At 33.8% G+C, this 72,089-nt stretch overlaps 2 protein-coding genes and 4 long non-coding RNA genes across 9 annotated transcripts; 2 read left to right on the forward strand and 4 right to left on the reverse strand.

Moving 5' to 3' along the window:
- Nucleotides 1-6,503: 6,503 nt before the first annotated feature.
- Nucleotides 6,504-7,849, reverse strand: LOC140872742 (uncharacterized). Its single transcript, XR_012147909.1, has 3 exons — nt 7,720-7,849; nt 7,161-7,354; nt 6,504-6,614 (listed from the first exon to the last, which is right to left on the reverse strand). It is a non-coding gene; the product is annotated as an uncharacterized lncRNA (long non-coding RNA).
- A 3,502-nt stretch (nt 7,850-11,351) lies between these two features.
- LOC140872740 (uncharacterized) lies at nt 11,352-12,428 on the reverse strand. 2 transcript variants are annotated; one of them, XR_012147905.1, is made up of 3 exons: nt 12,085-12,428; nt 11,662-11,811; nt 11,352-11,531 (listed from the first exon to the last, which is right to left on the reverse strand). It is a non-coding gene; the product is annotated as an uncharacterized lncRNA (long non-coding RNA). The 2 variants fall into 2 exon arrangements; XR_012147906.1 differs by having other exon boundaries at nt 11,352-11,561.
- A 2,109-nt stretch (nt 12,429-14,537) lies between these two features.
- LOC140872768 (uncharacterized) lies at nt 14,538-22,778 on the forward strand. Its single transcript, XM_073275650.1, has 11 exons — nt 14,538-14,547; nt 14,890-15,074; nt 15,197-15,407; nt 15,500-15,737; nt 15,825-15,975; nt 16,055-16,364; nt 21,183-21,367; nt 21,490-21,700; nt 21,793-22,030; nt 22,119-22,269; nt 22,349-22,778. Exons 1-11 carry the CDS (start codon nt 14,538-14,540, stop codon nt 22,658-22,660), a joined length of 2,202 nt encoding a protein of 733 aa, XP_073131751.1. The 3' UTR covers nt 22,661-22,778.
- Nucleotides 17,659-18,735, reverse strand: LOC140872741 (uncharacterized). 2 transcript variants are annotated; one of them, XR_012147907.1, is made up of 3 exons: nt 18,392-18,735; nt 17,969-18,118; nt 17,659-17,838 (listed from the first exon to the last, which is right to left on the reverse strand). It is a non-coding gene; the product is annotated as an uncharacterized lncRNA (long non-coding RNA). The 2 variants fall into 2 exon arrangements; XR_012147908.1 differs by having other exon boundaries at nt 17,659-17,868.
- A 1,229-nt stretch (nt 22,779-24,007) lies between the features above and the next one.
- Nucleotides 24,008-25,027, reverse strand: LOC140872722 (uncharacterized). Of its 2 annotated transcripts, none has more exons than XR_012147899.1 (3): nt 24,684-25,027; nt 24,261-24,410; nt 24,008-24,160 (listed from the first exon to the last, which is right to left on the reverse strand). It is a non-coding gene; the product is annotated as an uncharacterized lncRNA (long non-coding RNA). The 2 variants fall into 2 exon arrangements; XR_012147898.1 differs by having other exon boundaries at nt 24,029-24,130.
- A 2,105-nt stretch (nt 25,028-27,132) lies between these two features.
- On the forward strand, nt 27,133-35,259 carry LOC140872769 (uncharacterized). The gene is made up of 11 exons (XM_073275651.1): nt 27,133-27,142; nt 27,485-27,669; nt 27,792-28,002; nt 28,095-28,332; nt 28,420-28,570; nt 28,650-28,959; nt 33,764-33,948; nt 34,071-34,281; nt 34,374-34,611; nt 34,699-34,849; nt 34,929-35,259. Exons 1-11 carry the CDS (start codon nt 27,133-27,135, stop codon nt 35,238-35,240), a joined length of 2,202 nt encoding a protein of 733 aa, XP_073131752.1. The 3' UTR covers nt 35,241-35,259.
- Nucleotides 35,260-72,089: the final 36,830 nt, after the last annotated feature.

Raw genomic sequence — 72,089 nt, forward strand, 5'->3', positions numbered from 1 at the left:
AGATCCATCCAGCGTCTCTGTCGCATATTCAACTCAGCCTGAATGAATAAATACTTCAAATTCTTGTGATCCGTAAATATCTCAAATTTCTCGCCATAAAGATAATGTCTCCAAATCTTGAGCGCAAATACAATGGCGGCCAACTCGAGATCATGCACTGGATAATTATTCTCATGCGTCTTCAACTGTCGAGAAGCATAGGCAATAACATGGCCATGCTGTGTCAACAAACATCCCAACCCCTGACCAGAGGCATCAGTATAAACAACATAACCCCCTGATCCAGAAGGTAGAGTTAGCACAGGTGCATTAGTAAGACGTCTCCGCAGCTCGTGAAATGACTCCTCACAATCCGAGGACCAAATGAAGGTAACATCTTTCCGAGTAAGCTGAGTCAAAGGCCTTGCCAACTGTGAAAAATTCTCGATGAACCGACGGTAATATCCCGCTAGACCCAAGAAACTACGAATCTCAGCAACCGTCGTAGGTCGAGACCAGTTCAGCACTGCCTCTATCTTACTAGGATCAACAGATATCCCTTCACTAGAAATCACATGACCGAGAAACACTACCCGATCAAGCCAGAATTCACACTTGCTCAATTTCGCATACAGCAGCCTATCTCGTAACGTCTGAAGAACAATCCTCAAATGTTGTGCATGCTCATCCTTGTCATGAGAATAGACAAGAATATCATCTATGAAGACGATGACAAATCTATCCAGATATTCTCGAAATACTTGATTCATCAGATTCATAAAGACTGCCGGTGCATTCGTCAAACCAAATGGCATCACCAGAAACTCATAATGCCCGTATCTGGTCCTGAAAGCAGTCGTAGATATATCTGAGTCTCGTACCCGCATCTGATGGTATCCAGATCTTAGATCTATCTTCGAATAAACAGAAGTACCCTGTAGTTGATCAAACAGATCATCAATCCGCGGCAAAGGATACTTATTCTTGATGGTGACACGATTCAACTGCCTGTAATCAATACATAATCGCATCGATCCATCCTTCTTCTTGACAAACAAAACAGGTGCTCCCCACGGAGAAACACTCGGACGAATATATCCCTTATCAAGCAGATCCTGTAACTGCTGTTTCAATTCCCTCATCTCTGACGGTGCCAAACGATAAGGTGCTCGGGATATAGGCGTCGTTCCTGGTACTAGATCAATACCAAATTCAACCTCTCGAACCGGAGGAAAACCAGGAATCTCATCAGGGAATACGTCAGGAAACTCGCTGACAACCGGTAGCTGATCAATACCCGTACTACTCATGGACATATCAACCGCATAGATAATGTAGCCCTCCCCACCTGACTCCAAGACATGACATGCCTTCAGAGCCGAAACAAGTGGCATCGGAGGTCGCGCACCCTCACCATAAAAATACCAGCTATCACCCTCAACGGGATGAAACTGTACCAGACGCTGATAACAATCCACAGTAGCGTGATACAAAGTCAGCATATCTATTCCCAAAATACAGTCAAAATCCGTCATCGCTAATATCATCAAATTAGCCGATAACACATTACCCTCAAATTCCAGAAGGCAACCCATCACTAGACGCTTAGTTACTACCTCCTGCTCTAACGGAGTAGATACAACTAAATCCACATCTAATGATACGTAAGGTAATCTATGTCTCTTAACGAAGCGACTAGAAATAAAGGAATGCGATACTCCAGTATCAATTAATATAAGTGCAGGAATATCACATAACAAGAAGTTACCTGCCAACATGCGATCGCTTCCCTCAATAGCCTGCTCCTGAGACAGAGCAAACACCTGCCCTTGAGTCTGGGGACGAAAACCAGAAGAACTCTGTGGTGCTGGCTGCTGACGTGGAACAATAGAAGCCTGAGATCCAACATGGGATCCCGATCCACTAGCAGAACCCATACGCTGAGGACAATCTCTCCGCAGATGTCCCTGCTGACCACAAATATAACAAGCCCCAGTAGCTCTCCGACATGAAGCTGCAGGATGCTTCCCACCACAGTGGCTACAAAACTCCTCCTTCTTCTTCTTCTTCCCAAAGCGTAAAGTACCTCGTGAACCACGAGAACCAGACGAAGTAGTAGGAGTAGAAGAAGACGTAGGCATAGATGGCACAACAGATTGAGCTCGAGGCTCAACAAATCCACTAGACTGTGCTGGCATCATCAGCTGTCCACGCCTGTTGCTGGTCTCCACAAGACGGCAACGGTTCACCAAAGTCTCATAGGATACCGGGTCATCACAGACGACAACCTGTGCATAGATATCTTGGTTCAGGCCTTGCAGAAAGATATCATACTTCGACGCATCACTCACATTGATATGAGGACTGAAAGGTAGCAGATCTAGAAATCGCTGCTGATACTGATCAATAGTCATTGATCCTTGCCGCAAAGTAAGCAACTCCATAGATCGTGCTTGGCGAACAGTCGGAGGAAAATACAATTTCTGAAACTCCCGACAGAAATCATCCCAAGTCACCAGTCCTCTCTCAGTGCGTGCCTGAGCAACCTTGGCATCCCACCAAAAACGTGCTCTATCCTCTAGAACGAATTCTAGAACTTCCAATTTCTGTTCCTTAGTACACTCGAAAGCTCGGAAAGTACTCTCGAGTTTAGACATCCAGCCTCTCGCCTGTTCAGGATTCTCGCCTCCCACCAAGGGTTTCGGTCCTACCTGCATAAACTTGTTAATCGTATAGTGACGTCTACCCTCATGAGGACGATGACGATCATCCTGATGATGATGATGGCGACGATGATGATGACCACCTCCCTGGCCAACACTACCGTGACTTTCGTCAGCCATATCCTGAAACAAATTGCACATTAATATCCCAAATGCGCAAGAATTACTCAAGACTAAACTAAATCCCAAGCACTAATCCCAAAATCTACGCATGCTCTGATACCAAAAATGTAGTGACCCTGCATGGAATCACCTACTAACTGGCAACTAATAGCATGCATTAAACTTAATACAACATTATACTTAACAGAGTAAAAACGTGCGGAAACTAAACCATAAAATACATATCAGCTTAGTAATATAATCCAGGCTTAAATCTGTAGTGATACAACCATATCGAAATTCTTAAAATATTATACAGCTAACAAATCATGCTGTATAAAAACTCTTCAAGGCTCCTGCTCCCTAGTCCTGCCTTGAACTACCAGCTCCGTCCATCCTGCGACCTGTCCCATAGAATAGGGTGTCCAAGATAACAACTAGGACGTGAGCGCTAACGCCCAGTACATAGACATGAGTAAACATATGTATATAATGCATGCAACGTGATGACTGGTAAAAGATCATCCGAAAAGTCATGCTCAGAACCGGCGCCACATGAGTGCTGCCACCGCACGGATCAACCTCTGGGTGCAACCACACTCGTCTAGTACACCAGAGTAGACAGACATAAATGCCCCCGCCGTCGCGGTACTCTCAGTGACAGACTATCGAGTATAGAGCTGAGCGGCTCTATAGTCAGGTACAACAAGGAATAGGCTCAACGTGTATATGCACATGATATATGAGTATAGAAAGCGGTAAATCATACATCATGCCATATAATAATGCCAAATAAATGCAACATATAAACATGTATACTCGCTGGCAATCTCAGTCAATGTGTACGTACCTCTAGGCTAGTTCAAGTAAGTAGATCCTAGGTTCCAAGCCTATATTCAAAAATTCACCGTATCACTACATAAGTTCTATAAGCCTTAACTAAGCTAATAAGTACTCCCAAAACTTAAATAGATTCCCGGACCATACCTTCGTCCGTAGTAAGCCCTTTGAAGACGCTAGTCCCGGATGACTATAACCACAACTTGGTTATTCCAGAACTTCGATTATAACCAATAGGGCCCTCAAGTGTATATCTCACACTATATAACTGAATAAGGAAACTCAGAAATTCGTAATTCAAAATGAATCAAATGAGCCCCTATTTATAGCCAAAATCTCGGCCATGATCGGAACCACCGATCTCGGGATCGGAGCTTCCGATTCCAGCTCATTCTGTGCATGTCCGACACATCGGGATCGAAACCACCGTTCCGGGATCGGAACTTCCGATCGAACCCCCGATCAACACTTGTCAAAACTCACAGCTGAGTCATCGATCATTGCTGGCTGGCTGAGATCGGAACTTCCGTTCCCGATCGGAACGTCCGATCTCCATGCATCCAATCAGCTTCCGAAGTGGTCAGGATCGGAACTTCCGAACTGGGATCGGAGCTTCCGATCTGACCCGAAGTCAAAAGCTCAAATTCTCTTCCGAAGTCCAATAACACTCCGAAAATGATTAATTACCAACCCTTAATCATGTTTAACATATTATTATCTTAAAATGGTTTCTGGGTTACTACACATGCTCTATTGTATGTTCTTTTTTTTTTCTTCAGAAAAATCACAGGGCCGGACCCTTGCCTACGTCCGTGTATGGGTCCATGTACCCTCGTATTTTTGAGTTCTCGGATTTTGTTCATGCACTGACCGCGTACATGCATCCGTGCATGGGTCCGTTTGTCTTCATTCGATGCAGAAACTTGGAGTTTATGATAATGTTGGGCACGGACTGTGCACGGAGTCTGTGCATATTTCAGAGAGTTGGATTTTTGTGCATTTTGGTGCACGGACCAGTGCACATATGTGTGCATGGGATCCGTGAATTTTTGTGACCTCAAAAATATTGGCTACAGATTAATGCACGGACCCGGGCACGGAGGATGCATGGAGTCCATGCATGCCTTTAAAAAAATTTCTTGAACTTTTTGGTCCGGACTCTCTGTCGATTATTGAATGATATATTTTGATTAGATTATTAGAATACAGGTCCTCACATGCATGATTTTTCTGAATTTATTGTGTAAGTTGGGTTGATTGAGGCAGGATATGTGAGCTCTAAATTCACTTGGACTAATATGAGGGTTTGGAAGCGGTTTGATACAGTTTTGATGTCGTCAGCCTGCGCACGAGTTTTTAATGCTTTCAAGGTGGAACACCTTCATAGAGGCTCCTCAGATCATTGCCGGTTTCAGATATCAGCTTCTTTTCTGCCTAACCTCGTCTCTTCATTCCGTTTTCAAATTATGTGGACTCTTCACCCGGATTTTCTTCAGACTGTGAGACTGAATTGGCACCTTCATTGCTCTGATACAAGTCTTTCTCGGATGTTCATCAAGATGAAATGCTTGAAACATCATTTGAAGTGGTGGAATAAAGATGTCTTTGGTAATGTAGTGGACAAAGTTTGGGCGTTAGATACTTTGGTTGCCGAAGCAAAAGAGTTGTTTGATAAGGCGCCTTCAGAAGTTAACAGAGCTTATCTATCTTTAGCTCAGAATAATCTATCCCTTTGTCTATCGATGGAAGAGGCTTTTTGGAAACAAAAAGCAACTTGCAAATGGACGGAGAAAGGGAACGGAACACTAAATTATTCCATAATATGTTTAATAGAAGGAGATTGGGGAACAAGATTTACCGTATTTGGGAGGATGACATTGCCTTGGACAATCATTTGGATATTCAAGCTTCAGGCGTCTTTTTTTTTTTATTTATATAAACTCCTCACTGGTGATCCCACGGTCCTAAACTTAGCAGATTTGCGGCACATCCCGGCTCTGGTGATTGAGGAAGATAATAATTCCCTGTTGGGAGAGATAAATGAGAAAGAGATTTTTGACTGTGTACAGTCCTTGAATGCAGATAATGCAACTGGCCCTAACGGTTATTCTGCGGGTTTCTTCAAACATTGTTGGACTATTATCAAATTAAATTTGTTAGCCACTGTTCGATAATTTATGATGGGTGCTTCCTTACCGAGGTTGGTCACTGCCACGACTATCATCCTTATTCCCAAGGTCCTGAATTCTCTGGCCTGGACAGATTTCAGACCTATTATCCTATGTAATGTGTTGAAAAAATGTGACGACTCGAGTTCTAATCGCTCATAATCAATTAATCAACAATACTAGACAAGTATCAATGTCTAAATAAAGGAATAATTTTTTTTTAAAACAGAGCACCTCGCTCGATCGGGGAAAAACCCCCGATCGAGCGAGCACAAAGTGCCCAACTCTCGGGTTCAAATAATAGGGGCCTCGCTCGATCCGTGATAAATCACCGATCGAGCGAGCCCATCTCCAGAAACAAAACATGAGAGTTCTTTTGCTGTCAAAACGAGATCATGCAAGGTCTTTGTTTCAAAATCATTTCCTACCAAAGTCTAGACATGGTTTAATCAATCACAACATCTAACATGCATTCCAACATGCTATAAATGATAGGAATAGATCATTCTAAGGTCTTAAACATAACCATAAAGCTCATAAACATGCAAGAACATTGCAATATAAACAAGATCAAGATACATCATGTTTATTCAAGGATTTACAACATATTTCAATCCTATAAACATCAACAAAACCCCAACTAAATCATCTACAAGTCTTGGTACAAGTATCTTCTAACATGATCATGTTTAAGACTCAAATATACATCATGACAGCTCATACAACTCTAACTCGGATCATCACGCTATATTCGATTCATCCCTTGTTCTTTAAGTCCGCCTTTGCCCGGTTCCACTCCCTCCTATTGCAATGACACATACAACAAAACAATAGCCGGATAACTCCGGTGAGAAATAGATTTCCCAGTAAAAGCAACTAAACATGCATAATCAATATATATCAAAATCATGATATAAAGGTAAGTACAATGCATGTTTTCAAAACAAGGTTCATTTTGTCATTCGTCGGTTGGGATCCCGAGAAGAAGATATCATAGCTAATCCACCGACACACCCTATCGAGGTGGGGCTACTATCTTGCTTCTCTAGACTTTGAAGCCATTACATATGTAGATCAGACGCTAGGCTAAAACAACCACCCAGGTCATACATATACAATCCCTCAAATCGACTATTCGAACGTTTTCGTTCATTACAAACTCAAGGAATAGGTCATCAAGATGAATGCAACATATATCATAATCAGAGCATTCATTATATCAAAAACCTATTCAATCAATCAAGGTAAAGCACATAAGAGCACTTAAGCAAACAAGTATGTGAATTGAGGGAACTCGATACAAACCATCTCGAGTTGTAATCCCAATCAAATAGTAGTCCACTTTTACCTTTCAAATGTGATGTTTAGGATGTCTTCTAGCTTGTCCAACTCTGTCCAAGATCAATTACCAACCACAACTCAAAATCTGCTCAATAACCATCCAAACTTCAACAAGAACTTCAAGACAAACTCTACCAACATTGTTCTATCTTCTATCGGTTTTGGAGTCGACTTTTCGAGTTGATAAGCCCTGTTCAACCACTGAAATGATAGCATAATCATCAATAAATCATCATCCAACATTTTAGTAACATCTAAATTCAAGAACCATAGCAAATCACTTCAATTCAAGAGTTCGACGGCATATCGGTAATACTTCGGCGATTCCCGAACATATCTATATCATGTCTAACATTCATATCAAACGTTCAAGCTATAAACCAACATATCAGCAGGTATATGAATTGAATCATAACTGAGAATCACAAGAACATAATATACAACTCAATCTTCAATCAACCTTCAAGATTCAACAAGATAGAAGCTCAACAACACCAATTCAACCATAATTCTGATATCTGTCATTTTCGAAATCTCAAACCCTGATGAACAAAGAATAAACTTACATCAAATTGAAGGTCTTGTCGAGAGGATTCCAAAACATCTTTCGGAATCGAAATCGGATAATCGTAGCTCAAGATATAAGGATTTGAAGATGAAGATTGAACTTGGAAATTCTGTTTTGCTCTTGCTCTCGGTTCCTTCCTTTCCAAATTTGAGAAATCTGATGAAATTTCATTCAATGACACGTGCATGCTGAGTCCTCAATCAAATTCTGATAAGTTTAATAGAATTTGCACTTTAGTCCCTAAACTAATCAATAATTGCTATTCAGTCCTTAATTCCTCAATTCATTCAATTTCAATCCTAATCAATTTAAGAATATTAGAATTTAAATCAAAACTCTAAATATTACCAAATTAATTATTCTCGAATTAAAATTAAATATTTCCGGGCGTTACAAAAAAAATCATCACAAAACTTTTGGCTATTCGTTTGAGGAACATCTTGCCAAATATTATTTCCCAGGCCCAAAGTGGTTTTGTAGTTGGAAGACTCATTTCAGTAAATATCCTCATGGCTCGGGAACTGGTTAATATATAAGATCAATTATAAGGTGAGGGGAGGGAATACTATCCTAAAGTTGGACATGGATAAGGCTTATGACAGAGTCAGTTGGAACTTTTTGACTAAAGTGTTACAGGCTTTCGGATTTTCTCCTGCTGTAGGTGATATGTTTCTTTGTTGCATTTCTAATTTTTGGTTTTCTATCAGTATTAATGGCCCTCTCTCGGGGTTTTTTTTGATCTCAACGAGGTTGCATCAAGGAGATCCGTTATCTCATCTTCTGTTCATCATTGCAGCGGATTATATTTGTAAAGGGTTGGACAACCTTTTTAACAGATATCCTCTTATGAAATTCCACTTTGGTAGAGATGGTAATATCTCGCATCTTGCTTATGGTGACGACTTCATTATTTCTCTAATAGAGCAACAAGGAATATCAAACGTCTGAGGATGGAATTTTGGCTATCGGAGGCATTATCAAAGATCGTCCTAGGTTTCCTATTCTGGAATTCCATGAGAGGATCGATCCGGGTTCCATTAATACCAGAGCGGAGATGCTAGCTATTCTTAGAGGTCTCCTCCTTTGTAGAGAATAATTTCTTTTTCCTTTGGCTAGAAGTTGATTCTTTGGTTTCTCTTAATATTATTATGCAGACTCCTCCTGCTGGAACATCTCAAACACTTTGGATCAGATCCAAAACATCCTATCTAATTTCCATGTGATCAAGTCTCATGTTTATAGGGAAGCCAACGCTGCAGCGGACAAGCTTGCTAATATGAGAATTCTTCTGGGTTCCGCCGTTCTATTTCCGAATCAAATTCATGGCATTTAAGAAGCATTTGCAGACTAGATAGGACTGGTTTTCTTTACATTAGAGCTAGTTCGAAGCTTGCTTTATTTGTACTCATTTCTTGAGAAGTCTTAGTCTAGTCTCCCTCTCTTGTACTCCTTTTTCATTATCTAATAAATGGGTAGCGGTCCGTCTATCCCTCCGCCATAACAGACGACTTTTCTTAAAAAAATCTATAGATATTGAGATTTATTTTCTCAAATATAATTGATCAATTTGCTTCATGAAGCTAAATATTTCAAGAGTAGAATAACTAAAGTATCGACCCTAAATAAAATGTTCATCGCTCGACCTTAATTTCCATCCTATATTTGACAATTATTATCAGATTATTTTGTTTTTAACATAATTTGTACCTCAATTATTTTGGACAAGAATAAATCAAAACTGTTTCATTTTTTATCTTTGCAACTAGTATTAACTCATTGTTTCCGTATTCTTGTATACTCACGCATAAGCTTAATTAAAGAAAATTGAAAGATTGTGCTTTGTAGTTTGTTAATTAACAATAGTGTTGTTCGTCGTATTATAACACCAAAGACAACATGCAGCGAAAAATCAATAGCTTAAATAAATAATACACGAAATTAATTTAACACGAGTAAAAACTCGTGCAGGTGCCTTAGGTCTAAATAATTAATAGAAAATATAGAATAGTGTTACAAAACAATACTATTGATTTTACGAAAACGGTAAACTCTAAATTTCTTAACAAGTTGAGATATCAAACTTACATCCTAAATAATCAGAGTATAAAATAAACAGATGCAACTCCTATAAACCTAAGGACGACACAACAAAAATTGTTCAACAATACTATGCACTAACTGTTTCATCTAATGTTTTCAACACCATCGATAAAACGACGAAATTAGTAACGATGAGTACAAAATCTAGCTTCAGCAACCTTCAAATTCTCCTCTAGAATTCTTTAATGGTGCTCTGTGAATTATTTGTTTGAAGTCTTCTTTTTATAAATCTCTATAATGCATATCAAATCATATCTTGAATATATTTTATATATCATAGAATATTTACCATATTTCTTTTTTTTTAGAAAGCCAAATTCAATTAATAACATTTTGGATAATGCTATGTGTACTTAGATTATTACATAGAGGATTATACACACAATTAAATTAGAAAATTATCCCAATTTTTTTTTTTAAATTATTTATCTTCAACATACAATTATTTTTATTTCTAAAAAAAACTTTTAATGAAAATATAATGTTTTATTTTACTATTTATTGTGCAATTCTAGATGTGTCAAAATTTAATACGAACCAAATTGACAAAAAAATATTGGATTAGGTTGACATTTTTGGGTTAAAGTCAGATCTAATTGGACCCGAAAAATTAATTATGTAATAATTATATTTTTAAATAAAAATTTATTTTTATTTTTTAAGTTTTTAATGTATAATTAAATACACATAAAAATATTCAATTTGATTTAAATACATGATAACAAATCTCGCTTAAATATAATTTAAATGTGAAGGAATAATTGTAAAAAATTTTAAATATAAAAACAACACAAACTAAAAACATATTTTTTAAAAAACAAATTTTTTTAAAAAATAATTAATATATGATGAAACTTTATGAAACAATACACAAAAAAGTTCTTTCCAACATACAATATATAAAAAAATATTTCAATATTTCTTAATTCTATAAATAATTTTTAAAAAAATTTAGTCATCTAGGGTAAACCAAATCTAACCCAACCCGATTAATTTTTTTAGGTTCAAATTGATATGATCCAAAGACAAAAAATTCAACTCAATTTTGACATCATAAAACTATACAATAAATAATAACATCAAAAAATAATATTTTCCATTCAGAATAGGACTCTTTTGAGACGATTTCACAGATCTTTATCCATGATACAGTCAACCCTACCAATGTTTACAATAAAAAGTAATATTTTTGGCATAAAATATAATATTTTTTCATAAGTGACCCAAATAAGATACCGTCTCACAAAATTGACCCTTAAGACCGTCTCATAGGAGTTTTTATCTTTCATTAAAGTTTTTTTTTTTTTGCGGTATAAAAGCAATTCTGGGTTGAATAGAAATAATTTTTTTAAAAATTTTGAGATATTTCTTAATTTAATAGAATGTATAACCTTTTATGTAGAACTTTATGTATACATAACATTATCCTAACAATTTAACAAATAAGGAAATTCAAAAAATTAAATATTCCTTTCAAAACTGAATTAATTAGAATTAGAAGTAACTAATTATCAAGACGGAAATTCAAGAAATTAAATATTCCTTTAATTAGAAGTCGTCATCATCCTAGTAGTAATTGTAATCCTCCTTTTGATTGCCATCATCAATGTTTGTTCTCCTCTTCTTTCTCATTGTCTCCACCTGTTTAAGGGTCTTTTTCAATCTGGAGATGGATTTGAATCCTTACAAAGGACATGCTGAATTTTATGGCTGCAATCCCATGAATCACAAATTTTATGGCTGCAAACACATTTAAACATATGCCAAAGCAAAAGCAATTTCATACAAGAACAGCTAATAAGAGCCTTAAAGCTGATTGAAGATGGCTATGGGCAATTACCTTTCGATCATTTAAGCTTCAATAATTGGTGGAAATTCGCTCTTGTCATGCGAGAATGGATTAAGATCTATATACCTTCTCAAATTACCAATCAAAAACTTACGTTGTGCCATCATGTTACTATATTTTGAAAATATCTCTTTATGCTCCCTGCAAGTGTAGAAACAACAATTCAAATTCAATTTTTCAGAAGAAGGAATTTCAGAAGAAGGATAAGGTGTTATAGAAAAAATTTAAACTGTCGAGAGGCAATAGCCTCCCTAAAATGATTAAATGATTTTCTTCTGATGCACACACCATTAATTCTTTCGCAAAAATCTCAATGGCGTAGATCGAATGAAATATTACTCACATAGTTGGCACATGCAAGGACATGTACAGGTATCGAAACACAGGATTTGATAACTTTGAAATAAGGCATACCTGACAAGGTTTTCAAAAACTTTCTGCTTCATAATCTCCGTGAAAATTGTCTTTGATTCATTACTATCATTTATGTTTAAAAATCGACTTAGATATCCCTCAACTTCTTCCCACTCGCCCGCTTGCACTTGATCTTCAAAGTATTTTATCTTCTGTCGCCAAAGTAAACGAAAATATCTGCTCATTATCAGAGCACGCCAACTTTTGCACACGGCTTTGAATCTCATCAGAGATTTTGAAGGTAAACGTAGTAGAATTTCGGAGAGGAAATCGACGTTATTAGATAATAAAGAGATATCGGCACGTAGTTTTCCAGAATCTCCCTCGGCCGCCATAGATCGATGTTGTTTCAGCCTTCCTTCCATTATATATATATATATATATATATATATATATATATATATATATATATATATATGTATATTATACTTACCAAACAGAGATTTTATTTGTCAAAACACAAGAGGAGATATATTGTTTGTTTTAAAATTGGAATTTTGAGATTATCTTTTCTCATATATAACATTATCTTTTGCTAAAATATTGATAAACCATTGCGTGTTTCCTGTATTTTTATTAACCTCACATATCTTATTCAATTTCGGACTATTGATTACTATATATCCTACGACGATCTGTTCTCCTGTTCTACTATTTCCATAATATCCTCTGGCAACATAGATTTTGTGTATGTTCAATATAATCTACGATCTATTATATCTATCTATCTTCAGACGGTTTATTGCGGGGGATGCGGTGGTGCTGTGGTGTCGTTTTATTTTTTTTATTTTTTATTTTTTATTTTTTTTATAATATTTTGATTTTTCCTTATTTGTCTTTCGTTTTCTTTTTTTTTTTCCTTTTTTTTAATACAGTTTAGTTTTTTATATTGTCAATTTTTTTGGATCAATTTTTTTTTATAATTTATCTTTTTACAATATATAATATAAATAATACACCAATTGATTAAATATATCAATATAGAAACAAAAATAAATAATTATATGTTTTACTCCAAAAATAAATAACTATATGTTTGGTAACAAAATAATTAGAAAAAAACTGAAATGCAAATGTTAAAAAAATCGAACGTTTTCTATTTAAATATTTTCATTCCATGTTGTAAATTTTTTAAAAAGGAATAGAACAGAAAAAGGAATAATCAAACAATCGAGTAAAAATGAAACACAAACCATGTCTTCCTCCCAAAAGAAAGAGAAACAAAATGCCAAAAAAAAAGTCCAAAAAATTAAATAAAACCAATAAAATATATATAAAAAATAGGCTAAAAAATTTTTAAATGAAAATTTTTAAAGGGAAGAAAAGAAAGATGAAAACTAAAAGCCCAAAAAACTAAATTTTAAATAATATATATTTTTTAAAGAAGAAAATTGTGTAGTAGTGCAAAAACTATCAATATACAAGTATAAATTATAACAAGAAAATTACGCAATAAAATTTGGCATGATAAAACGAAACTACAAACGTGCATATTTTTTACCGTTGGAACAACTAATATTCAAGTCGGAAATAAATTAATAAATAAAGCTTTTTTATTATTTTTCATGGTTTAATCATGAAGAAAGATAATTTAATGAAGGTGTTAGCATTTTTTTCATCAAACAACGATGAATTCAAAATAAGTAAATTATCCATTAACTTTCGAGATAAAAGATTACTTACGAAACCAAAATGAGGCGTAAAATGTTCATTGTGGGATTGGACGTGTTTAATTTGTTAGAAAATTACTAATTTGAGTCGATATTAAACCAAGGAAATCACTTATATAAGTCCCAGAGTTACCATCTTTTACAAATAATAATAATAATTAAACATATGCATACGTACAAATAAGTACTTTTTTTATCTAAAATATATTTTTATATTTTTGCATAACATAACGAACCTTTATATAAAATATAATAAGATTCTAGTAATTTATATTTAATATTATGTTTTTATTATTAATTTATTATTTTTTATTTTATCTAAAAAATAGTATGATAGTCATGAGATAAGATTATTTTTGACAGAAAAAATTGTATGATATAATATACACAAGTAGTTACTGCATGTATGTCTCAATAATAATATTATAGTACAGATGCTTAACTAATTTTAAAACAGTGGAATGAAAATTCAACAAATTGTAAGACTGATTTAAACTCAAAATTTATCTTCCTTCTTGTGTTTAAGTGAGTGAGATTTCATTGAAAGAATAGTAATTTTGTAGTGATATCTTGTTCTTCAACTCAATCACACTAATTTTGTAGGGCTTCTGTTTTTGGGCACAGCTCTGTTCCTTCTGCTAAGATTTAGGCGAGGAATGATTCGATTTCATTTTTATTCGAATGTCAAATTATCTGTACAATTTAAAAAACGGTTGACCCCGAAGTGGACCCCATCCCACATAAGTCAGAGGCCCATTGGCTCATGCGGGGTTAAATCTAGGGATGTGCACAAGTAGGCAGAGACATGAGGGAGGGAACAACATTGTCCAACCCCCAGAGCATACCCCCAAATATTTCAATGAGGAATATGCTCCACACGAGGATCGAACCCGCAAAGCTGGGAAATTTCTTCCCACGTCACCTCAGGCCTTATCAACTCGCCTATGCCCTGTGGGCAAATTATCTGTACAATTACATGTATCAGTTGAGGTATCTGTGACTTTAGACTCAATGGAAAAGAACAAAGCACAAAGATAGAGCACAACTTCACTGATACGCAAGCACAATTTTGTTGAGTTAATTTCAAATTTGTCGAGATCTTTATTTCCATTCGGCCTCGATGGTCATCTGATAGGGAGGAAAAGAGAGGAAGAAGTTCAGGAGCTGCTGACGTTAGAGGGATATACTGATACATATGAAGATAGAGGAGCAAAGGGGCATGATCTCAGACTTTTCACATATGCATCTATTCTTGCGGCTACAGATAACTTCTCCTATAAGAATAAACTGGGAGAGGGTGGTTTTGGCCCTGTTTATAAGGTATAACAAAATAATTACTTTGTTTCTTTGAATATTAATTGAACATTCTTGATTAAAAATTATCTTCTAGAGGATGCATCCCTCATTTGGTGTCATGTTTTTTAATAAAAATTTTGTTACAGGGTGTGACACCTGAAGGGCACCACATAGCAGTAAAGGTTCTGTCGCGAAGCTCGGGACAGGGATTGCTCGAGTTTAAAAACGAGCTAATACTTATTTCAAAACTGCAACATGTCAACCTTGTGAAACTAATAGGTTTCTCCATTCATGGAAATGATAAAATTATAGTATATGACTACATGCCTAACAAGAGTCTCGACTGTTTTCTCTTCGGTATGTAACTTTTCCTTTCCTAGTATCAATTAAAGAACGGCAGATTTAGATACCTAGTACATATGACAATATCTGTTTTTATGGCACAACAGATTCATCCAAGAGGGGGCTATTGGACTGGCTCAAACGTTTCACTATTATCGAAGGGATTGCTCAAGGACTTCTATATCTGCACAAGTACTCGCGCCTGACGATAGTTCATCGAGACCTGAAGTCTGGTAACATATTACTCGATGAAGATATGACTCCCAAGATTTCTGATTTCGGTCTGGCAAGAATCTTTAAGCAAAGTACCAGTGAAGCCAACACGGAAAGGCGAGTTGGGACCTAGTAAGAAACATATGATCATCCCTCTGTACCATTATTTTTTAAGTTTCTTTGTTTTCCAGATTTTGATAGAATTCTCTGCATTTGTAGTGGCTATATGGCACCTGAGTATGCAATGCAGGGGATATTTTCTTTGAAATCGGACGTTTACAGTTTCGGAGTTCTTGTTCTTGAGATTGTGAGCGGCAGGAAAAACAACAGCTTCCACGACATTCAAGGTCCTCTAAATCTTGTGGAACATGTAAGCCTTTTTTACCATCGATTTTGCTATAGTTTCTGCTGAATGCAACCACCAACTAGCTAATTTTATCATTCTTCAGGCTTGGGAGCTATGGAGCAATGATTCTGCTGTAGAACTGATGGATCCAACACTGAGGGGTTCATGCAATATTCAACAACTACTCAGATGCATTCACATCGGCCTTTTGTGCGTCGAGAATCGCGCGGTTGACCGGCCGAGCATCGAGGATGTTATATCCATGTTGAAGAATGAAATGAAGGATACTCCCATGCCCAAGAATCCAGCTTTCATCACGAGGGATAGTGTGATTGAGTTGAATAAGAAGATATCACTACAAAATAACTACTCTGTCAATGAAATCTCACTCACTCAAACAGAACAAGGAAGATAAATTCTTCATTTAAATTGGTATTGCAATTTGTTGACTTTTAATTTTAGTTAGGAATTATTATTTGTAAAAGGTGTTGATTCAGAGAGGGACACATAAGTGATTTTCTTGTTAAAAATATAATAAATTAGTAAATTCAATAATAATAAAAAAAAACTTTAATTACTTTTCTTAATTCATAAGAATAGATTAAGGAACCCATAAAGTGTGTCAAAAGTAAAATATATATATAAAAAAAATTGACAAAAATGTTTTATTTTACTATTTATTGTGCAATTCTAGATGTGTCAAAATTTAATACGAACCAAATTGACAAAAAAATATTGGATTAGGTTGACATTTTTGGGTTAAAGTCAGATCTAATTGGACCCGAAAAATTAATTATGTAATAATTATATTTTTAAATAAAAATTTATTTTTATTTTTTAAGTTTTTAATGTATAATTAAATACACATAAAAATATTCAATTTGATTTAAATACATGATAACAAATCTCGCTTAAATATAATTTAAATGTGAAGGAATAATTGTAAAAAATTTTAAATATAAAAACAACACAAACTAAAAACATATTTTTTAAAAAACAAATTTTTTTAAAAAATAATTAATATATGATGAAACTTTATGAAACAATACACAAAAAAGTTCTTTCCAACATACAATATATAAAAAAATATTTCAATATTTCTTAATTCTATAAATAATTTTTAAAAAAATTTAGTCATCTAGGGTAAACCAAATCTAACCCAACCCGATTAATTTTTTTAGGTTCAAATTGATATGATCCAAAGACAAAAAATTCAACTCAATTTTGACATCATAAAACTATACAATAAATAATAACATCAAAAAATAATATTTCCATTCAGAATAGGACTCTTTTGAGACGATTTCACAGATCTTTATCCATGATACAGTCAACCCTACCAATGTTTACAATAAAAAGTAATATTTTTGGCATAAAATATAATATTTTTTCATAAGTGACCCAAATAAGATACCGTCTCACAAAATTGACCCTTAAGACCGTCTCATAGGAGTTTTTATCTTTCATTAAAGTTTTTTTTTTTTGCGGTATAAAAGCAATTCTGGGTTGAATAGAAATAATTTTTTTAAAAATTTTGAGATATTTCTTAATTTAATAGAATGTATAACCTTTTATGTAGAACTTTATGTATACATAACATTATCCTAACAATTTAACAAATAAGGAAATTCAAAAAATTAAATATTCCTTTCAAAACTGAATTAATTAGAATTAGAAGTAACTAATTATCAAGACGGAAATTCAAGAAATTAAATATTCCTTTAATTAGAAGTCGTCATCATCCTAGTAGTAATTGTAATCCTCCTTTTGATTGCCATCATCAATGTTTGTTCTCCTCTTCTTTCTCATTGTCTCCACCTGTTTAAGGGTCTTTTTCAATCTGGAGATGGATTTGAATCCTTACAAAGGACATGCTGAATTTTATGGCTGCAATCCCATGAATCACAAATTTTATGGCTGCAAACACATTTAAACATATGCCAAAGCAAAAGCAATTTCATACAAGAACAGCTAATAAGAGCCTTAAAGCTGATTGAAGATGGCTATGGGCAATTACCTTTCGATCATTTAAGCTTCAATAATTGGTGGAAATTCGCTCTTGTCATGCGAGAATGGATTAAGATCTATATACCTTCTCAAATTACCAATCAAAAACTTACGTTGTGCCATCATGTTACTATATTTTGAAAATATCTCTTTATGCTCCCTGCAAGTGTAGAAACAACAATTCAAATTCAATTTTTCAGAAGAAGGAATTTCAGAAGAAGGATAAGGTGTTATAGAAAAAATTTAAACTGTCGAGAGGCAATAGCCTCCCTAAAATGATTAAATGATTTTCTTCTGATGCACACACCATTAATTCTTTCGCAAAAATCTCAATGGCGTAGATCGAATGAAATATTACTCACATAGTTGGCACATGCAAGGACATGTACAGGTATCGAAACACAGGATTTGATAACTTTGAAATAAGGCATACCTGACAAGGTTTTCAAAAACTTTCTGCTTCATAATCTCCGTGAAAATTGTCTTTGATTCATTACTATCATTTATGTTTAAAAATCGACTTAGATATCCCTCAACTTCTTCCCACTCGCCCGCTTGCACTTGATCTTCAAAGTATTTTATCTTCTGTCGCCAAAGTAAACGAAAATATCTGCTCATTATCAGAGCACGCCAACTTTTGCACACGGCTTTGAATCTCATCAGAGATTTTGAAGGTAAACGTAGTAGAATTTCGGAGAGGAAATCGACGTTATTAGATAATAAAGAGATATCGGCACGTAGTTTTCCAGAATCTCCCTCGGCCGCCATAGATCGATGTTGTTTCAGCCTTCCTTCCATTATATATATATATATATATATATATATATATATATATATGTATATTATACTTACCAAACAGAGATTTTATTTGTCAAAACACAAGAGGAGATATATTGTTTGTTTTAAAATTGGAATTTTGAGATTATCTTTTCTCATATATAACATTATCTTTTGCTAAAATATTGATAAACCATTGCGTGTTTCCTGTATTTTTATTAACCTCACATATCTTATTCAATTTCGGACTATTGATTACTATATATCCTACGACGATCTGTTCTCCTGTTCTACTATTTCCATAATATCCTCTGGCAACATAGATTTTGTGTATGTTCAATATAATCTACGATCTATTATATCTATCTATCTTCAGACGGTTTATTGCGGGGGATGCGGTGGTGCTGTGGTGTCGTTTTATTTTTTTTATTTTTTATTTTTTTATTTTTTTTATAATATTTTGATTTTTCCTTATTTGTCTTTCGTTTTCTTTTTTTTTTTCCTTTTTTTTAATACAGTTTAGTTTTTTATATTGTCAATTTTTTTGGATCAATTTTTTTTTATAATTTATCTTTTTACAATATATAATATAAATAATACACCAATTGATTAAATATATCAATATAGAAACAAAAATAAATAATTATATGTTTTACTCCAAAAATAAATAACTATATGTTTGGTAACAAAATAATTAGAAAAAAACTGAAATGCAAATGTTAAAAAATCGAACGTTTTCTATTTAAATATTTTCATTCCATGTTGTAAATTTTTTAAAAAGGAATAGAACAGAAAAAGGAATAATCAAACAATCGAGTAAAAATGAAACACAAACCATGTCTTCCTCCCAAAAGAAAGAGAAACAAAATGCCAAAAAAAAAGTCCAAAAAATTAAATAAAACCAATAAAATATATATAAAAAATAGGCTAAAAAATTTTTAAATGAAAATTTTTAAAGGGAAGAAAAGAAAGATGAAAACTAAAAGCCCAAAAAACTAAATTTTAAATAATATATATTTTTTAAAGAAGAAAATTGTGTAGTAGTGCAAAAACTATCAATATACAAGTATAAATTATAACAAGAAAATTACGCAATAAAATTTGGCATGATAAAACGAAACTACAAACGTGCATATTTTTTACCGTTGGAACAACTAATATTCAAGTCGGAAATAAATTAATAAATAAAGCTTTTTTATTATTTTTCATGGTTTAATCATGAAGAAAGATAATTTAATGAAGGTGTTAGCATTTTTTTCATCAAACAACGATGAATTCAAAATAAGTAAATTATCCATTAACTTTCGAGATAAAAGATTACTTACGAAACCAAAATGAGGCGTAAAATGTTCATTGTGGGATTGGACGTGTTTAATTTGTTAGAAAATTACTAATTTGAGTCGATATTAAACCAAGGAAATCACTTATATAAGTCCCAGAGTTACCATCTTTTACAAATAATAATAATAATTAAACATATGCATACGTACAAATAAGTACTTTTTTTTATCTAAATATATTTTTATATTTTTGCATAACATAACGAACCTTTATATAAAATATAATAAGATTCTAGTAATTTATATTTAATATTATGTTTTTATTATTAATTTATTATTTTTTATTTTATCTAAAAAATAGTATGATAGTCATGAGATAAGATTATTTTTGACAGAAAAAATTGTATGATATAATATACACAAGTAGTTACTGCATGTATGTCTCAATAATAATATTATAGTACAGATGCTTAACTAATTTTAAAACAGTGGAATGAAAATTCAACAAATTGTAAGACTGATTTAAACTCAAAATTTATCTTCCTTCTTGTGTTTAAGTGAGTGAGATTTCATTGAAAGAATAGTAATTTTGTAGTGATATCTTGTTCTTCAACTCAATCACACTAATTTTGTAGGGCTTCTGTTTTTGGGCACAGCTCTGTTCCTTCTGCTAAGATTTAGGCGAGGAATGATTCGATTTCATTTTTATTCGAATGTCAAATTATCTGTACAATTTAAAAAACGGTTGACCCCGAAGTGGACCCCATCCCACATGAGTCAGAGGCCCATTGGCTCATGCGGGGTTAAATCTAGGGATGTGCACAAGTAGGCAGAGACATGAGGGAGGGAACAACATTGTCCAACCCCCAGAGCATACCCCCAAATATTTCAATGAGGAATATGCTCCACACGAGGATCGAACCCGCAACGCTGGGGAATTTCTTCCCACGTCACCTCAGGCCTTATCAACTCGCCTATGCCCTGTGGGCAAATTATCTGTACAATTACATGTATCAGTTGAGGTATCTGTGACTTTAGACTCAATGGAAAAGAACAAAGCACAAAGATAGAGCACAACTTCACTGATACGCAAGCACAATTTTGTTGAGTTAATTTCAAATTTGTCGAGATCTTTATTTCCATTCGGCCTCGATGGTCATCTGATAGGGAGGAAAAGAGAGGAAGAAGTTCAGGAGCTGCTGACGTTAGAGGGATATACTGATACATATGAAGATAGAGGAGCAAAGGGCCATGATCTCAGACTTTTCACATATGCATCTATTCTTGCGGCTACAGATAACTTCTCCTATAAGAATAAACTGGGAGAGGGTGGTTTTGGCCCTGTTTATAAGGTATAACAAAATAATTACTTTGTTTCTTTGAATATTAATTGAACATTCTTGATTAAAAATTATCTTCTAGAGGATGCATCCCTCATTTGGTGTCATGTTTTTTAATAAAAATTTTGTTACAGGGTGTGACACCTGAAGGGCACCACATAGCAGTAAAGGTTCTGTCGCGAAGCTCGGGACAGGGATTGCTCGAGTTTAAAAACGAGCTAATACTTATTTCGAAACTGCAACATGTCAACCTTGTGAAACTAATAGGTTTCTCCATTCATGGAAATGATAAAATTATAGTATATGACTACATGCCTAACAAGAGTCTCGACTGTTTTCTCTTCGGTATGTAACTTTTCCTTTCCTAGTATCAATTAAAGAACGGCAGATTTAGATACCTAGTACATATGACAATATCTGTTTTTATGGCACAACAGATTCATCCAAGAGGGGGCTATTGGACTGGCTCAAACGTTTCACTATTATCGAAGGGATTGCTCAAGGACTTCTATATCTGCACAAGTACTCGCGCCTGACGATAGTTCATCGAGACCTGAAGTCTGGTAACATATTACTCGATGAAGATATGACTCCCAAGATTTCTGATTTCGGTCTGGCAAGAATCTTTAAGCAAAGTACCAGTGAAGCCAACACGGAAAGGCGAGTTGGGACCTAGTAAGAAACATATGATCATCCCTCTGTACCATTATTTTTTTAAGTTTCTTTGTTTTCCAGATTTTGATAGAATTCTCTGCATTTGTAGTGGCTATATGGCACCTGAGTATGCAATGCAGGGGATATTTTCTTTGAAATCGGACGTTTACAGTTTCGGAGTTCTTGTTCTTGAGATTGTGAGCGGCAGGAAAAACAACAGCTTCCACGACATTCAAGGTCCTCTAAATCTTGTGGAACATGTAAGCCTTTTTTACCATCGATTTTGCTATAGTTTCTGCTGAATGCAACCACCAACTAGCTAATTTTATCATTCTTCAGGCTTGGGAGCTATGGAGCAATGATTCTGCTGTAGAACTGATGGATCCAACACTGAGGGGTTCATGCAATATTCAACAACTACTCAGATGCATTCACATCGGCCTTTTGTGCGTCGAGAATCGCGCGGTTGACCGGCCGAGCATCGAGGATGTTATATCCATGTTGAAGAATGAAATGAAGGATACTCCCATGCCCAAGAATCCAGCTTTCATCACGAGGGATAGTGTGATTGAGTTGAATAAGAAGATATCACTACAAAATAACTACTCTGTCAATGAAATCTCACTCACTCAAACAGAACAAGGAAGATAAATTCTTCATTTAAATTGGTATTGCAATTTGTTGACTTTTAATTTTAGTTAGGAATTATTATTTGTAAAAGGTGTTGATTCAGAGAGGGACACATAAGTGATTTTCTTGTTAAAAATATAATAAATTAGTAAATTCAATAATAATAAAAAAAAACTTTAATTACTTTTCTTAATTCATAAGAATAGATTAAGGAACCCATAAAGTGTGTCAAAAGTAAAATATAATATATAAAAAAATTGACAAAAATGTTTTATTTTACTATTTATTGTGCAATTCTAGATGTGTCAAAATTTAATACGAACCAAATTGACAAAAAAATATTGGATTAGGTTGACATTTTTGGGTTAAAGTCAGATCTAATTGGACCCGAAAAATTAATTATGTAATAATTATATTTTTAAATAAAAATTTATTTTTATTTTTTAAGTTTTTAATGTATAATTAAATACACATAAAAATATTCAATTTGATTTAAATACATGATAACAAATCTCGCTTAAATATAATTTAAATGTGAAGGAATAATTGTAAAAAATTTTAAATATAAAAACAACACAAACTAAAAACATATTTTTTAAAAAACAAATTTTTTAAAAAATAATTAATATATGATGAAACTTTATGAAACAATACACAAAAAAGTTCTTTCCAACATACAATATATAAAAAAATTTCAATATTTCTTAATTCTATAAATAATTTTTAAAAAAATTTAGTCATCTAGGGTAAACCAAATCTAACCCAACCCGATTAATTTTTTTAGGTTCAAATTGATATGATCCAAAGACAAAAAATTCAACTCAATTTTGACATCATAAAACTATACAATAAATAATAACATCAAAAAATAATATTTCCATTCAGAATAGGACTCTTTTGAGACGATTTCACAGATCTTTATCCATGATACAGTCAACCCTACCAATGTTTACAATAAAAAGTAATATTTTTGGCATAAAATATAATATTTTTTCATAAGTGACCCAAATAAGATACCGTCTCACAAAATTGACCCTTAAGACCGTCTCATAGGAGTTTTTATCTTTCATTAAAGTTTTTTTTTTTTTGCGGTATAAAAGCAATTCTGGGTTGAATAGAAATAATTTTTTTAAAAATTTTGAGATATTTCTTAATTTAATAGAATGTATAACCTTTTATGTAGAACTTTATGTATACATAACATTATCCTAACAATTTAACAAATAAGGAAATTCAAAAAATTAAATATTCCTTTCAAAACTGAATTAATTAGAATTAGAAGTAACTAATTATCAAGACGGAAATTCAAGAAATTAAATAGTCCTTTAATTAGAAGTCGTCATCATCCTAGTAGTAATTGTAATCCTCCTTTTGATTGCCATCATCAATGTTTGTTCTCCTCTTCTTTCTCATTGTCTCCACCTGTTTAAGGGTCTTTTTCAATCTGGAGATGGATTTGAATCCTTACAAAGGACATGCTGAATTTTATGGCTGCAATCCCATGAATCACAAATTTTATGGCTGCAAACACATTTAAACATATGCCAAAGCAAAAGCAATTTCATACAAGAACAGCTAATAAGAGCCTTAAAGCTGATTGAAGATGGCTATGGGCAATTACCTTTCGATCATTTAAGCTTCAATAATTGGTGGAAATTCGCTCTTGTCATGCGAGAATGGATTAAGATCTATATACCTTCTCAAATTACCAATCAAAAACTTACGTTGTGCCATCATGTTACTATATTTTGAAAATATCTCTTTATGCTCCCTGCAAGTGTAGAAACAACAATTCAAATTCAATTTTTCAGAAGAAGGAATTTCAGAAGAAGGATAAGGTGTTATAGAAAAAATTTAAACTGTCGAGAGGCAATAGCCTCCCTAAAATGATTAAATGATTTTCTTCTGATGCACACACCATTAATTCTTTCGCAAAAATCTCAATGGCGTAGATCGAATGAAATATTACTCACATAGTTGGCACATGCAAGGACATGTACAGGTATCGAAACACAGGATTTGATAACTTTGAAATAAGGCATACCTGACAAGGTTTTCAAAAACTTTCTGCTTCATAATCTCCGTGAAAATTGTCTTTGATTCATTACTATCATTTATGTTTAAAAATCGACTTAGATATCCCTCAACTTCTTCCCACTCGCCCGCTTGCACTTGATCTTCAAAGTATTTTATCTTCTGTCGCCAAAGTAAACGAAAATATCTGCTCATTATCAGAGCACGCCAACTTTTGCACACGGCTTTGAATCTCATCAGAGATTTTGAAGGTAAACGTAGTAGAATTTCGGAGAGGAAATCGACGTTATTAGATAATAAAGAGATATCGGCACGTAGTTTTCCAGAATCTCCCTCGGCCGCCATAGATCGATGTTGTTTCAGCCTTCCTTCCATTATATATATATATATATATATATATATATATATATATATATATATATGTATATTATACTTACCAAACAGAGATTTTATTTGTCAAAACACAAGAGGAGATATATTGTTTGTTTTAAAATTGGAATTTTGAGATTATCTTTTCTCATATATAACATTATCTTTTGCTAAAATATTGATAAACCATTGCGTGTTTCCTGTATTTTTATTAACCTCACATATCTTATTCAATTTCGGACTATTGATTACTATATATCCTACGACGATCTGTTCTCCTGTTCTACTATTTCCATAATATCCTCTGGCAACATAGATTTTGTGTATGTTCAATATAATCTACGATCTATTATATCTATCTATCTTCAGACGGTTTATTGCGGGGGATGCGGTGGTGCTGTGGTGTCGTTTTATTTTTTTTATTTTTTATTTTTTTATTTTTTTTATAATATTTTGATTTTTCCTTATTTGTCTTTCGTTTTCTTTTTTTTTTTCCTTTTTTTTAATACAGTTTAGTTTTTTATATTGTCAATTTTTTTGGATCAATTTTTTTTTATAATTTATCTTTTTACAATATATAATATAAATAATACACCAATTGATTAAATATATCAATATAGAAACAAAAATAAATAATTATATGTTTTACTCCAAAAATAAATAACTATATGTTTGGTAACAAAATAATTAGAAAAAAACTGAAATGCAAATGTTAAAAAAATCGAACGTTTTCTATTTAAATATTTTCATTCCATGTTGTAAATTTTTTAAAAAGGAATAGAATAGAAAAAGGAATAATCAAACAATCGAGTAAAAATGAAACACAAACCATGTCTTCCTCCCAAAAGAAAGAGAAACAAAATGCCAAAAAAAAAGTCCAAAAAATTAAATAAAACCAATAAAATATATATAAAAAATAGGCTAAAAAATTTTTAAATGAAAATTTTTAAAGGGAAGAAAAGAAAGATGAAAACTAAAAGCCCAAAAAACTAAATTTTAAATAATATATATTTTTTAAAGAAGAAAATTGTGTAGTAGTGCAAAAACTATCAATATACAAGTATAAATTATAACAAGAAAATTACGCAATAAAATTTGGCATGATAAAACGAAACTACAAACGTGCATATTTTTTACCGTTGGAACAACTAATATTCAAGTCGGAAATAAATTAATAAATAAAGCTTTTTTATTATTTTTCATGGTTTAATCATGAAGAAAGATAATTTAATGAAGGTGTTAGCATTTTTTTCATCAAACAACGATGAATTCAAAAATAAGTAAATTATCCATTAACTTTCGAGATAAAAGATTACTTACGAAACCAAAATGAGGCGTAAAATGTTCATTGTGGGATTGGACGTGTTTAATTTGTTAGAAAATTACTAATTTGAGTCGATATTAAACCAAGGAAATCACTTATATAAGTCCCAGAGTTACCATCTTTTACAAATAATAATAATAATTAAACATATGCATACGTACAAATAAGTACTTTTTTTATCTAAAATATATTTTTATATTTTTGCATAACATAACGAACCTTTATATAAAATATAATAAGATTCTAGTAATTTATATTTAATATTATGTTTTTATTATTAATTTATTATTTTTTATTTTATCTAAAAAATAGTATGATAGTCATGAGATAAGATTATTTTTGACAGAAAAAATTGTATGATATAATATACACAAGTAGTTACTGCATGTATGTCTCAATAATAATATTATAGTACAGATGCTTAACTAATTTTAAAACAGTGGAATGAAAATTCAACAAATTGTAAGACTGATTTAAACTCAAAATTTATCTTCCTTCTTGTGTTTAAGTGAGTGAGATTTCATTGAAAGAATAGTAATTTTGTAGTGATATCTTGTTCTTCAACTCAATCACACTAATTTTGTAGGGCTTCTGTTTTTGGGCACAACTCTGTTCCTTCTGCTAAGATTTAGGCGAGGAATGATTCGATTTCATTTTTATTCGAATGTCAAATTATCTGTACAATTTAAAAAACGGTTGACCCCGAAGTGGACCCCATCCCACATGAGTCAGAGGCCCATTGGCTCATGCGGGGTTAAATCTAGGGATGTGCACAAGTAGGCAGAGACATGAGGGAGGGAACAACATTGTCCAACCCCCAGAGCATACCCCCAAATATTTCAATGAGGAATATGCTCCACACGAGGATCGAACCCGCAACGCTGGGGAATTTCTTCCCACGTCACCTCAGGCCTTATCAACTCGCCTATGCCCTGTGGGCAAATTATCTGTACAATTACATGTATCAGTTGAGGTATCTGTGACTTTAGACTCAATGGAAAAGAACAAAGCACAAAGATAGAGCACAACTTCACTGATACGCAAGCACAATTTTGTTGAGTTAATTTCAAATTTGTCGAGATCTTTATTTCCATTCGGCCTCGATGGTCATCTGATAGGGAGGAAAAGAGAGGAAGAAGTTCAGGAGCTGCTGACGTTAGAGGGATATACTGATACATATGAAGATAGAGGAGCAAAGGGCCATGATCTCAGACTTTTCACATATGCATCTATTCTTGCGGCTACAGATAACTTCTCCTATAAGAATAAACTGGGAGAGGGTGGTTTTGGCCCTGTTTATAAGGTATAACAAAATAATTACTTTGTTTCTTTGAATATTAATTGAACATTCTTGATTAAAAATTATCTTCTAGAGGATGCATCCCTCATTTGGTGTCATGTTTTTTAATAAAAATTTTGTTACAGGGTGTGACACCTGAAGGGCACCACATAGCAGTAAAGGTTCTGTCGCGAAGCTCGGGACAGGGATTGCTCGAGTTTAAAAACGAGCTAATACTTATTTCGAAACTGCAACATGTCAACCTTGTGAAACTAATAGGTTTCTCCATTCATGGAAATGATAAAATTATAGTATATGACTACATGCCTAACAAGAGTCTCGACTGTTTTCTCTTCGGTATGTAACTTTTCCTTTCCTAGTATCAATTAAAGAACGGCAGATTTAGATACCTAGTACATATGACAATATCTGTTTTTATGGCACAACAGATTCATCCAAGAGGGGGCTATTGGACTGGCTCAAACGTTTCACTATTATCGAAGGGATTGCTCAAGGACTTCTATATCTGCACAAGTACTCGCGCCTGACGATAGTTCATCGAGACCTGAAGTCTGGTAACATATTACTCGATGAAGATATGACTCCCAAGATTTCTGATTTCGGTCTGGCAAGAATCTTTAAGCAAAGTACCAGTGAAGCCAACACGGAAAGGCGAGTTGGGACCTAGTAAGAAACATATGATCATCCCTCTGTACCATTATTTTTTAAGTTTCTTTGTTTTCCAGATTTTGATAGAATTCTCTGCATTTGTAGTGGCTATATGGCACCTGAGTATGCAATGCAGGGGATATTTTCTTTGAAATCGGACGTTTACAGTTTCGGAGTTCTTGTTCTTGAGATTGTGAGCGGCAGGAAAAACAACAGCTTCCACGACATTCAAGGTCCTCTAAATCTTGTGGAACATGTAAGCCTTTTTTACCATCGATTTTGCTATAGTTTCTGCTGAATGCAACCACCAACTAGCTAATTTTATCATTCTTCAGGCTTGGGAGCTATGGAGCAATGATTCTGCTGTAGAACTGATGGATCCAACACTGAGGGGTTCATGCAATATTCAACAACTACTCAGATGCATTCACATCGGCCTTTTGTGCGTCGAGAATCGCGCGGTTGACCGGCCGAGCATCGAGGATGTTATATCCATGTTGAAGAATGAAATGAAGGATACTCCCATGCCCAAGAATCCAGCTTTCATCACGAGGGATAGTGTGATTGAGTTGAATAAGAAGATATCACTACAAAATAACTACTCTGTCAATGAAATCTCACTCACTCAAACAGAACAAGGAAGATAAATTCTTCATTTAAATTGGTATTGCAATTTGTTGACTTTTAATTTTAGTTAGGAATTATTATTTGTAAAAGGTGTTGATTCAGAGAGGGACACATAAGTGATTTTCTTGTTAAAAATATAATAAATTAGTAAATTCAATAATAATAAAAAAAAACTTTAATTACTTTTCTTAATTCATAAGAATAGATTAAGGAACCCATAAAGTGTGTCAAAAGTAAAATATATATATAAAAAAAATTGACAAAAATGTTTTATTTTACTATTTATTGTGCAATTCTAGATGTGTCAAAATTTAATACGAACCAAATTGACAAAAAAATATTGGATTAGGTTGACATTTTTGGGTTAAAGTCAGATCTAATTGGACCCGAAAAATTAATTATGTAATAATTATATTTTTAAATAAAAATTTATTTTTATTTTTTAAGTTTTTAATGTATAATTAAATACACATAAAAATATTCAATTTGATTTAAATACATGATAACAAATCTCGCTTAAATATAATTTAAATGTGAAGGAATAATTGTAAAAAATTTTAAATATAAAAACAACACAAACTAAAAACATATTTTTTAAAAAACAAATTTTTTTAAAAATAATTAATATATGATGAAACTTTATGAAACAATACACAAAAAAGTTCTTTCCAACATACAATATATAAAAAAATATTTCAATATTTCTTAATTCTATAAATAATTTTTAAAAAAATTTAGTCATCTAGGGTAAACCAAATCTAACCCAACCCGATTAATTTTTTTAGGTTCAAATTGATATGATCCAAAGACAAAAAATTCAACTCAATTTTGACATCATAAAACTATACAATAAATAATAACATCAAAAAATAATATTTCCATTCAGAATAGGACTCTTTTGAGACGATTTCACAGATCTTTATCCATGATACAGTCAACCCTACCAATGTTTACAATAAAAAGTAATATTTTTGGCATAAAATATAATATTTTTTCATAAGTGACCCAAATAAGATACCGTCTCACAAAATTGACCCTTAAGACCGTCTCATAGGAGTTTTTATCTTTCATTAAAGTTTTTTTTTTTTGCGGTATAAAAGCAATTCTGGGTTGAATAGAAATAATTTTTTTAAAAATTTTGAGATATTTCTTAATTTAATAGAATGTATAACCTTTTATGTAGAACTTTATGTATACATAACATTATCCTAACAATTTAACAAATAAGGAAATTCAAAAAATTAAATATTCCTTTCAAAACTGAATTAATTAGAATTAGAAGTAACTAATTATCAAGACGGAAATTCAAGAAATTAAATAGTCCTTTAATTAGAAGTCGTCATCATCCTAGTAGTAATTGTAATCCTCCTTTTGATTGCCATCATCAATGTTTGTTCTCCTCTTCTTTCTCATTGTCTCCACCTGTTTAAGGGTCTTTTTCAATCTGGAGATGGATTTGAATCCTTACAAAGGACATGCTGAATTTTATGGCTGCAATCCCATGAATCACAAATTTTATGGCTGCAAACACATTTAAACATATGCCAAAGCAAAAGCAATTTCATACAAGAACAGCTAATAAGAGCCTTAAAGCTGATTGAAGATGGCTATGGGCAATTACCTTTCGATCATTTAAGCTTCAATAATTGGTGGAAATTCGCTCTTGTCATGCGAGAATGGATTAAGATCTATATACCTTCTCAAATTACCAATCAAAAACTTATGTTGTGCCATCATGTTACTATATTTTGAAAATATCTCTTTATGCTCCCTGCAAGTGTAGAAACAACAATTCAAATTCAATTTTTCAGAAGAAGGAATTTCAGAAGAAGGATAAGGTGTTATAGAAAAAATTTAAACTGTCGAGAGGCAATAGCCTCCCTAAAATGATTAAATGATTTTCTTCTGATGCACACACCATTAATTCTTTCGCAAAAATCTCAATGGCGTAGATCGAATGAAATATTACTCACATAGTTGGCACATGCAAGGACATGTACAGGTATCGAAACACAGGATTTGATAACTTTGAAATAAGGCATACCTGACAAGGTTTTCAAAAACTTTCTGCTTCATAATCTCCGTGAAAATTGTCTTTGATTCATTACTATCATTTATGTTTAAAAATCGACTTAGATATCCCTCAACTTCTTCCCACTCGCCCGCTTGCACTTGATCTTCAAAGTATTTTATCTTCTGTCGCCAAAGTAAACGAAAATATCTGCTCATTATCAGAGCACGCCAACTTTTGCACACGGCTTTGAATCTCATCAGAGATTTTGAAGGTAAACGTAGTAGAATTTCGGAGAGGAAATCGACGTTATTAGATAATAAAGAGATATCGGCACGTAGTTTTCCAGAATCTCCCTCGGCCGCCATAGATCGATGTTGTTTCAGCCTTCCTTCCATTATATATATATATATATATATGTATATTATACTTACCAAACAGAGATTTTATTTGTCAAAACACAAGAGGAGATATATTGTTTGTTTTAAAATTGGAATTTTGAGATTATCTTTTCTCATATATAACATTATCTTTTGCTAAAATATTGATAAACCATTGCGTGTTTCCTGTATTTTTATTAACCTCACATATCTTATTCAATTTCGGACTATTGATTACTATATATCCTACGACGATCTGTTCTCCTGTTCTACTATTTCCATAATATCCTCTGGCAACATAGATTTTGTGTATGTTCAATATAATCTACGATCTATTATATCTATCTATCTTCAGACGGTTTATTGCGGGGGATGCGGTGGTGCTGTGGTGTCGTTTTATTTTTTTTATTTTTTATTTTTTTATTTTTTTTATAATATTTTGATTTTTCCTTATTTGTCTTTCGTTTTCTTTTTTTTTTTTTCCTTTTTTTTAATACAGTTTAGTTTTTTATATTGTCAATTTTTTTGGATCAATTTTTTTTTTATAATTTATCTTTTTACAATATATAATATAAATAATACACCAATTGATTAAATATATCAATATAGAAACAAAAATAAATAATTATATGTTTTACTCCAAAAATAAATAACTATATGTTTGGTAACAAAATAATTAGAAAAAAACTGAAATGCAAATGTTAAAAAAATCGAACGTTTTCTATTTAAATATTTTCATTCCATGTTGTAAATTTTTTAAAAAGGAATAGAACAGAAAAAGGAATAATCAAACAATCGAGTAAAAATGAAACACAAACCATGTCTTCCTCCCAAAAGAAAGAGAAACAAAATGCCAAAAAAAAAGTCCAAAAAATTAAATAAAACCAATAAAATATATATAAAAAATAGGCTAAAAAATTTTTAAATGAAAATTTTTAAAGGGAAGAAAAGAAAGATGAAAACTAAAAGCCCAAAAAACTAAATTTTAAATAATATATATTTTTTAAAGAAGAAAATTGTGTAGTAGTGCAAAAACTATCAATATACAAGTATAAATTATAACAAGAAAATTACGCAATAAAATTTGGCATGATAAAACGAAACTACAAACGTGCATATTTTTTACCGTTGGAACAACTAATATTCAAGTCGGAAATAAATTAATAAATAAAGCTTTTTTATTATTTTTCATGGTTTAATCATGAAGAAAGATAATTTAATGAAGGTGTTAGCATTTTTTTCATCAAACAACGATGAATTCAAAATAAGTAAATTATCCATTAACTTTCGAGATAAAAGATTACTTACGAAACCAAAATGAGGCGTAAAATGTTCATTGTGGGATTGGACGTGTTTAATTTGTTAGAAAATTACTAATTTGAGTCGATATTAAACCAAGGAAATCACTTATATAAGTCCCAGAGTTACCATCTTTTACAAATAATAATAATAATTAAACATATGCATACGTACAAATAAGTACTTTTTTTTATCTAAAATATATTTTTATATTTTTGCATAACATAACGAACCTTTATATAAAATATAATAAGATTCTAGTAATTTATATTTAATATTATGTTTTTATTATTAATTTATTATTTTTTATTTTATCTAAAAAATAGTATGATAGTCATGAGATAAGATTATTTTTGACAGAAAAAATTGTATGATATAATATACACAAGTAGTTACTGCATGTATGTCTCAATAATAATATTATAGTACAGATGCTTAACTAATTTTAAAACAGTGGAATGAAAATTCAACAAATTGTAAGACTGATTTAAACTCAAAATTTATCTTCCTTCTTGTGTTTAAGTGAGTGAGATTTCATTGAAAGAATAGTAATTTTGTAGTGATATCTTGTTCTTCAACTCAATCACACTAATTTTGTAGGGCTTCTGTTTTTGGGCACAACTCTGTTCCTTCTGCTAAGATTTAGGCGAGGAATGATTCGATTTCATTTTTATTCGAATGTCAAATTATCTGTACAATTTAAAAAACGGTTGACCCCGAAGTGGACCCCATCCCACATGAGTCAGAGGCCCATTGGCTCATGCGGGGTTAAATCTAGGGATGTGCACAAGTAGGCAGAGACATGAGGGAGGGAACAACATTGTCCAACCCCCAGAGCATACCCCCAAATATTTCAATGAGGAATATGCTCCACACGAGGATCGAACCCGCAACGCTGGGGAATTTCTTCCCACGTCACCTCAGGCCTTATCAACTCGCCTATGCCCTGTGGGCAAATTATCTGTACAATTACATGTATCAGTTGAGGTATCTGTGACTTTAGACTCAATGGAAAAGAACAAAGCACAAAGATAGAGCACAACTTCACTGATACGCAAGCACAATTTTGTTGAGTTAATTTCAAATTTGTCGAGATCTTTATTTCCATTCGGCCTCGATGGTCATCTGATAGGGAGAAAAAGAGAGGAAGAAGTTCAGGAGCTGCTGACGTTAGAGGGATATACTGATACATATGAAGATAGAGGAGCAAAGGGCCATGATCTCAGACTTTTCACATATGCATCTATTCTTGCGGCTACAGATAACTTCTCCTATAAGAATAAACTGGGAGAGGGTGGTTTTGGCCCTGTTTATAAGGTATAACAAAATAATTACTTTGTTTCTTTGAATATTAATTGAACATTCTTGATTAAAAATTATCTTCTAGAGGATGCATCCCTCATTTGGTGTCATGTTTTTTAATAAAAATTTTGTTACAGGGTGTGACACCTGAAGGGCACCACATAGCAGTAAAGGTTCTGTCGCGAAGCTCGGGACAGGGATTGCTCGAGTTTAAAAACGAGCTAATACTTATTTCGAAACTGCAACATGTCAACCTTGTGAAACTAATAGGTTTCTCCATTCATGGAAATGATAAAATTATAGTATATGACTACATGCCTAACAAGAGTCTCGACTGTTTTCTCTTCGGTATGTAACTTTTCCTTTCCTAGTATCAATTAAAGAACGGCAGATTTAGATACCTAGTACATATGACAATATCTGTTTTTATGGCACAACAGATTCATCCAAGAGGGGGCTATTGGACTGGCTCAAACGTTTCACTATTATCGAAGGGATTGCTCAAGGACTTCTATATCTGCACAAGTACTCGCGCCTGACGATAGTTCATCGAGACCTGAAGTCTGGTAACATATTACTCGATGAAGATATGACTCCCAAGATTTCTGATTTCGGTCTGGCAAGAATCTTTAAGCAAAGTACCAGTGAAGCCAACACGGAAAGGCGAGTTGGGACCTAGTAAGAAACATATGATCATCCCTCTGTACCATTATTTTTTAAGTTTCTTTGTTTTCCAGATTTTGATAGAATTCTCTGCATTTGTAGTGGCTATATGGCACCTGAGTATGCAATGCAGGGGATATTTTCTTTGAAATCGGACGTTTACAGTTTCGGAGTTCTTGTTCTTGAGATTGTGAGCGGCAGGAAAAACAACAGCTTCCACGACATTCAAGGTCCTCTAAATCTTGTGGAACATGTAAGCCTTTTTTACCATCGATTTTGCTATAGTTTCTGCTGAATGCAACCACCAACTAGCTAATTTTATCATTCTTCAGGCTTGGGAGCTATGGAGCAATGATTCTGCTGTAGAACTGATGGATCCAACACTGAGGGGTTCATGCAATATTCAACAACTACTCAGATGCATTCACATCGGCCTTTTGTGCGTCGAGAATCGCGCGGTTGACCGGCCGAGCATCGAGGATGTTATATCCATGTTGAAGAATGAAATGAAGGATACTCCCATGCCCAAGAATCCAGCTTTCATCACGAGGGATAGTGTGATTGAGTTGAATAAGAAGATATCACTACAAAATAACTACTCTGTCAATGAAATCTCACTCACTCAAACAGAACAAGGAAGATAAATTCTTCATTTAAATTGGTATTGCAATTTGTTGACTTAGGAATTATTATTTGTAAAAGGTGTTGATTCAGAGAGGGACACATAAGTGGATTTCTTGTTAAAAATATAATAAATTAGTAAATTCAATAATAGAAATAAAAATAACTTTAATTACTTTGCTTAAATCAGTCCACGTGTCGAGAAAAAGTGTGGATCAAAATAAGGTTACTTTCTTGGAAATATTCTTGTTGATGGACTCTTGTTTGAATATTCAAAACACGTATTATTATAATATATATATTCAGACCATTCAAAGAAATAAGCGGCCAATGCATTGAGTAATGAGTAACAAGTCCAAGTGAACCAAATAAATTATTTTATGACATGTTACAAATGTACTTAATTATTAGACAATATTTAGAAAATTATCTTTAAATATAGAGTATTTTTATTTTGAGAAAATAGTTGTAATGACCCTTTTACGACTTCTATTTTTAAAAATAGCCTTGTTTACTAAAATTTTTATGACATAGCTAATTTATATATTTAAAAATCCTAAAATACTCATATTTCTCGTTTTGCTCTCTCTTAATTTATTTTGTGTTTGATGTGTAAATTTATTTTACCAATCTTAAAATTGGTAAATTTATATAATTACAATTCGATTTAATTTTGATAAATATCTATTTATGTTAATAATACTATATTCATAAATATTACGAATATTTAGTATTTACTTTAATATTTGGTTAATTTAATATAAAAATAATAAATTCATTATACCACCAGGCACCACCACAACAATAGCTATAGTTACTGTTCATCACTAATTTATTTTTATTGATTTTTTGTTATTATTATTTATTTAATATTTAAAAATGTAGAAAAGGGAAAAAAAACGAAAGCTTTTTAATTAACGGTCAACTATCTCATACAATATAAGAATTGTTTGTAATTTACTATTTCTTTTTTAAAAATGCTAATTTTATCTTCTATTTTACTATTAATTTTGGTAGAAAATTCCTCATCATATATTTAGAATTTTTTGGTATAAATTTTCTGATTTTTATTATGAACTTGTACGATATTCCGTACATCGTTATTTCAAAATGATCATATTCATCTACGTCATGTTCTTAGGTCGACGAACAGAGTGCATATATCGCTTGTCTATTTCCTCTCTCGCCCTTTTTGTATTAGTTTGCCTCTTTTGCTATTTCATCTCTCGGCTATTTTGTTTGGAGTCGCAAGGTTAATTGATCTTGTCATTCAAGATTTGTGTTCTTGGTGATTTAATAATATGAAATTAAAGTCATCATAATAATTTTTAGAAAACAACATCATCATAATAATATATCTAATAATTTGGATATATTATCACACGACTCCTGAAAAATATATAAAAAAAAACATAATCTAAACCTCGGTGACTGAGCTTGAAAGGAGGGAAACTTTAAACATTTAAGGTCCGTTTGGTACCATGGATTCAGCATGATTATGGGCACATTTCTTTGTTAATCCTTTGTTTGGTGTAGTTTTTATTAAACTAGTTGTATCCACTCTCCAAAGGACTAGCCTTTATTAGAGTAGGTTAAATAAAGGGCAACTTGGAAATAGGTACCCAAACCAAACAAAAGTTTGAGTTTAGTACCTAAGGTTGCATTTTCCAAAAATGCCCTTATCCTTATTTTAATAATTATTATTTCTTGAATTATTATATGTGGAATCGGATTCGAAATCTGATTCACTTGATTCATCAAGATAATAAATATTTTCATCGTCAGATGAAAATTCAATTGTTTCTACCGGATAGAATCCAATAGTATATATTTCTTCAAGAAGTTTAACTTTATTCTTCTTTTCATTTCGTTTTGGACATTCATTCGCATAATGTCCTTCTTCGTTGCACAACCAACATGTGCAATTCTTTCCTTTACCCTTTGGGCAAGGTGGTTTTTTGTTATCAAACTTTTTATAAAATTTTCTTTTATAAGATTTTCTGAAAAAATTCATTTTAAATTTCTTTTTCTTATAAGGAATGAATTTTCTATTAAAAGATTTATAAGGTTTATTGAATTTAGTTTGTTTTTGTCTTTTTAAATGTTTATATGGTTTATTAGTTTTGCAACCATACTCTTTTACTGTGAATTCCATTTTATCACAACAAAGGTTATTGTTTTGTTTGTAGGATTTAGAGATTCTTTTATTTAGTGTTACTTCATGACATTTCTTTGTTATTATGTCTTTGATGAATTTAATAGCTCCTCCTAAAGTTTTAGCATAAGGACTTGTTAAGAATTCATCTTTACTGTGTATAGGTATATTAGGTATCTTATTAAAGATACTTAGTTTATAATGTTCTTTTTTATCAACATCTATTAATTGATAATAATTTGTTTCATAATCACAAATAAATTCTTCTAAGTAACATAAATTGCATAATTTAATATTATCTAGAATAAAAATTGCTCTATTTTGTTCTATGTTCTTAGCTACCAGATTAGCATCATTATTGGATACTCCTAAAAATTCTTGATACAGAGCATCAATGAATAGTTCAAAATAACGATGTCCTGTCATTCCTTGTGGTAGATTAGTAATTACTAGGTTTTCAGCCCAAGTTCTGACTGCTCCTACTAGTGTCATTTTTATCATCACATGAGTTAAAACTTGAATATTCTCACTTTTGTCTAATAATGGTGTTAATTGAATTTGTATTGATAGTTCATTTGCCCAATGATCTATCTTTGATTTTCTTTCTTTAGCTGTTGAACAACCTAAATCTAAAATATTTTGTTTCACAAATCTTGACGTTTTTGATTCTCTAAGAATGTCTCTAACATCTTTATAAGATCCAGAGTATTGGTCTCTATTATATTTAAATTCTTCGTCATCTCTTCCGCCACTTCCTTCTACATTTGTTCGTAGATTTAATCGTGGTCTAGAATCATCTTCGGATTTTGATTCTGAAATATCCATATCTCTATATTGTTCTGATTCCTGATGTGAATAATATAATTCTTCTGTATTTATTCCTATTTGTTCAAAATCAGATTGGTCTGTTTCGCTAAACATCTACATACTTATGTTTTCCATAACTAAGGGGATTTCTATACCATGATTCAATTTTGAATGGTGGTTCATCTTCCATTTTCCTTTTTCCTTTATCTATTGGAAGAATTTCCTTAAGATAGTTTAATATTTCATTACTATGTCTTTCTTGTTCAATTATTAATCTAGTTGTAGCTAAATCAATATATTCTTTGAAATTTTTCTCTAATTCTTGTATTGATAGATTAATCTTATTAATATTATTTTCTAAATCTCCTAGATCTTTTTCTAATTTTATTAAGGACGTCATTGTGATGAAGTTGACTCATTAACAATAGCTTGTTTAATTTTAAGAATATTTTGATTCATGGTTCCAATCTTTTCAAGAATATCTTCATCGTTTCTAGCAAATGATAATGATCTTCTTGGTACAGATTGTTTTGTGATTTGGAGGTCATCTGAACTCCATCTTTTATAGGGATTTATTTCTTCAATAAATGCTTTTCGAGGGTGTTCAATTCTTGTAATATTTTCAAACATTCTTTCAACAGAAATTGTTGGTTTTGTTGAAATTATTCCTGTTTGAGAATTATTACTTATTGCTAAACCGACAACATAGTTTCTATTGATCGGATGGTTTCCTGTTAACATAAGATTATTTCTATAAAAGTAATAATCTAATGTTAAAACGTCGTTTATGTTTTTATCAAAAAGAGATATATTGTATTGTGGATAAATACAAAATTTCATCTTTTTGTAACATAAATTTCCTTCAATTTTTCCAAGGACAGAATCCTCAGAATTACGTATCCTTTTGTCACGAACTGTGATTTCAATTGGTGTATCTATTCCTTCTCGATAGTGAGCTGATACTATTATTTCAATTCCTCCGATATGAACATATTTTAGTTCAGATCGTTCTTTTTCACTGGCTTTTGCTATAATGGTATCAATATCTTGAGTTGTTAATAACTTCAGAGTATTGGACCTTAATTCATTATTTATTTTACAAGATCGTTCTTTTGTACGAATCGAATAATAAATTAAATTTTCCTAGGATTAATAAAATTTGAAATTTTACTTAATATTCCTGGTTGATCTATTAGATTAGTTTTTGAACTAGAAAACCCTGTTTTCTTTATCTCAGCAAACTTATTTTGATTAAATATAATATTCAAATTATACTCTTGGTTTTCTTCAGATTCATCAATCTGACTATTTTGATTTGGAATTGTTACTTCTGTCATTTTAACTGATGATAGAACTTCTTAATTTTTTTAAGGCTATTAAAAGCTTTTTTGTTGAATCTATTAGTTCTAATAAATTCTGAAAATCTTCGAAACTATCAATTGAAGATTGACAATTTTTAAGATTTTTCAAATTATTTTCACAATTTTCTATATCAAAATTTATATTTTGAGAATATAAATGAAAAATATTCATTTTTGTATTTTCATACATTTTCCATTTAGTAAAAATTGTTACTTTTATTATTTTGTTTTTGTTGATCAGATTTCGATAACAATGTTTATTCTTTTTCATAACAGATTGTTATGTCTTCAATTTCGTCATTTTCAGAAATCTGAATTACCATTTTCCAGTTGCTTGAAAAATGTTCTTTTTTATGATTTTTGAAATAAAAGGTTTGGAGATCTTTTATTTTATTCCATAATCGATCTATTTGACGTAAATCTTTTAGTAAGATTATTTTATCAAATAAATTTTTAATCTTAATATCTAAAGTTAATCCAGACATTAATAATCTATTTAACGGCTCTGATACCAAGTTGCGGAATTCTTATGAATTTCTTATTCATGGTTTATAAATCTGATTCATTTATAACAGATGGTTGTTTTCATATGAATTTGGTTCCATTCGTTGGTTATTATTACAAATTTTAATTGATAAATTGATTCGAATATGGTTAAATCAGAATTATTTAAATGATATTCATAAAATGTATCATATTCATGATCATCTTCTATTTCAAATCAGTTTTTTATTATTAATCTTCCATTTCTATAAAAGAGAATGACATGATTATAGTATGATGAGTTTTCAAAATTTTAATAGGGGCAGCAGGAGGTTTTAGGAAGGTTACCGTGGTTGATCAATCCTTGATTTAAAGCAGAGGCCAAATCCTTGTTTTCCCTTAGCGATCACCTGATCAAACGATACTCACTTTTGGATCTCCATGTTTACTTTGATCACGGATCTTTCAATCCTTGGCTTCCAGCCTTCTTCCTCCTTACGCCCTGCTTGTTTAGCTAGTTGCCATAAGGCTAGATTTGTTTATGATTTTATGTTTCTTAATTTCTGATAATTTTCATACGTCTTGTATGAACCAGATTGTAAGAAACTTATGAAGAGAGAGAGATACTCAAGCTTCAACTTGTTTATTTACAACACCAAACATCTCCTTTTATAGGCGTGGAGAAACGCATACATAAATAAAGAGGGGGACCACCCGATACTACATAATGGAAAACAGCTCATTTTACATCTGAGTGGATGCCTTTAACATGTGGTGTGGTCCACGATTCATTTGTTTTTACATTGTGTCACTTTCTGAATCACTGGTACATTCAGACCATTTCTTTATTGGTTTGTCTTCTTTGACAGCTGCTTCTTCTGTCTGAATGGGTTGGCAATGTCCACATTTGTGAGTGAAAATCATTGTTCTTAGTCTTTGACATAGCATTTGTTGGGTTTCTTGGGTCATGTCAACTCTTGCTTCATAGATTGGAGCTTCGAATTGAGCTAACATGACTTGTTCTTTCTTTTGGATTGTCTCCTTGTGTCCAGTGGTTAATAAAATTTTACTAGTTGCAAAATTTATTTTAACCTTTGAGTTTCCATCAATATTTCCTGTCTTTGAGATCATGTCAATCAATGTCTTTATTCTTATTTCAGGAAGTGTTGAGATATCCATTACTGGTTTCTCTTCATTTGATCCTTCGAATAAGAACTTGTCTTTTTGTTTTCGACATTGAATATATACCATTGGTTGATAGAATTTGTTATCATCCCAATCTGGAAGGGTTGAGTGAATACTCAATGTTAATACTGGATCGTCCTTAAAGACTGCTTTCTTGAACTGGATAACACTATTTCTCAACTGATATGGAAATAGTTCTATTTCTTGATTGTTGGGACTGACTTCCAATCCACTTAATAATCCATTTGAAAATAATCTTGCGACTTCATGCGCTGGAGCACCTTGTAGTGTTCTTGCTCTTGATATGCTCTGTGTGTCACAAGTTTGTAGTCAAGATTCTGCAGATGGTTTGGCTATTCTCAAATAGTTTAGTGTTTCAAAGAATTCAGTCCTGAGTTTTTCTGGAAAATTTGTTTTTTCAAAAATTGGTTTTTGTGGTCGTAGATTGACCATCTTTCTTTCTCTTGCTTCAAGGGCGCTTTTAAACGTCCTTTCTTTTTTTTTTTTTTCATTTTTCTCGGTGTTGGCTGTGACCACCGGTTCTTTCTTCTTTTCTTTTTCTTTTCCTTTTTCACTTTCTTTTTCTTTGTTATCAGTGTTGGCTGTGACCACTGATTGTTTTTCTTTCATTTCTATTATTTTATCAAATGGAGTTGCCATTTTGATTGGTGTTCTTGGTGAAGATGATGACGACGAAGTTATCATCTTTTCTTCTGTCCTTTGAATCTTTTTACTCAAATTCTTTTCCTTTAGTTGAAGAATTTGGATTTCTTCCTGTAAGTCAATCAATTGTTCTTTTAATTGATTTAATTGCTCCATTATGCACAATAAAACACACACACACACACACACACACACACACACACACACACACACACACATATATATATATATATATATATATATATAATTGGTTAGAAATTTAACTCTTTGTCGTGAGTAACTCGGATAGTTTTATCATGCGTATCATTGCATTTATAAATTCTTTTGCAAGAATTGAATCAATCTGAGATTGATTGTTTTACTCATAGAGTAATTTATGTTTCTGAATATAAATCTCATTTCATCAATTTATATTCCCCATGCTTTCTGAGGCATGTTCGGATGACTGAAAGTCATAAAATAATTCAAGTTTCTGAATATAAATCTCATTTCATCAATTTATATTCCCCATTCTTTCTGAGGCATGTTCGGATGACACGTGGTCATTTTCTGGATCACTTAGGATCTTTTTTGTTATTCCGTTACTAAGGATAGTATAATTTGGATGAAGTTCTCTGGTTAATGCGTCGGATAATGAATTATCCGTTCCTTTGACATGTTGAATCTCGAACTGATAATGGTTTAATTCCAATTGCCATCTAATTAGCCTTGCTGCATTTCTCCCTGCATTTCTTGATATTTTTCTTGTCTTAAAATATGTCAAATTCATATTATCTGTTCTTACCAAAAACGGTTTAGGGATAAGATAAATTTCATAAGTTCTTATTGTAAATATTAAAGCCAATAATTCTTTTTCGTTTGAATGATAATTTAGTTGTGCACTTTGGAAAGTTCCTGATGTGTAATTACATAATTCTTCATTATTTCTGGTAGCTGTTTTAGTAAGTTCTTCTAAATTTCTTTCTCCTGTATAAGCTTTTAAACATGCTCCCCAGTATTCATCTGAAGCGTCTGTTTCAATTATTATTATATCTTTATTGGAAGGAAAATATAACTCAGGAAGATTGCTAATTATTATTTTTTTAATAGTATCTATGTAATTAGTATCTTCTTTCGACCATTTCCACTTATAGTCCTGTTTTAGTTTTACCTGAAGAGGTTTTCTGATTTCTGCAAGTTTCTTAATGTAATTTCCAGAATAAGTTAATAATCCTAAAAATCTTCTTAATTGATCTTTATCCTTGATTTCACTAGGAAAATCATGAATTTTCTTAAGTATATGCGGTTGTAAACAATGTTTTCCATCTTCTATTTGTAATCCTAAATAATTTATTTTTGTTTTGAATAATTGTGCTTTCTTTTCAGAAAGTATAATTCCATCTTTATGACAAATATCTAATACCGTTATGAGGTCTTTATAATGTTGATCTAGTGTTTTTGAATAAATTAATATGTCATCTATATAAACACAACAAAAATATATATATGATTTAAAAGATTCATCCATATATCTTTGAAAGATACCTGATTCTTGTTTAAGTCCGAAAGGTAATACAGTCCATTGATATTGTCCTCTTGGACAACTAAATGCTGTAAGTAATTGTGTTTGTGGTTCTAGCTGGATTTGCCAGAATCCTGATTTACAATCTAGACTGGAGAAATATTTCATTCCTCCTATATAAGATAATAAATCATTCTTGTTTGGGATGTAGTATCCATCCATAATTGTTGCATTATTCATTTTTCGATAATCAATTACCATTCTTTTCTTATCAGTATCTTTCTTACTGACATAAAAGGCTGGTGAAGAGTGTGGACTTTTACTAGGGATGATTATCTTAAGTTTTAATAATTCTTGAACTTTTTTTTCAAATATTTTTACATCATTCATGTTACATCTCCTTGGTGCTTCACGGATCGTGATATTAGGGTCTTTGAGTTTTATTGAAGCAATGAATTGTTTTCTTTTCTTAATTTTGTCCTGAGGATTTTCAGAACAAATATCATGAAATTTCTTCATGATTTCTTTCTCAGGATTAATCGTTAAAATATTCTCTATTTTAAGTTCTATTGGATTTGTATTTCGTTTATGAAAATTCTTTGTAAATCCTTCATTTCGTACACGAAATGCTGTTCGAATTTTAGGAATGTAAATCATTGATGATTCTTTGTTTAAAGTTATGTGATCTTCAAACTGTGTAAAAGGAAGATATTCTCTTAAAAAGTTATTTCCTATTATAATGTCCATTCCTGATTCTATTTGGTATATAATGGGTATTACAAATTTTGTTTCTTCAATCTCTATTTTTAATTTTTCTACTACTGTATTAAGCATGATTATTGATCCATCTCCTATTCGAACTTTTAATCATTTATCATATTTCTTCCAATAATAATTTGGAAGTATATGTTTACTTCCTAAACACATACTTGCTCCTGTATCAACATAAGCATGTATATGATACGGTTTATGTTCTTTTATTTTAATTTGTATTTTTATATAAATACTGTTTGGATTTGTTTTGTTTTTATTATCCATTCTCTCAACTTTTTTTAAGTGATTTATAAGGATTTTGAATAGATAAGGGTAGAATTGGTATTTTGAAACAAAATTTTCTCTCTCCAGGGAGTGGAAAATAAGTTTTTATGGGTTAGGTATTAAAATGTAAGTTGAAAATAGGTTTGGGTATTGATTGCAAATTTACCCTTAAATAAACCCACACAACACCCAACTATTAACAATCCTTATTTTTATCTCTCCTTAATTCCAATAATACCCCTTTTATCTGCCAAAAATCCCCAACCCAGAAATCGTCAAAATCCATGACAGAACCAGAAGTCCCCTTCTCTCCACAAAGTTCTTCAAAATTTTGCATTCCAAGTTGACATCTTAAATTAGATTTATTCTGTAAATCGGGGGAAAATTTAATATGTAAATGAAAATTAACAGAAAATAACATATTAACTAGATCCTTTCTTCTCCAATCTGTGATGTTTGTTCCAGAGGGACTCGAAGCCGTACGCAGACCTATCAATTAGATCGACTTTGTAAACCCACGACAAAACACAAATATATCTCTCTCTCTGTAGCATTGTCGTTCAAATATACAAGTGTTTGGTTCTAGTTCTAGGCTACCCCTGCTGTTACATTTCGAGCTTGAGCAGATTGAAATCTGTGCAAATTTGAGTGCTCGGTTTGGGGTTTTTGACTTGCTACATGATTTTGAGTTGTGAGACCTGCTGGTGATCACTTTGTGTATTGAATTTTAGTTGTTTGGAGTGATTTTGGCATTGGTTTAGAGCTTCATTGTTGCTGGGTGAGATTCAAGTTTTCTGTCCACCAAGTTTTTGTGTATTTGCCTACTTGAGATTGCTAATTCAAGCTATCGTAAGAATATATATATATATATATATATATAAAGAGTTCTTTTATGATGCCCAACAACTATGCTCAACTCCGTGCCATCATGTACAATAGGTCAGTTGACCAGCACAATTGGTGAGTTGACTTATACATGGTGGGCACGGAGTTGAGCATAGTTGTTGGGTACCATAAAAGAACTACACACACACACAGACACACACACACACACACACACACACACACACACACATATATATATATATATATATATATATATATATATATATAAAATGAGGGTATATTTGTCCATAAATTTTTATCTACTTAATTTATCTCATTTTTAAAAATCACACCATACGTAACATTTTTACTACAAATATTATATATCCTTCTCTATCAACAACTAATCATTCTAATTATTATTCATTCGATTATCCCATCACATTTACCAAGCGGAGCCTTAGACAAAAACATTGCCTTGATGTCTTTCTACAGATAATATCAGTCCACGTGTTGACAAAATAAGGATACTTTCTTGTTGATTGACTCTGCTTTGACACGCAACTTTCTAGATCATTCAATTTCTTAAATATAAAGTTAGATAAAGAGATCCTCCTCTTCAGCTGGAGATCACTTTTCCTATTTTTTTTTCTCAGTATTACTTTCAACATGAAAATGAAATCCCAGAAATTGTTTAACATAAACACCATATTCTGGATTCTTTGTAGCTTACTGCTCTCCCAAGACACCTTACAACAAGGGGAACAACTGAATTTCACCTCTCAATTAGTTTCTCAAAAGAAACAATTTCACCTTAGGATTGTAGCTACATACCCAGCAGAGACGGTAACAAGAGTTATATAGTCGTATGGGACACGGCTTATGGTACATACCAGGTGTGGATTGGCAACAGGGATCATCCCGTTGTAAACAATGTGTCTTCAAGCCTGACTTTTCCAACGAGTGGCCGAGAAGTTGGGCCATGTGCTTAATTGCTTTCTCTGGCCAAGAAGGTGAGTATCTCATGGGCCTAAATTCAAACCCAAGTACAATCAGTAATGAAGGAAGGGGGTCTCAGTCCAATTTGAGCGGGAACAACTTTATTTTGGAGTCAGTTATCGAATACAAAATGGGGATAACTGAAGGGCAGTTAATTAGTCGACACAATCAGAAGAAACGATCGAGGAAACAGAGTTTGAGGGCAGATAAGAAGGCGATTTCAGAGAAGAGAACTCAGTCTGTGAGCTTGAAATTCGTCTGTAAAGTTTTTTGTTCTTCTTGCTTGATTGATTTGTAAAAGGATCTTACTCAGTAATCAATAAGATGTAGGCATTTATGTTGAACCACGTGTGATTGTTGATATTGATTGCTATTATTTGGTTGAATTGCATCTAAGCTTCTGTAGTGATCTTGAACTAGAAGATTGATTGTATGTGAATCTGTGTTTGTGAACTTCGTCGAGTTTGTTGATCGATTATTAACAGTATTCTTATTTTGTGATTCAATAAAGATGATCCTCGGGTTCAACCATGTAATGGTCCGGGTGCATCCCATCTCTCTTTGGGGCCCGCAACCATTTTTGATACTCATGGTCTTCTCCCCACCTGGCTGGTGGAGTTTTTGCCCTCCCAAAGATTCGAACCTGGACCCAGGCATATATCCAAAGTTCTTTCAATCCTGGTACCATTGAGCTAGTCTAGATCAATGGTACCAGGTGTAACGACCCACTGTATTAAGACGGGTCTTTTCAGCGTGCTTATGTCCTCACTCACACGCACCCTGAGAAACTTTCCAGGGGGTCACCCATCCTATAATTTCCCCAAGTCAAGCACGCTTAACTTTGGAGTTCTTATGTGATGAGCTCCCGAAAAGAAGATGCACCTTCTTGATATGAGTAGTACATATGAAATCTTTTAAGCTCCTCAACTATGTAGTCCCATACCTACACAGTCTCAGAATCTCCTCTCATTTCGGCAGGATCGGTTCATTCATGTCTCCCTCCGCCTAGAAGCCTTTTTAGGAGCCGCTCATTGTCCGTGCAACCTCTTGGCACCGGCGATCACTCCCCGCCTCTTCAGCCCCGGGCGTTAAATTCGCATGCATAATTAGGGAAAATAATTATTTAAAAATTTATATTTGGTTTAAATTACATTTATGTGTTATTATGTGAATTATGTGCATGATTAAATTTATTTTATCATTTAACCCGCATTTATGGTATTTTTAGATTTTTGAGTAAATAAGTTATTTGATCGCGTAGACGGGACCATGGACGGACGAGATACCAACTTTTGAGCCAAAAATATTTTATGAGTTTTATGAGCCTTAAAATATTATTTTAAGGTATTTTGTCAAGAAAATTTTAGTATTTAGTTATATATTTATTTAATAATTTATTTTTGGCCAAAATAAGTCATTTTATTGACTTTTATTAATATTTAAAAATCTCTTAAGTCTTAATTTCGGGATAATGGTTTTTAGTATGAGATTATTATTATTTTTAAGATTTTTAAAGATTTTGCTTAAGGTATAATATCTTTATTTTGAGTAATATCTATTATTAATATATTATCTACCCAAAATTTAAACCTAAAACACTCCCTAATCTATTCCAAACCCCATCAGACGCCTCCACCCTTTTCTTCAACCCCTTTTCACGCCTCTTAGCAGAAAACTCATCCCCCATAGCCGATGAAGCTCTAATTTTTAAGATTTTGATTCGTTCGTCGTCCCGGGAACCCGTATACGCATCCACTTTCGTCAATCAATTAAAAAGGAATGTCTAAAACTTTTATTTGGCCACCATATAAGCTATTACTCATGCATGATGTGTTTTATTTCAGATTTTTCATGGAAATTTTGAGTTTATGCATGTATGCCTTGTATTGATGCATGTTCTTGCTTGATTGGTCATGACTCACGTTTTTGCCAAGCATGGTATGGTCCAGAGGCTGGGGCTCGGTCAATGGGTGTCCTAGGGTGCCTTAGGGTCGAGTGGTTCGAGTGGTTTGAGCCATGGTTGGTCTGAACCAAAACAATATCTTCTGGTTGCATAGAAGGTCGCAGTTTGAGCGGTTTTGGGAGAATGATTTGTGTGCACTGCATAGGACGGGTTTGAGGGAGATTCCAATTGGGTTAGAACCCCAAGACATAGAGGACGTTATCTCAGGTAGTTATCTAGCCAGTGATGGTCGGAGTTGGGCGGCCGAATGGCCGGAAGTCCGACATCGCGCGCAGCGCGTGAGCAGAAATTAGGCAGATTTTGTTTTGGTTCGTTCTCCTTCGTTAGGACTCCGTTTGGGCTGGTTTTTAGCTTTCTGGAAACTTCTTGAAGTCTTCTAGGTGTAGGTGGTGGTTCTCCGGCTATTTGGTGACCGGAGTAGGGCGGCCGATGCCTCTGAACAGAAGCTGGTCGCCCAGCCGAGAAGAGAAGGAGAGGGGTGATCTGGTTTGGGGTTTGGGGGGTTGCTGGGTCGGGTTATGGGTAAGGGTTGAGTGCTGGGTCGGGTCCGGTAGTCATGGGTCGGGTTAAGTCGGTCCGGGTCCGGGTTAGGTGGGCCGGGCTTGAGTATTTTAATTTTTAAATGTTTAATGTTTTAATTGGTTTTTGGGCCAATGAATTAGAAATAAAATTATTTGGACCTCCAAATAATTTTATTTGGGCCTTAAATAATTTATTTAAATTAGCACAATGATTTTTATGGGCTTGGGAGTCCATGAGAATTTTTGGGCCAGTCAGTGGATTTTGGGCCAGTCTAGAGTTTTATTGGGCTTAAGTTAAGTAATTGGGCTTAAATATTTTATTTAGGTCAAGTTAAGTTTAATTAAGTTATTTGGGCTAAAATATGATTATTGGATTTTATTTAAGTTTAATGGCCTTAGAGTGAGTGATCATCAGTCTGGACCAACCCATAAAAATTAACTAAGTCCGGAATACATATTTAATTCTTTTTTTTATGCATGAAGTTTATTTTAAGTATAAGTATATTTATTATTAATATTAATTAAATATATATTACAGACATATTTTAAGTGCATGCATACATGAAATAATTTATGATGTGTTTATGATTAAGAATTGAACATGAAAAATATTTTTATGGAAATTGAAGTGGTGTGACAGCACAGAGGTGGTTTACCACCGGCACAGAGGTAGTTTTACTACCGGCATAGAAGTGGTTTTACCACTGGCACAGAGGTAGTTTACTACCAGCATAGAGGTGGATTTATCCACCACCACGTACGATGGTTTCTAGACTGATCAGTCGGCACGGTTATTAGTCACATTCATGGATATGACCATACTCAGTTTTTATGATTATGACATGCTCAGTTATGCTATGTATGATTAGTTATGATGTATGTATGATGATCATAGTTATGGCTAGCAAGAATTCATGGTGCATATTTTTAAGAGCATGCATGCATACTCATGATATTATATGTATTTAGTATAATTATGTGATGCATTATTTTAAACCTCGTTATCAAGGATTAGACATGTTGAGCCTTTAGGCTCACTATGCTTATATGATGCATGTGAGTATAATGATGTCTATATAGCTCCTACCGGTGGCGAGGACGTATGAGCACACGGAGTAGTGGACCCCGTGACCGTCGCAGTTATTTAGTTTATTATGTTGAGTTTTGAAACATGTTTTATTTTATTATTGTTTCCGCATATGAGATTTTTCAGCAGCATTGTTTATCATTTTAAATTGATGCATGAAACATTTTTAAGGATTTATTTATTTAATATTTTTTCAGGTTATTTAAGAAATGTATGTTATTTTTTTATACATATATGTATGGGCGTATATGTATAGTATTATTTTTAGTACATTTTAGTATAAAAAAAAGTTTTTCCGCATTTTATTAGTAGTGGGAAAAGGGTGGAGGCGTCTGATGGGGTTTGGAATATATTATGGAGTGTTTTAGGTTTAAATTTTGGGTAGATAATATATTAATAATAGATATTACTCAAAATAAAGATATTATACCTTAAGCAAAATCTTTAAAACTCTTAAAAATAATAATAATCTGATACTAAAAACCATTATCCCGAAATTAAGACTTAAGAGATTTTTAAATATTAATAAAAGTCAATAAAATGACTTATTTTGGCCAAAAATAAATTATTAAATAAATATATAACTAAATACTAAAATTTTCTTGACAAAATACCTTAAAATAATATTTTAAGGCTCATAAAACTCATAAAATATTTTTGGCTCAAAAGTTGGTATCTCGTCCGTCCACGGTCCCGTCTACGCGATCAAATAACTTATTTACTCAAAAATCTAAAAATACAATAATTACGGGTTAAATGCTAAAATAAATTTTAAATCATGCATATAATTCACATAATAAGACATAAATGTCATTTAAACCAAATATAAATTTTTAAATAATTAATTTCCCTAATTATGCATGCGAATTTACGTATTAAAATTTCCGGGTGTTACAATTCTCCCCCCCTTAAATTGAATTTCGTCCTCGAAATTCGACTGATCAAACTCTAGTAACGGAGTCCTTAAAAAATCCAATTTACTATATCCACTATTACATATCTAGTTCCCAAGCTTCGGTATCCCAAAAGTCATGCTTCTACTGCGCACTCTGATAAACAAAATATTTTTTCTTTTCCAAATCTATTTATTTAAACGTAATGACTTGAACATCAAACCCAATACAACTTACTTGGTAACACCAACCATGCGAACCCTTAAACCTTATCGAAGATTATCCAATTTTTTATTAAACTACCTCCACGATTATTCTTATTCTCAAAGATTAAAGAACCTAATACAAAACATACTTATCATCAATTTTATACCTCATATAATTAAGAGTGCAAACTTAAAACCACAAACCATCAACTATAACCTTATGGTACAAGTGTCATCTCCAAGAAAATCATGACTTATTCGTCAAAGGAAAAAAAAAACTTAATAGTTAAATGAATGACAATATGATATCTGTGAACCCAACTAGCATGATTTGACACATGCAGACTTAACTCCTAAAAATATATACTAGCCTCTATAAAGTAACATTTTAAATTCACCAAAACAGAAAATGATACAACCCTCGATTAATCAATCTTGCGAGGAATCCTACTCTTGGCTCAAGAAATAATTATATTGTTATCACAAAAACTTAATACCTTTTATCGGAATTTACCTTTATTGTTCTATTTATCGTTACACCTTCATAAAAATTTTCTAGATAGTCCCGCTACCTCTTACCATCACAAACGCAATAATTTATCAATGAAATCATTCTAACTTAAAATCAATAAGTTACTACAAAAATTCAAGTGACAACATATCTCATAAATATCAAACTTAGTTTCAACAAAATAAAAAAAACCGAATTCCCAAATTCAAAATTCCTCGTGGTCAACATGTCGTATAAAATGTCTTGGGGCATACGACATCACTAGACATTCTTCACGTAAATCGCAATGCACAACTAATTATTTTAAAACTTTGCTAACATAAAGTCTTAAGTCATAACATATGCTCCTGATAAATCATAATAAAACATTTAAAACTTACAGACCGGTAGTGGGATTTCTGAGCTTCACGTGACAGATGGACACCCTCCAAGGACCGTTCTCTGATACCAATTGAAACGCCTACTACTAATAAAATGCGGAAAAACTTTTTTTTTAAAAATAATACTATACATATACGCCCATACATATATATATATATAAAATAACATACATTTCTTAAATAACCTGAAAAAAAATATTAAATAAATAAATCCTTAAAAAACCGAATTCCCAAATTCAAAATTCCTCGTGGTCAACATGTCGTATAACATGTCTTGGGGCATACGGCATCACTAGACATTCTTCACGTAAATCGCAATGCATAACTAATTATTTTAAAACTTTGCTAACATAAAGTCTTAAGTCATAACATATGCTCCTGATAAATCATAATAAAACATTTAAAACTTACAGACCGGTAGTGGGATTTCTGAGCTTCACGTGACAGATGGACACCCTCCAAGGACCGTTCTCTGATACCAATTGAAACGCCTACTACTAATAAAATGCGGAAAAACTTTTTTTAAAAAAATAATACTATACATATACGTCCATACATATATGTATATAAAAAATAACATACATTTCTTAAATAACCTGAAAAAAAAATATTAAATAAATAAATCCTTAAAAATGTTTCATGTATCAATTTAAAATAATAAACAATGCCGCTGAAAAATGTCATATGCGGAAACAATAATAAAATAAAACATGTTTCAAAACTCAACACAATAAACTAAATAACTGCGACGGTCACGGGGTCCACTGCTCCGTGAGCTCATACGTCCTCGCCACCGGTAGGAGCTATATAGACATCATTATACTCACCTGCACCATATAAGCGTAGTGAGCCTAGGGGCTCAACATGTCTAATTCTTTATAACAAGGTTAAAAATAATGCATCACGTAGATACTAATACATATACATGTACATGAGCATGCATGGAAACATTTTTTTCATAACATAAATGTTGAATCATAAATCTTAAACATAACATAACTTTCTTCATCATACATAACATAATTGAGCATGTCATAAACATAAAAAACTGAGTATGGTCATATCCATGAATGTGACTAATAACTGTGCCGACTGATCAGTCTAAGAACCATCGTACGTGGCGGTGGATAAATCCACCTCTATGCTGGTAGTAAACTACCTCTGTGCCAGTGGTAAAACCACTTCTATGCCGGTAGTAGAACTACCTCTGTGTCAGTGGTAAAACCACTTCTATGCTATCACATCACTTCAATTTCCATAAAAATATTTTTCATGCTCAACTCTTAATCATAAACACATCATAAAATATTTCATGTATGCATGCACTTAAAATATGTCCGTAATATATATTTAATTAATTGTTTAATAATAAATATACTCTTACTGAAAATAGAATTCATGCATAAAAATAATTAAATATATATTTCGGACTTAGTTTATTTTCATGGATTGGTCCAGACTGCTGGTCTCTCTACTAAACTTCTTAACTGACTTAAAGCTCATTATCTAACTTAACCCATAATTAATAAATAATTTTAAAAATTATAAATTTTACTAAATAAAATACTTTAAATATTATTGGGCTTATATAAAAATATTTAGGCCCATTAACTAATTGATTCATAAAAATTCTTGGACTGGCCCAATAAAATCACTGACTGGCCCAAAAATTCCTATGGGCCCAAGAGCCCATAAAATCATTGGATTAACTTAAAAAATAATTTTGAAAGCCCAAATAATTTTATTTCTAATTAATTGGCCCAAAAACCAATTAAAACATAAAATACTTTAAAATTAAATTACTCGAGCCCGGCCCACCTAACCCGGACCCAGACTCACTTGACCCGACCCTAGACTCTACTGACCCGACCCACTACCCTGACCCGATCCGAAACCACCCTGAACCCTCAAACCCGATCCCCCTCCCTAACCATCTCGGCTGCGCGAGCAGCAGGCCTTCATGGCCTGCTGCCGCCCGGCTTCGGCCGCCCCTGGCCGGAGCCCTACCGCCCAGACGTAGCCCACGTCTAGGCGGTCCTAACCTAGCCCCTGAACCCAAGCCATGCTGCCCAGCCCTTCGCCAAACCGAGCCCTTCCCGTGAACCCTAAACCTGCGCACCTACAACCCCTTCCAACAGTTCCTGATCGGCCAGCCCCCTTACCAGCCTATAACCTAGCCATGGCTCGAATCTTAGGACCCCAACTCACCTCTGACCCGAGTCCCAAGCCCCTGGACCGAGCCATGATGAAGAAAAACGTGAATCATGCCAACAACAATATCAAACATACATCAAAACCTTTCATACAAGCATAACTCGAAAAGTTCCTGATAAAATCTGAATAAAACTCATCATGCATGGTTAATAGCTTATATGGTGGCCAAAAGAAGGATTTAAACATGCCTTTTATTTATTTGACGAGAAGGACGCGTATACGAGGCTCCGGGACGACGAACGACCAAAAATCTTCAAGGAGGGTTAATTGATTGACGAAAGTGGATGCGTATACGGGTCCCCGGGACGACGAACGAACCAAAATATTCAAAACTAGAGCTTGATCGGCTATGGGGGATGAGTTTTCTGCTAAGAGGCGTGAAAAGGGGTTGAAGAAAAGGGTGGAGGCGTCTGATGGGGTTTGGAATAGATTAGGGAGTGTTTTAGGTTTAAATTTTGGGTAGATAATATATTAATAATAGATATTACTCAAAATAAAGATATTATATCTTAAGCAAAATCTTTAAAACTCTTAAAAATAATAATAATCTGATACTAAAACCATTATCCCGAAATTAAGACTTAAGAGATTTTTAAATATTAATAAAAGTCAATAAAATGACTTATTTTGGCCAAAAATAAATTATTAAATAAATATATAACTAAATACTAAAATTTTCTTGACAAAATACCTTAAAATAATATTTTAAGGCTCATAAAACTCATAAAATATTTTTGGCTCAAAAGTTGGTATCTCGTCCGTCCACGGTCCCGTCTACGCGATCAAATAACTTATTTACTCAAAAATCTAAAAATACAATAATTACGGGTTAAATGCTAAAATAAATTTTAAATCATGCATATAATTCACATAATAAGACATAAATGTCATTTAAACCAAATATAAATTTTTAAATAATTAATTTCCCTAATTATGCATGCGAATTTACGTATTAAAATTTTCGGGTGTTACACCAGGATTGAAAGAACTTTGGATATATGCCTGGGTCCAAGGTTCGAATCCTGGGGAGGGCAAAAACTCCCCCAGCTAGGTGGGAAGAAGGTCATGAGTAGCAAAAATGGTTGCGGGCCCCCGAGAGAGATGGGATGCACCCAGACCATTACAAAAAAGGGCGCCCTTTAGCTCAATGGTACCAGGATTGAAAGAACTTTGGATATAGGGTCCAAGGTTCGAATCCTGGGGAGGGCAAAAACTCCCCCAACCAGGTGGGAAGAAGGCCATGAGTAGCAAAAATGGTTGCGGGCCCCCGAGAGAGATGAGACGCACCAGGACCATTACAAAAAAAATCGGAAATTAAGACCCATATGTAGAGTCGTATGATTCCTACTATGGGCGGCAACCGCTCTTTGATGGTTGCTTCTGCATAGTCGAGCTGTAGACTATAAACTTAGCGCTGACTGGGAGGCAACCCGGTGTTCTCTTTTCATTATTTTTTTATCTTTTTCTAATCCAATGCCCCCGAGAGAGATGGGACGCACCCGAACCATTGCAAAAAAAGGTTTTTTTGTAATGGTCCGGGTGCGTCCCATCTTTCTCTGGGGGCCCACAACCATTTTTGCTACTCACATGGCCTTCTCCCCACCTGGCTGGGAGAATTTTTGACCTCCCAAGATTCGAACCTTGGACCTAGGCATATATCCAAAGTTCTTTCAATCTAGCAAAAGATAAAAAAAGAAAAAAATAATAATGAAAAGAGAACACCGGGTTGCCTCCCAGTCAGCGCTAAGTTTATAGTCTACAGCTCGACTATGCAGAAGCAACCATCAAAGAGCAGCTGCCGCTCATAGTAGGAATCATACGACTCTATGTATGAGTCTTGATTTCTTTTTTTTTTTTGTAATGGTCCGGGTGCGTCCCATCAATCTCACATTTTGTTCCATTGGAGTGTCGCTAATCTTAGCACCCAACAACCCTTTATCAGATATGAACTAGAGCATATTTTATTTTATTCAAGCAAATTCCATCTTTAGATTGTGCCACCTCAATGCCAAGAAAATTTTTATGTTCTCCTAAATCCTAGATTTTGATTGTCATGCATAAGAACTTCTTAAGATTTACAATGGAAGCCTCATGATTCCCTTTAATGACGATGTCATCAAAGTATACCAACAATATAGTAATTTGACCCTGCATTTTCTTCACAAATAATGAGTGATCATGTGTTGATTGATCAAAACCAGCTTGCCTCATAATGTGGGAAAATTTGATATTCCATTATCTCGATGATTTTTTGAACCCATATATTGATTTCTTTAATCGACGTACTTTGATCTCCCTTTTACTTCAAAGTCCATTACTCACGGCCCCTCAGACTTTGAAGGACTTGAGGCAAGCTCATGTAAATTTCTTCATCAAGATCACCTTGCAGGAAGGCGTTAGTAACATCCATTTGATATAATGGCCAATGAAAAATGGCAGCAACACTTAATAAACATCAAAATGTAGTGATTTTTGCAACCAGTGAGAATGTGTCATGATAGTCATGAACCCCATGAAGTTGAGTATAGCCTTTAGAAACAAGGCGGGCTTTGAAACGATCTAAACTGTCATCAGCGTGGAATTTAATCTTGTACACCCATTTGTTACCAATAGGTACCTTGCTCGATGGTAAGTCCACAATATCCCATGTATTGTTAGCATCTAATGCGGTGAGTTCCATGTCCATTTATGCACACAAACGGGAATCTTTCACTGCCTCGTAGTAACTAGTAGGTTCACGAATGGCATAAATGGAGAGGAAAGCTTGATAGGAAGGTGAAAGATTGACATAACTGAGATAGTTACAAATTGAATGTAAAGAAGAGGATGGAGCAAGAGAACAAATTTGTCCAAATGGGTGGTCGAAAGGTTCGAGAATAACGACGAGCTAGAGGCTCATGTAAAAGGGTAGGAGAAGTAATTTGAATAGAAGCTGCAAGGACAGGAGGAGGACAGGGCTGAGGAGAAAATTCATAAGGATAGGTGATAGGTAATTGATGAAACATTGGTGCAGGAAAAATGGGGGATAATTATTGACTATGCCCCTAAAGTTTTCTAACTTTCCCAAAAATATACTAACACATTATTTGAGGCCAATTACGTCCTTCCTTTTATAAAAAAGTTCCCTGAAATTTCCCCCAAAACTAAAAAGGTTCCCTGATATGTCCTCCAAACTAAAAAATTCTCTATACTATACTTTGTATAAAAATTTCCCTTTGGCTCACAAAATGGTATCAGAGCCTAGGTAATTTTATTCAGACTTTATATTATTCATTAAATCATACTTTTCTTTATTGAGGAAGAGATTTTCAACAAACCATGGTTTCAAACAGGAGTTTGAACCAGGAGGATTTCATTTATATGAAATCTCATAAACAAGTGAATCTATTTAAAATAGATTCTTTACAAAAGAAACTTAGGTTTTTTATACTCTCTGAAGAGATTAAGAAATATGATATCTAGTTCTCAATTTTTAGAGATTACACCAGATTCCTCTAAACTTTCCGGAGATCTTAGAGAAATTCAAAAGACGGTACAATATTACAGCAATCAGTTGTATGAAATACCTCGACTGATTGGAGAAATCCTTAAGAAACAAGAAGAAATTCTTGTAACTCTTAAGGATCTTCAAACCAAAATCATAAATCTAGAACACACTTCTAGTTCTAGAAAGGGAAATACAGGAGGAAGGTTACCTCTCTCATTTGGTACCGAGCCTCTGTTACATCAGAAAGGTAAAACCAAAATGGTTCAAAAACCTTTAACTGATGATGAGATGATGATTAATCTTATAAAAGCAGTATCAGAGAAAAACACTATCTGATGACTACTTTAGAAAGATTAAATCTCGAAGATCTACAAGATCTTGCGGATTCTTTTGCGAATCTCAAAGTAGTAGATCTAAAAATGAATTCCCCTGAGGGTGAACCACTCATTGGACAACCCACAGGGAATCCCCCTAGATATGTGGTAAAAATAGAAGAACCACATAGTGAGTTCCATGTTGGAGAAAATTCACATCCAGCAGGAACCAGATCAAGGAGTAGGATACCAATACATCAAACTCCTTATGGAAAAACTGTTTTAGACCCGATACATCCTTATGGAGTTATGTTAAACCTGGATGTTCTGGACTTTAAAAACAGAGAAGATCTCATAGATGACTGGACATCAGCTATGAGAATTGCAGTAGGGACATTAGATCTCAATAAAGAAGGATTCATTAAACTTCTAGAAATGAGTCTAATGAGATCTGTTAAGATCGCATGAGAGATGACTATGCTAGAAACTAAGGAATCAATCTTAGCAGGAGAATCACTCAGCGAGATTGGAGGCAGAATGGCCACCCTATTTAAAGTACAATTCATAGGGGTAGACTATTTTAATAATCAAGATACAGAGAAAAAGAGAAGATATACTCAAGCTCTGTATAGTCTCGAATTACATGATATCTGTTTAGTTGATGAATACATTATGTTATTCACTAAATACAGATGGAATTCGGGAGTCGAGGAAAATATAGCTATTCAGCTATTTTTCGCAAAAATGCCAAGTCCCTGGAGAGAAATGATGATTAAAAAATACGTTCCAGGAAATCTTGATACGTTGGCAAGACGCGCATCTTTTCTAAAAGGAAAATTGGCAGAATGGTGCCATATGGCAGCATTACAGAAGAACTACAAGAAAATAAGGGGTATAGATAAACGTACACCTTTATGTTGTAGAGAAAATGATCTTCCAACAATCATTGGAAACATATCACAGGGATTTAAAAGAAAGAAATTCAGAAATAATCCCTATAATAAAAGAAAGAGAATTTCTTGGAAACCAAAAACATTTTGGTCCAAACAAAAGGCCAGATCTTATAGATCAGGTAGAAGAAGTGGACCTACAAGAACACCCCCAGCAACAAACTCATCACAAAGCAGGGGAAGAACACCATCAAGAAGAACTTTCAGAAGAACTCATACAAGAGCAAGTGAAAGTTTCAAGGATTGCAACTGCTGGACATGTGGAGCAAGAGAACATATATCTACGAATTGTCCGGAAAACGAGAAAAAAGGAGTTAAACTCTTTGAAGCAACACCATATATGGATGATGCGGTTTTCTTTCAAGATCTAGTCCAAGTATATCAATTTGAGAATATCCCCTCAGATGAAAGCATATACGAAGAAGAGATATTGTTTAGTCAAGAAGATTCTGAGGATGAATCAGAATCAGAATAAAGAGGAAGTGTTTCGGCATGAAACACATGAAAGTTTGGCTGGATTCTTTAGCCAAACCACTATATCTCATAATATGGTCCAAAGGATTATGAGAGAAAATCCAACGTTACAAAAATACCAAGGATTTTCAGCAGGACAAGTAGAAAGAGTCTTAGGCAACCTCGGGCTTAGACAAAGAAGATATAATTTGATTTACAAAGTATCCAGAAGGGAAATGGCAATCCCTATGGAGTTAACAAGTAATCAAATAGAGATGCAGTTAATTCCTTTTGAAGAAGTAAGAGAGGAATTGCAGAAGCTAAAAAGTGAGGTAGCAAGAACAATGTCTTGGATTCATATTGGAGCAATCCAAATAATGATCAAGGCAACTTTTAAAGAAGGAATAGATTCACCCATAGATATCGTAGTATGTGATAAAAGAATGGGGAATATCCAAGATGTTGTTCTGGGTACGATCTCAGGAAATCTATGTGCAGGGAAAATTGTAGGAGTTATTTATCCAAGAATAACCTACAATTTGGCTGACAGAGACTTTAGTCGAGCCTTGACGTTGCATCAAAACTTCAAAGAAAAAAAGATTAATGAAGGAAGATAATAGACCATATTCTATTACTTATCAAATTTCATATGCTCTTTCTAATACTCATCATTCCGAATTATTCATTAGAAATGAGTTTATTGAAATTCCAGAAATCTTTGGGAAAGTTGCTCAAGCAATATACCCGGAAAGAATCGAGTTTCCTTTAATTCAAGAAACATACATTCAAATACAAGATAAACCGGTTCTATACAGAGATCTTAAAATAGAACCCCGAAGGTTATCTTTTCAAGGTGACCGAATGACAAGTCGAATGTGGGAAAAATCTCCTATTCAGGAAATTCCACCAGAAGAAAAGGAGTTTTCAATAATAGGAAAACTTAGATCTCCAGAAGGATGGAAAGAAGTCAAGATAGTATTCGAAATTACAAGTCATCGGAACCAATTTCCTTGTAACTCGATTTACTATTTAGAGAAGCAGGTAACATGAACTTACCACGGACTAATAAATATTGGAGAATTGGAAGTTCAAATCTGTGGAATTCCAGGAAAAGAAGTGGATCAACTCATTCTTGGCCTAGAATTTTTGGAGGACCATAAACCATGGAAACGCCTTGAAAAAGGAATAGAGTTTATGGCAAAAGAAAAGACTTGGAGGATTCAATAAGAATTGTACGAGATGGAAAACTAAGAGAATTGGATAAGGGACAATCCCTTAATCAGATTCGAAAACTCTGTTTACAAACAGAGGAAGAAGCAACTGTTGAGATTAGTAAGTCATGAACATGATTTATTGGCGCATTGAAGAAGTGGAAATGAGTAACCATACTCTACCTTCTGAAGCCTTAGGAAAACTAAAGGTGAATAGGCTTAAGCGGATTACTGAGTTACAACACAGTTTGTTAAAAATGGCAGGGTCATTTAGTAATCCCTTTAAAAGATGTATGAACAATATAAGGCTGAATACTTTGCAACTTATATTGACTGAGGAGCAGGAATTTGTACAGAAAAAAGAGGAGTTTTTCCTGAAGAATGGGAAAAAGAATTGCCAAAAATTGCTGGACGAGATTTCTCTCAGAATTTTAATTCTTTGCAAAGGAATAAAAAAAGCAGAGATCCTTATGGGAGGAGCAGGTCAAACACCTTTGTACAAGGTAAAGACGCCTCCAATCTATTTCCATGATACAGGAGCCGATATCCTGTTAGGAAATAACTTCTTACAAATGTTTAAGTACACACAAGACAATGAGTCAAGAAGACTTATGTTCACTACAATTTGTGATCATAAAATTATCGTTCAACGACTCAAGGTTGCTTTTTATCGACAATTGTCGATCATATTTCGCAGCCAGCGTGGTGATAAAGGACAACTTTTCCACCCAAAAATGAAAGACCCAAGAAGGTTTGGAGAAACCATGTTGAAAATAACAACAGAACAAAAACTCCAAACAGAGGATATGAAGCTTCTCAAGGTAACTCTTAATCACAGAGATATAGAGTTAGAAGATAAGGTATCCCTTGAAGATGTCAAAAAGAGGCTCAAAGAAAGTTACAACGAGCATCCTTTGGCATGGTGGGATAGAAATCAACTCAAAGCCAGCCTTACTCTAAAGGAAGGCAAAGAGTATGAATTCGTCAGATATAAGTCTATCCCAATGAACATAACAGATCAAAGGGATATGAGAATGATTATCAAGGAACATTTGGACCTTGGTCTAATCAAGGAAGGAATTTCACCATATAGCAGCCCAGGTTTTCTGGTTAGGAATCATGGTGAAATAAAAAGAGGGAAACCCAGATTAGTTATTAACTACCAAGGTATTAATAAAATCCTGGAGTTTGATGGGTACTTCATACCCAGTAGAGAACATCTAATTAGCTGTGTACGAAATGCTAGAGTGTTCTCAAAATTTGATTGTAAGTCTGGATTTTACCAGATTCGAATGGAAGAAGGCAGTAAGAAATTTACAGCCTTCTCTACACCACAAGGACATTATATTTGGGAAGTTATGCCTATGGGATTGGCTAATGCACCCCAAATATTTCAAAGAAAGATGGATAATATTTTTAAGGATTATTTCAACTTCATGTTTGTTTATATTGATGATATTCTTATAGCATCAAAAAATATAGATGAACATGTTAAACATTTAGAGATTTTCTCTAAAATTTGTAAACAAAAAGGACTGGTTTTATCTGAAAAGAAAGCGGTCATAGCAACAAGGAAAATTGAATTCCTTGGAATTGAGATTGATGAAACTGGAATAATTCTACAACCCCATATTGTGGAAAAGGTAAAGAATTTTCCAGATAAACTCAAAGATGTAAAACAACTCCAAAGTTTTCTAGGAGTAGTTAATTTTGCAGGAATGTTCATAAACAATCTGGCAATGTACAGAAAGGTGTTCAGTCATTTGTTAAAAAAGGATGCAAGGTTTATATGGACCGATGACCATACTAGAGGGGTGAACCAATTAAAGGAGATATGTAAGAATCTCCCAAAAATGGCTATACCCGTGGATGAAGATGATCTGGTGCTATTTACAGATGCTAGTGACGAATGGTGGGCAGCAGTGCTTACTAAAATCACTCCAGATGGAGAAATACCATGCAGATATTGTAGCGGTCTTTTTTCAAAATCCGAGGCTATCAGATGACATGTCAACGAGAAGGAATTTTATGCAGTTAAAAGGGCTTTCAAAAAATGGCCATTATTTTTACTTGCTAAAAAATTAACTTTGAAAGTTGATAACACTCAGGTAAAAGCTTTCTTAAGAAATAAGATTGAATCTAAACCTGAGAAAGCTAGGTTTTTAAGATGGCAAGCTTTATGTCAAAATTATATTTTTGATATTGTTATTATTAAATCTCATGAAAATATTCTTGCAGATTTCTTAACAAGAGATGGAAGGCAGTGACGTAGATTCCATCATGAAAATGCAGAGGCATCTCAGGGAACACCTTGGATTGCTTCAAATCGAGTTCAACCAGCTTGTCATAAGTACTGATATGGCAGGCAGGTTACAACAAGCTGATCGGATCAAAGTATCCAATCGAATCACAGGATGTATGCAAGCCCAAACTTAACTATGGGATACTATTCAAGGTCCAATTATGCGGGCCATAGAGAGACCATTGGTTTCTCAGAAACAAGAAATGTTAAAACCATTGGTTTTACAAGAGCAAGAAATACAGCCACCGGTTGTAAATCAAGAAACAAGCGCTAATCTATCATCAACTTTTGATGATCTAGACAAAGCAACAATCGATGAGGAAAACTCATCAAGTCAACCCTCCACCTCTGGGGTAAAAGAGGAAGAGATCAATCTTAGGCCCAACACTGACAAGGGCAAAGCTAAGATTGATACTAACCCAGCTGTCATTTCTCCGTTTCAGGTTTATCAACAAAGATGGGATAAATTAAATACAAGAAGTGAAATTAACCCAATCACTTGCAGGGTTGATGTTGCAGGAATATATCCAAGGGTTTGGCTAAAAAATAATGCCAACCCTAAGGATGTAAAACTATGGTATGAATTTGGGGCTTTGGCCTCAGTTTATACAACTTCACCAAGCTTCCAGGAAATATTACAGCTACCAAAATGGATTCAGGAAGCAGTCCAAAAAACATGGGCAAATAATGATCATTTGTCCAGAGGAGATGTGCTCGAGCTATACTTCTTTAGTGCAACTCCAGAACCAACAGGGAAAGGATCACATGAGCCCTTTCATTTCATCAAGCTAAGGAGACCTGACATAAATAATCAAAAATTTATCAAGGATCCTATATTGAAAGAGATACCATTAGTATCCACTTTTGGAGAAAATGAAATCTCAACCAGAAGGGCATAGGGTATTTGGGTTTGTCTCACCGAGATGGACAAGGTCAAGTTTCCATTCAAATTTTATCATAATTCCGTGAATGGATCATTCCTGTAAAACACAATGACAGGAAAAACTACGGCTTTTGCGGAAGAACTCTTCGAAAAGAAGAGGAACTTTTTGTGGAACAACAAGCTGCCGGGAAGTAAAGAAACTCGCCGAAAATTCTGTAACATGGCTCACATCGGAAGATGGTCAGAGAATATCTGCCCAGAATGTCCAAACCAGAAGGAGCCAGAATTCGGAAAAACCTTCAAACCCCGAACGGATCGTAAGGATTTTTCCGAGACAAGCAAAGGTGGACAGGGACCACCAAAACCGCGTTTTCCCAGGGGCCCACTGCAAAAGCAAAAGATGCCCCGACAACAATAAAGAAGGCATGTGAGGAGAATAAATCCAAAATAAAAAGTCAAGCATGTGACTCCTCCACTAGTAAAAGATGTCATCGGGCATGTGACTTGCCCACTAGCGAAAGATGCCTTCAATAATGACATAAAGAATTCAAGACAACTGTAAGATTCTCTGAAGTTTCTCAGTGAAACGAGTGGAACTTCAGCTATAAATACAGGCTCTTAAGGAAGCTGAAGACATCGATCATTCCCTTCAGTTTTCTTACAAAATAAAACATTGTAATATTTCTCTTTCTAAGTTTGTATTGAGTTTTACTTTTATGTATTTAAAAAACAAGGCTACTATGAGTAGCTAAACTAGTTATCTCCTCCTCTTCAAAGGAGGTTGATTTATGTAATAATATGTTGTCTGAATAAATTTCCTTAGTCTCTTGTTCATCCATGCTCTTTTTTTATAATTAATATTATATACCGTACGCCTTAAGGTAGAAAACGAATTAAGGCTGTGCTGGGTGTCGTTGAAGGAGCTTGTGCAGAAACCATCTGTTGCGACTGCGTGGTTGAGGTGTGAGGAGCACTTCGTAAAACTCGGCAGGTATGACCCGATGACACTATGGTCAAAGAGGTATTTAATTTTAATTAATCTTACGGAAGCATGATGGGCATATGCATAATTTTAATAAAATTGGGAAATAAAGGGCAAAATAGGTATTATTTAGTTTCAAGTACATGTTCGAGACACTTTTTAATTATTAAGGGATATTTTCAGGGCAAGAAAAACAAAAGGGATATAATTGGCCCGTTAACGAAACTAGAGGGATATATTTAGGAATTATCCCGAAAAATGGTATTAGAAAAAGGAAATTCTTGTTCATAAAATTGAACGTCCCTGGAAATAAAAATTTTATGAGTGTCCAAGGCCTGAACTTTATAGCCTTTTTGGAAAGGTGCATATCCAAGAAAGACACGTGTCGTAGATCAAGGAGCAAATTTATCTCCTCTTGGCAAGACTGTGGCATAACAAAGACAGCCTAAGACCCGCAAAATGGGAATAAGGTGGAGCCTGATGAAATAAGGCCTCATGTGGTGTGTTATTTGATAAAAGAGGAGTAGGGGTGCGATTGATAAGGTACACAGCCGTCAATACGCAATCACCACAATATTTAAGGGGAAGAGAGGCTCGAAGGCGTAAAGAATGAGTAATATCAAGGATACGACGGTGTTTATGTTCAACAAAGCCATTTTATTGAGGTATGTTCGGACAAGAGCTTTGGTGAATGATACTTAAGGAGGTAAACAAGGTAGTGCATGCTTGCTGAAAAAAGTCAGTGGCATTATCAGTGGATGGTTTTAACAAGGTAGTGCATGGTTTTAACACAGTCAACCCATAGTTCTCTGTCCCAAGCAGCTGTTCAGTGATCAAGGTGAGTCCCAATTAATAAGGTGTCTCTAATGTCCAGCTGCACAACAATGTCAGATGCAATATTCTCTAAACTATATGATCCTTCATACTTCTTAATTATAACATCCTTAATTCGGGAAAGTGCTTGCAACATTTTGAAATTTATGTGTACAAAAGGAAGATATAACAAGAGCTGTATTTAACACTTCTAAATTCTTCCTTGATCTTCATGTTTTTACATGTATGCATATGAATAGACAGAAAATTCAGCACCTTAACAATAACAAGTTAAGAACACAACAGTACTTTACCAAAAAAATTAAATGTTTCTGCATACTGCATAGAATCAGCCAAGCTTATAGATGCTGAGCATATACATGTAAGGGCAAAGAGAAGACAAAATACATAAATATCAAAATCTAAAACTAACCAGCTTTAAAGCCAAATTGCTCAAGGTTTGTGTGCTGGTTCAGAGGTGAAAGAGTGGGTGCCCGGATAGCCAACTTGTGGCTAAGGGCTTTGATGACTCTTTATGTAAACAATCTTTTGTTTAAATATAATTTACACTTTTGCCAAATTTATGTGGATGATATAATCTTTTGTGCTTCAAATGATAAACTTGTTGATGATTTTGTGAAGTGCATGTCCTCTACATTCGAGATGAGCATGGTTGGTGAGTTAACTTACTTTTTGGGATTACAAGTAAAACAAATGCATGATGGTATATTCTTGAGTCAAAGCAAGTATGCTAAAAATCTGGTGAAAAAGTTTCTGAATGATAACACTAAACACATGCGCACACCTATGGGGTCTAATGAAAAGCTGTCTAGGGAGGATGTTGCCGAAGGTGTTGACAACACCCTTTACAGAAGCATAATTGGTAGTCTTCTATACTTAAGTGCTACTAGACCTGATATCATTTATAGTGTTTGTCTATGTGCTAGATACCAGTCTAACCCAAAAATTACTCACCTAAAGGCTGTGAAACGTATACTGAAATATGTGGCAGGAACTGTGAATTTGGGTTTGTGGTACACTAAAGAAACCAATTCGAATTTGGTAGGGTTTAGTGATGCTGATTGGGATGGGGATTTAGATGAGAGAAAGAGCACTTCGGGAGGATGTTTTTATTTGGGGAATAACTTAGTGTCATGGTACAGCAAGAAACAAAATTGTGTCTCATTGTCTACTGCCGAGTCTGAATATGTTGCTGTAGGAAGCTGTTGCTCTCAACTCCTATGGATGAATCAAATGCTAAATGATTATGGTGTTAAGAGTGATACTCCTATTGTGTACTGTGATAATTCTAGTGCCATTGATATATCCAAAAATCCAGTACAACACTCTCGAACCAAACACATTGACATTAGACATCATTTCATTCGAGATTTGGTTGATAAAAGCATGATCTTAATTGAGTTTGTTGGTACAAATAACCAATTAGCTGATATATTCACAAAAGCTTTGGATTTTGAGAGATTTTCAAGTCTAAAGAAGTCTCTCAGTATGTGTGCATTATAGACAGGATCGAGATGTTGTCAGGAGTGTTGCCAACACCATGTGACAACACCTTTTCATGCATGTGCATTTTTAGGATTTTAGGCATTTTTGCATTCATGCATTCATTCTATTTTGTGATGTCTTGGATACTTTGTAACCATTGATTAGTTTTCACTCAGGATTATGTGCAATATTTTTTACAGCTTATGAATTAATTGAAGAAAATTTCTGACTAAGTCATGAAGTAGTGGAGGGACGTTTGTGTATTCCATGATCTTGTCCCAAATGAAAAGTGACTTTAAATAATTCAGAATGCCAAAAGAATAATTAAGCTTGAATTAAGTCAATCATCAAATTTGATTGACAATCAGAAGCAAATGGAAAAAGCTACCTAGAGGGGTCCATTTGAAGATCGTTCCTTTAGTGTGCAGGCTACCACTTCTGCAATAATAATGAAAAAGGAAATTAAATTTTTTCTGAATCCTGAAGTGTTGCTGGGAGATGTTGCCAACATCGTGGATAACACCTCATTTGTCAACATGTATCTGCATATCTCTTTGCATTTTAAATTTATGTCACATTCTGTTTTAGACATAATTAGGACATTCATATTTTATTTTGTGAATATCGTAGGCTGAAAGGTTATAAATTCCGATCTAACAAAATTTTTGAATTTTGCCCTATCCTCCGAATTTTTGAATTTGAATATGAGTGGATTTTGTTACAGTGGTGTTATATTCTGATGAGGAGTTAAAATTGGAAAATTTTGGTGAAATATTTGGCCAAGATTATCGTAGAAAATCAATGGGATTTTTGCCTTATTTAAATTGTCCTTATCATCATTTTCCTCTTAGTTACCGTTAGGGTCTTTGTTACCGTTGGGGCCTACTCAGAATACGAGTTAGAATAGGAAAAGGTTTGAGGGTTTATTTATCTGGGATTTTATTTTTTTTAACTCTTTATATCTCTATTTTCATCTTGCATTCCCTCATCTTCTCTGTGTTATATTGTCCTGCTCCCTTTCTAAATACTCTACCCTCACATATTTTCATGGCAGGAAAGGTTTTGATTCCCAAGATATTCGCTCTGAAATGGGTTACAATGAAGATGCTGCTGAAGGTGTCACAACACCTACATCACCACACCCCGTGGTTGAGCAAGCTATTGTTCCAGTTACTGAGGAACCTGTGCCTCTGGACTCTATCGCTCCAGGAGAGCCTTACAATGCCATTGATGTGGATAATATGCCAGATATGAGCATTCTAAACAGGGTGTTTCCCACGAAACCCTTAACCCGCCGATCCAAGAGACAAGCTGGATATAATCCAGATTACACAGCCTCCAAACGATTCCGTGGGAAGGGTCAATCATCACGGCCGTCTATACTAGATACAGAGTATTCTTCAGGAGATGCAAGCGATGATGAAGATTTCAAATTGGTGCATCGAAAGAGGGGAAAAGCAAGTGACATGGAACCCTCTGTTCCAACCATCCCCGTTCCATTTGCATCAGCAGAGAATTCATCTTCTGATGGTGACTCCACAGAATCAGTAAACCCATCACCTGTTGCTGAAAAAGAAAAAGATGCATCTGCATCAATCCCGTCTGATGGACCATCTTCTACTGTTACCCTTGTGCCATCTGATGATGAGGAGATTTCCATATCCCAGTTCATGGCTAAGATGAAGAAAGGAAAAGGCAAGAAGCATATACCATCTCCAACTGCCCCTGTTCAGGAATCGAATGATGAACCTGATGAAGAGATGCTAGCTGAATTTGCTGACAATCGTCCTAAACCTTCTGAGAGTTCCAGCTCTACTTCAAGTGAAGATTCAAATTCTGAGGACGAGTTGGAAGAAGAGTCAGATTCTGGTGACTCTGAAGAAGTTGAAGAAGAAGGTGCTGAGGAAGGTGTTGCCGACACCCTGGACAACACCTTAGGAGAAGAGTATCGGGTAAATTCATCCTATTCCTCTGTTTTTATACCAAGGAAATTGCTGACTACTGGAAGAATTATGTTGATAGAGATTTTTTGGAAGAGCACAACATTGATCTTGAGAGCTATGGAGCTCAAAACATGGTGAAATTCTTTGAGGTAAGGAACCTTCTGTCTACTGTTACCACTGCTGGTTCATATTGCAGAGAGATTGTGCGAGAATTCTACTGCAATCTCACTGAGGCTGTAAGGGATCCAAGATTCATGAAGTATGGGAAAGTATATGTGCGAGGGAAGATCTTCTCATTCAGCCCTGCCATTATCAATGGATTCCTTCAGACTCCTGCCTCTGATGATGCTGAGTTTCCAACCATGGATGAGATGATATCTGTCATCACTGGGGGGGCATGTTACCGCGTACCCAGCACATTCGAGAAAATTGTCTGCAGCCAAGCTTACATCGTTCTACTCTGTGCTTCATAAAACTACAGTGAAGACCTGAACTCCATCTGGAAATTCCAGTGTGGTTACCAAGCATCAAGCTCCTGTCTTGTATGCTATTGGTAATGGGATTGCTTTTAACTATGGCCGACTTGTGTTTGACACAGTCATGGAATTTGCAGATGGTGCACAACCCACCTTGAAGCTGCCTTATCCATCACTCATCTACTCTATGCTACTGTCTCAAGAAATTGAGAAGGATGATGATGAAGTCCTTATTGAGCATGGGGAGTTGCTAAATATTGCACCGGCATTGCTCAAAGGAAGTCGGAGGATAGACCTTCCGTGGTCTGAAACTGCTGATTATGCAGGTGTCATGGCAGTTGTTGCCAACACCTCCTCTGCTACCGCTGTATTTGTGCCCCTTTTACTGCTCACGATGTTGATCCTGCATTCATTCAAGATCAATTGGTGCACGCTGAGCAGAAGATTGATCAAGCTAAGGCTGACCTTGCCTATTACGAAGGGTTAAAGGCTCACTATGAGTCTCTTTTAAGGGGAGCTGGCCCTTCTGAACAAAAGGGGGGAGAATAAAGTGATGTGGCTAACTCCGAGAGCAATCAATTTTAATTTTTTTTTTTTGTTTGTGTTTGTGTTTGTTTAGCTTATTTGTTTTTATTAGGTTAAGCTTGTGTTGGTATTAATTGCTCTGTGTTGCTCTGCCTCTAATCAAAACTATTTTTCTATTTTTCCTGATTGATTCGCATTGATTAATTCTCATTGCACTTATGGTTTCTGATTTGAGGTGTCATAGCTAAGTGTTGCCAACATCTTATGACAACACCTCAGCTTATACTTAGGGAGATAATCTATTCAGGGGAAGTTTTGTTGTGTTTTGTCCAAAAAGGCAAAAAGGGGGAGATTGAAAGGAATATTTTATTCCTTAAAATCATCCTAATTTTGAAAAAGATCTTATTTTATCTTTTGACTTTCTTGGACATGAAGTTATTTAATTTCTTTAATAACTTGATTGAATTAAAATTATCAGAATATTATATTATCAAATATCTATTGATTTAAATTCCTTATTGTGCAGATTTGCCTTGATCAAGATCTAGAGTCCTACGTCTACAAGGAAACATTCTAAAGAAGGACTCTTGCTCTATTTATTGATGACATTCACGCACAAGTATACAGAGATAGAAAAAGAGAGAGACCGTGAGATTTCGAAGGCTTGTACGTTTGAAGGACTGCTGGAGCTTGACGGTTGAACTTAGTACTTGAAGCCGTGAAGAACAATTCGAAGATTGTAGATTGAAGAAGTGTGCTACTCATGTGTTTTAGGCTTCAAGAGTTTTTCTCCTTATTCTATTTTTCATTATTTTATTTCGTATAGAATGTTTTTAGGAGAAACTTTATTATTTATTTTCTCACTTGTGTTGAGAAATTGATTTTTACAATAATCACTAGTTTTAGGGTTTGTAAAACTCTTTAAAAGTTTTCTATTGAAGTTTTGCCCTGAGGCACTGCAAGAGTATTTATACTCTTGCTTAATTCATTTGAGTCTGTTTATTTTGGTTGCTTAATTATTTTATACACGCTTAAATTATATTCCGCTGCAAATTACTCAATATGTTATAATAGGTGTTGTCAACACCTCAAACTGTTTATGTGCAACCCTTATTTCCTTACACATTTGACAGCTTGAAAATGAGCAACTCTCTTTGCTTCTTCAGGAAGCCATGACCAAGGATACACAATTAAGATGCTGCTGCTGAATCAGACTCCAGCTTGAAATCTTACTTGTCTGAGGCATACTTGCATCCCATTTTTCACTCTTACGAAGAAGTGGAGTTGGTTGGAGTTAGAATCGATAAGAACGAGTCCCATGTTGCCAATGCCTCTCAAAATGATCTCAGTTCTTTGCCCCCTCATGGCGCATATCATCGTGAAAACGAGACTGTCACGCCCCGAGACCGAGACGTGCCACCGGCGTTGTTTTAAATTCACACAAATTGTAAAACAACCAGCCTCGTAGTACAGTATATGCAAAACAGTCTTTTCTCATAAATAAAAGCTCCAAAATATTGTCTTTACAACTCGATAATCCAAAAATAACAAAACAAATGCGGAAGCGACTAAAACTTAAATAACAAAGTATTAATGTATTAATCCCAAAATAAAATAACCAAATAAACTCTTAAAATATTCTTCTATCACCATCCCCAAAACATATCTTGTTCACGCTCTTCTAAATCATCATCTGCATCATCATCTGGGAGGGAAAAGGTAAGGGGTGAGTGTTTTGGGAAACACTCAGCAAGTGGAGGCCGATCGATCATACCAAAATATATACATATATATTTATTTCAAAAACTCATGAATTAATTTAAATCATAAACATTTCATATCATGTCTCAACATAGCATATCATAAATAACATCATAACATATTTGACATGACATAACATAATCTTTGACAAGACACTGAAATTCCTCTCATTACTCGTGGCTAACTGATCAGTCCCCTATATGTAATCCCTCTAAGGGGTGAGGTCATAGAACGGTTATTATACCCACCGTATCAGGGCCATAACATAACATGGTTCGGAAATTCCCTTTCCACTCCTAATTCGAGTCATAACAGTGTCAAAACATATTTTCCAGCAAAACATTATCATGAACAATATTAAATAACAAAATTCCAACGATTAACATGAGCGATCGAATTTTGTAAAACATACATATAATTTTAAAGCATAAGCCCACTTACAGAATATACTTGTACGGAATCAAATACTTGACA

This window comes from Henckelia pumila, unplaced genomic scaffold, assembly GCF_033568475.1.
Source record: "Henckelia pumila isolate YLH828 unplaced genomic scaffold, ASM3356847v2 CTG_477:::fragment_1, whole genome shotgun sequence".
Classification (NCBI taxonomy): Eukaryota; Viridiplantae; Streptophyta; class Magnoliopsida; order Lamiales; family Gesneriaceae; genus Henckelia; species Henckelia pumila.

What these genes read in the sequence shown, in the direction of transcription:
- LOC140872769 (XM_073275651.1), top strand. An exon ending in TCTCGACTGTTTTCTCTTCG is followed by an intron (nt 28,003 to 28,094) that starts GTATGTAACTTT and finishes ATGGCACAACAG; the next exon opens with ATTCATCCAAGAGGGGGCTA. An exon ending in CTCTAAATCTTGTGGAACAT is followed by an intron (nt 34,850 to 34,928) that starts GTAAGCCTTTTT and finishes ATCATTCTTCAG; the next exon opens with GCTTGGGAGCTATGGAGCAA.
- LOC140872768 (XM_073275650.1), top strand. An exon ending in TCAAACAGAACAAGGAAGAT is followed by an intron (nt 16,365 to 21,182) that starts AAATTCTTCATT and finishes GTCATCTGATAG; the next exon opens with GGAGGAAAAGAGAGGAAGAA. An exon ending in CTCTAAATCTTGTGGAACAT is followed by an intron (nt 22,270 to 22,348) that starts GTAAGCCTTTTT and finishes ATCATTCTTCAG; the next exon opens with GCTTGGGAGCTATGGAGCAA.